The following is a 53051-nucleotide window of genomic DNA, read 5'->3' as shown; positions in this document are numbered from 1 at the left end:
GGATCTCCATGATAGCATCTTGTTAGCTGTCAAGGTAGTAGTCCCATTACCTTCAAGACTTCCTTGGGCATTTTACAGGTAGTGATAATTGCTGTTAGATGGGACCATTTTCATCCAGACAACGTGTAACCAAGTTGGCAAAGAGCTCTGAAAAGTAGCTTTTAAATAACCAGAGAGAACTTGTATTTCCTTACCAAGCTTGGACCAGATGCTTGGACATCTTTGTGTAGGTATGACTAAGTCTTTATGACCTTCTCTCTAAACTTATACTAGCTTGCTGCTGAATCCTGTTTTCTGTTTCTCCTTTCATTTCTCTTTTGACCGAGTTTGCAGAATTCAGCATCCTTTCCCCTACCAACGCCTCTGCACTTCCTGTCCCATGGCCTTACAGGAGCCTGGTGAATTTGTGTGTTACTCTTTGCAAGACTATCCTCCCTTCAGCCAGTTAGATGAGACTGCATCAGCTACTTCTCTAAGGACTCTGCAATATATTTTTGCCTTTCCTATTAGTTTCCCTTAACCCCAGCCTTTGGTCTAACAGACACCATGGATGGGGAGAGAAAGGCACCATACTGAGATAACAAGATAGGTGTTTCCAAGTCCTCCATGAGTTGATCACCTAACATATTGGAATAAGAGGACCTACCTGTGAAACACCTTCTGTTGTTTGCAGTGTATGTTAATTTAAATAAATAGCAGTAGTGTCCTGTCTGGACTTTGTTCTGTGTAACTTGACGACAGGATCCATATCTTGTAAACAATATCCTTTTCACTCCGTGTCCTGTTTTCTATAGTATTCATTGCTGATGTACATACAGTGTTGTTAAGCAGGAACACATTTCTCCCTACAAGGTCTTGTATGTGTGTCACTGGGAGGATTAACTTTTACATGCCTGCTTAGTGTCAGTCAAAAAAAACCCCTAAATGTGTATTTTATATAGTCAAGTCCTATATTTAATGTTTCTAGAGATGAGACAAAAAATACTAAATCCTTGAGGAGAAACACTTTCATCATTGAATTAAGTAAGTAGCACACTCTTTATTGGACTGAAGGAGAGGCTGTTGACACAGTTCAGGTCTCTCCTAACACTACACCAAACTGGACTTTCTTACATTATGTAAACTGATGGTGAGTGGAAATAAATTCAGCTGTTTGTGGAAGAGATGCTTGAAGATTTGGAACAGGGATCTGATGAATTCCCATAACTATATTAAAACCAGTTTTATTGCAGAAGAGGATTAATTGCCTGCTCCCTACAGGTCAAGCTTGGTCAGTGGTGCATTTGAGCATAATAAAACTCCAGTAATAGGTTTCCTGAACTTTTTTCCTATGATACAAGTCCTTTCTACATTGATACATTTTAACTTTGAAAGAAACAAGACGACCAAGGAGGTCGTCGACCATGTGAAGGACTGTCACATTAAAGCAGAGACAATAAGATCCCTTACTCCTATCTCTTGATAAATTTTGTCATGAGCAAGTGAAACATCTTGACCTGTGGGAACAAGTAAATCACTGTTGCAGCATTCAAGATGTGGATTTAAGGTTCTGCTACATTGGGGGAAGCATCGCACAGCTCTCTGCCTTAAGGAGAACCATCTGCAATTTGACAGTAGCTATGCCAGAAAACAGATAGGTGGATGCAAAGTTTGGAGAATGGTCTGGATCCAGGACCACTTCTTTTGGTTAAGGATTGACACAGGAGAACATATCACAAGGCAGCTTCTGTCAGCAGTATTTCTGTTGTTTTTACCAAAGCACTTTCATTGATTTGGTAACTTCGATTCTGTGTCATCTTCTGTAAGAGAAAACCTGCCAATATTGCTGTCACCATGCACAGACATGTGAAGTGCTATAAAGAAGAGTAGCCAGGCACACACTTCTTTAGTACAAGCAGGCTGACAAGAAACATGGCTGTGTTCCTCCTACCTCTGCTAAATGAACAACAGAGTACAAATCTGTGAATAACTTTTCCAGAACAAAAAACAGGTCCAGTGTAACACCCTGAGCAGCTGGAAGCAGCAAGGGTTGATGCAGAGGAGGAGAGGACACTGGTCAATATTTGGGCTTCAGCCATTACTGCATGAAGGAGCAATGTAATGCAAGAAAGATCTTTGCTCTTTAACAATGGTGGGACAAATGAATTCACAAATAGGGGGGAGCATGAGTGAGTAAATACTGTATCACTCACTTGCAGTATTTATCAGCACCTTTCACATTTGTTAAAAGTTAAAAACCAGTGAGCGAAAGAGAGAGGAGGGGAAAAAAAGCTTTCCTAGTAACTCAATACTTTGAAGACTGAATGCTGAAGATAAGCTAGTCACTGTGGTGCAGTGCTGCGGTGACATGCATGCTCACCCTCCCAACCCTGTGAAGTTGTGACAGTTAGCTCTCTGGGTCCTTCTTACTCAGCCACAGCACAGCTAGGTCTGAGGTTCTCAACTTCTTACCTTACCAGACATGTTGTCTTGGATTGTTACTGACTTCAGACCTTCCTCATCTCCGCCAGGCAGTGTGAGAACAATCTATTTTCCTTAAGGGTGCAGACAACGCAACAGTAAACTCTGGAATCTGATCCTTTCCTCTTTTGTGTTCACAAATTACAATTGACAGGAAGTATTTCTAGACTCAGCAGGTTTTATTCTTTGAAAAATACCTCAGAATAAAGCTGGAGGTGAAAACAGCCTTTTACAGCACTACCAAGTATGCTCCCAGGGATATGCATACAAGGGCAGCCTTGCAGGAGGGCCAGTGGTCTGGCATTGCACTCTCCCTATGTATGTTTGATGTCCTGCTGATATGAGAAGAATGGATTGTCAGTCTCCTTTGCTAGATTTGTCCATCACATCTCTGCTCAATGTACTGCAATGTGCTACATATACACATTTTTTTTAATTTTCTGCCAGCCTTGACCAAAGAGAACTTCCAGCGGCTGTGCACAAGTTCTTCATGTTTTATGGAGCCGATAGTGGGTTACTTCAGCTATTCTGGGAGATCTGCTGTGCTCTCTTGATAAATGACAGAATCAGGTGGACAGGTTTAGGAGCCTTTGCTTCTCCTGGAGAGACCAACCTTTGGCTACTGCTCCCTAAAAGACATCTCCTTTGTACACTTTTCACAGGAAGAAAAGAGGTCCTGAGCCTGGGATATCTTCACAGAGCTGTGGGTAGGCTTCATGTCTCCCTCTGACCAGATGTTGAAAATGGCTCTTGCACATTATCAGTTTCTGGGAGACTTGTTTGTCTCCCTCAGAGGCCCCATGGTGAGGAGATAAGTAGGTGAGAGGAGGAGAAGGCTCAGTTAGAAGCGGGGGGTGAGTCTCGAAGGAAGGACCTAAAGCTGTCTGAGGTGTGTAAGAGGAGCTAAAGTGACAGCTGTTCTTTTTAAGAATGTTAAGTGATGAGCTAGACCCCAACACTGTCTATGAAAACCACAGTCTCTGCAGGTGTGATCTTGCCCTTCTGGTGTGGGTAGGCATGGACCAGGTAGCACTAGGACACAAAGGGGAACCACTTGCTTTGGAAGAGAAAGCAGTCTGAAAACCATATAGACTAGGAAGAAATGGCATGCAAATGGCATGAGTGGGCAGTGAGAAATTACTCACTGCATCCTTGTCATGTTACCCGCCTTACCAAATGTATTTTGTCCCCCACTCCTGGCCTACAGATGAATGCTCAGGGGCACAGCTCTTTCCAGTGCCTTCCTGACCTCCCCCTCCTTTGTGACCGCAGTCTGACCCTCTTACGTCTTCAGGATGTCTGTTCCTTTTCCGCAGAATCTTTCCCAGAATGAGGTACATGTGGGAAACCAGTGAGGAGTAAAGAAGAAGATATACAAATATATGTCAAAGAACCCATGCCAGTCACTTCCACCGTGGAAATGAAACCTTCCTTTGCTTCCAAGGGAAAGCAAGACTTGAAGTCTCTGAGATCAGCAGCCTCCTGTACCACCCCTCTCTAAAATCACTACATGTAATCACTACATATATCTGTATATATTTATACATAGATTATATACATATTTGCATACTGAGTCATCTAGGCTCCTTTCCTTGCTTAGATTTTCACTTGGATAGCTGCTGCCTGACAGCCACCATAAAGCAGCCCACCATGAGACTAACATGAGAAGGGAACTAAACAAAGCTGCTGCTTCAGGGGAGAAAGGTTACTTTTGGACAAATTCCTGCTGAAGCGACAGGATGGTTATTTGCAAGTGACTGCTGCTTGTGCAGGGGTGGACACAAGGTTTGGTGTGGAGGGAAGATGCTGTTTCAAGCACTTGGCTTTAGAAGTAACATGTCTGAAAGGATTACTTTGGCTATGGACACAGGCAGTCTGAAGAAAAATCTTAAATGGAGCTTAGACTGTTTTTTTTTTTCCCAAGACACTGATGTTGAACATGGATTTGAACTGGCATATTATTTCCTTTTTATTTTTTTTTCCCCACTTGGTTATCTACGCACTTGTGGGCCTACACCTTCCTACAGCTTGCCTATCCAGCAATCATTAATAAGTTTTATTCTCATTAGAATCTATTTAAGAAATGCAGAACAAAGCTAGTGGGGTAGATTAAATGACTCACCTAAGAGACCATGGATGGTTCAGCAATTGAAAGCAAGTCTCCCAGTGCTCATAAAAATTCTTTCATCAGCCTTTTTCCTGCCAGGCACTTTGAACGTGATTAAAAGTAGAAAAGAATTTTCCAGTCACCTCACATCTGAGTGTGTTAAAAATTAGGTTCACTGTAAAAAGGTACGATGGCAAAAAACAGTTCAAGATCACTTTCAAGAGCAAGTCAAGCCCTAGGAAAGAAAAGGGAACAAAGCAATATCCTTGTTTGACCAACTCTTCTTTACCATTTCTGATCCCCGATCACTGCATCATTTCAGGGAGCCATCAGTGTGGCATTCCTTGGGTCTGAAAATCTGAACCCTGCTGTGCTGATGAGTGCAGCAGAACATTTATATTGTGCATTGAGGTAATTTCCACATGAAATTTAGGCTTAACCCTGGGGCAGGTGCTTTGACTTTCTCACTGTTAGACAGTGAGTCTTCTTCCCCTTTCTTCCCACTCCTTGCCCCACTGTTGCAGGCCAATAACCCCTGGACCTCAAGACTAGGTGGCCACAGGCATCCTTTGGGACATGGTGGACCCCTTTTACTCCAGGCTGCCACAGCAACCCTATGAGGGAGAGGAAGGTCTCTGCAAGTGGTTTATGTGTGCTTTTGCACAGACTGGCATTCCCAGCCATGCTGCTGCTATATGAGGTGCTCTTCTTGTCTGGAAAACCTTTCAGAGCATTCTCATGAAACGGGGATTTATTATTCTGATCCCACTTGATGTCTAACAATACACAAAATCTATGCTATGTAGCCAACAAACGTAGCAGGTTCACTCAGGCAGCAGCCTGGGATGTACCCTGGTGTGCTGAGGACACCTGTGGGAACTTTCCCTCCTCACATCTCCAGTCTAGATAGTGACAGCAATGTATCTATGATACACCCAAAATCTCAAGACCAAATAAAGGATGTATGTCACAGAACATGGAGTTTAAAGGTGGGACACCTTGACACAAGAATTTTAGATGCCAAAAGATTATGTTGTTCAGAAGTGATCAGACATGTTCACAGAAGAAAAGTCCATCTAGGGCTGTCATGCACAGTAATACTGCATGTAGTACTGGAAATCCCTGGGCATCGGATGACTGGAGGCTGGGAAAGCATCCTGGAGAAACTTGGCTACCTTAGCTCTGTTCTGCCATGTTTGCTGTTAGCCACTGTCAGAGAAGTATTCACAGCTGGAAAAACTGTAACCTGGTCCAGCCATTCTCATGTATTCTAGCTGATAGTCCTGTTTACTGGTTATTCACCTTCCAAATTAGAGCAATTCTAGCACACTTAAACAAGGTTTATTTCAGTGTCTTTGTTCTTAGGGTTACCTTAAAGAGTTGGTAAAAACCAATTGTAAATATGTAAGTTACTCTCTGCTCATTGGACTTAGAAAAGGGCTGGAGGTGGGCCCTTTTCTTTTTTTTCTTTGTCCGTAGAAAACCCTAAAGCGTGAAACTTTCCAGATGGTAGATACACAAATAGCTTTGATTTTCTATTCTAACAAGTTTAACACTTTTTGCCTTAACAGAAATTCAAAATATTCAATAGTGACAGTGAGGATTTCACTTTATAAAGTGAATGTGTCTGTATAAACTGAGAAGTCTAGCACAGAAGTAAAATTTTTGTATCTAACTGTTCACCAATAGGTGCACAGTGTGTTAAATGATACCAACTATTGCCAAAGTGTTTATACTGAAGCCCAAGGTACACAGTCCTTAAATGTTTATTTGTTAACATGTTGAATGAGTTAGACTTTAAGCTAAGGGTTTACAATGGGTCTTTGCTGGTTTTCTCTATTTTTGTCCTACACTGTGGCTCAGTGTACCTAGACCCCCTGTGAGACTCACTCTGTCTCACAGTGTAGACACAGCCTGAGTGTCTCACTGGGTAAATGAGGATTAAAAGGATCCCAGATCCCAGGACAGTGAGGTGACAGACAGAGGCTAATTAACAGTTTAGGAATGTCTTCACACTCAGTGGGTTTTGGTTTAATGGTTTCTCAGCTCATGAGAAAAAATTTCTCATTTGTTCCATGCTGAGGGAAGATTGTTCCTGAGGCAAAGATAACTTATTTCTGGAAGCCTGAAATCATTATGTTCCAAAAGCTGTACATATAGACTTCTCCCCAGTGCCAAGTAACAGATGCTATCATGGGAAAGATGTCCTCTTCCCCTCTGGTCCCAGCAGGCAGAAATACTGGACCCTGTAAAGGTGTAGGAAAAGTAAAGGACAATATTTAGGTACAGTAGTCCAGTAGCAAGCCACATGGCAACCTGGGATTCACAAATCAACATTTTCCTATTTCCTTTTGCTTCCACAAATTATTCTGTGTTTTGGTTTTCTTCCTCCCCTGTGTTAGAGGAGGAGGATGCTCTGATGATGAATGTGGAGTGGTGTCAGAGGAGTAGAAGGTCTGAGAACATGGATTTCCCTCAGTCTGGTAGTTATGCTGTGGGCTTGCCCACACAGCAGAGTGATGGGGTTTTCCACCCTTTGTTTCTCTCCTGAGTAGGCAAGGAGCACAGCCAGCCATGTTTATAACTAGCAGCCCTCATTAAAGGACTATGAAGAGAGGAGGGCGTGAACTTGAGGAGAGCACATTAGTTCAAGCACATGAAGGACTGGGAAGACTGCACCATATCAGAAGTGGCATGTATGACTGCTGCGTACACCGCTGCAAAGCATGTACTTTACCATGCCACCTGCTTTTGCAAGGCTTTCTGGAGAAATTGCAATTGCAAAAAGCAGAGCCAGCTGCCCTCTGACACAGAAGAGTGAGTGCATACTATTGCCTGTTCAGCACTGTGTGCATTCAACTGCTCAGCTGGCTCAGTCTCCATTTCACTTGTGGGCTCAAGCCCTCTCACTGATCATGTTCCACACACCTGATGTAGCTCTTGGGCTTCCCACTGAAAAGGTAGCTGTTGTGAGCCCAGTTTGGACTAAGGTGGCTGACTGTCTCGACTGAGTTGTATTGTACTACACGTAAATGAAAGTTCTTCAGTTTTGTCTCAACAGGACTTGCATACTCAAATGTCTCTTTCCCCCCTCAAGACACGCATCATTCAATGTACATACCTAGCAGCATGGCATTGTCATGATGATTTGCAAAAGGGGCCTTCGTGCTAGAGAAACGGAATGACTACCCCAGAACAAATAGAGTTAAAATAAAAAAGCAATTACTTGTTAAGTCCTGGGGCTATGGGTCACAATATACAGTGTGGATGAAACAATTTCACATGAAAAAGTACTGAGTCTACACCAGTTAGGGACTGGTTTTGGGTTCATGTCCTATCCTCGTTTGTAAAGGCAGCAAGAACAGATCCAGTTTAAGGCAGAAAAAGTGAAGTAGTCAAAGCAGCTTCTCCCCTGGACCATCAAGTTTCTAATACATCTCTGCTCTGTTAATCCACTCTTGCTCCTTGAGAAGAGTGTACTCCTCTGCTATATATGTTGTGCCTTCTTTCAGAGCAACAGAGCAGAGCAGTTGAGCACTGAGACAACTAAGCACCCTGCCATATGACAGAAACAAATGAGGCAGAAGCCAGGAATCAGAAGCTGGAAGAATTGAGTTTTTAGGCATGGTATGAATGCCATTTAGTATAGCCCACACCCACTCCTGGATCACTCTCTTTATCCAGTTGAATAGTTTGAGGAATCAGATTAGTTCCTGTGATTACTTTTGTGGTTACAATTGAATCTATCACATACCTAGGTCCCTTGGCAGCATAACATGAGGCAGTCCTCATATACAGCTGCCTACAAACAAGGAACATGGGTAATTTCTTGTTGATCTGTCATATTTTTCTTGCCCGTTGACTATTTGTTTTGATGCCTTTCCCTCACGGAGCATAGCTGGTAAATCAGAAATCCCTGCCTTTAAGAAATCTTCTCTCATCTAGAAAACCTGAAAAAAACAAAAAGCTGTGGTTTTAATATTGTTCTTCTTTCTGGTTCCAGTACACACAGGCCTTCTGCACCACCTGACCTATTCAGCTGAGTGGAGAGATCTCTGAACTGAAGTTATGAGCAGTAACATGCTTTATTTCTTGAAGGATCTCGGAAGCAGTTCACACCAGAGGGCCAAGCTGGTGGACTGGAGAATTCTGATAAATGCAGAGAAGGTAATGCAATGCCAACAGGCTTAGCTATCCACTTTTCTCCATCTTCTTTTCTATAATTTCCAGCTTGTTCCTGATGAGGATGCTGACTCAGACCAAAGTTCTATATTCATGGCTGTCCCTTTTCCTAGTAGTAAGCTAAAGGTTGCACCACTGGATTTGCATCTGCACCCTGTCATGGCTTGTTCCCTATAAAAACATCTGTGGAGTGTAGGAAGGCTGGCACTGCACCAAAGCAATGTGAACAGAAGTAGTGATTTATTACTCTTCCATATAAGGCTAATCAGAGAAGCTGGCAGATTGACACTGGTCTTCAGGCAATGCACAGAACTGGAGAGGTGAGTGGGAAGCAGCCTGCCCTATTACTCAGCCATTCCCCTGAGGTCCTGTGACAGAGCTGCACTCATACACAGTGACCAGCTTGGCCCAAAACAGAGAACCCATGATATCCACAAGACGGCTTTCAACACTCCTCTGAATGCGGAATTTGCCCCTCCCACAGAGAAGTCCTCTTCTCTCTATGTGCTACCCATAGACCTTGAAACCTACTTGGGCCTGAAAGTGACACTACTGAGTTAAGTAATAGTTCCTCACACAGGTGTCTTACAGGAACTAGTGGAGGACCCTCAGGGAAAATGGGCCTTTGCAGCTAACAAGGTAGTTTTTTAGGTGGATGGTGTGGATTAGAAGTGTTTGAAATATGGTTGCTGTTCTCCCCACTTCTCCTCAATCCTCCCACTGCCTTCCCAGGCAATCTCTTATATTATCCCTCAGGACAATCTTTTTTGTTGTCTGATGCCAATACAAAAACAGGCAAATTCAGGCGTCACCTATCAGCTTGGTGACCTGATGTAGCACACACAGCAGCAGGGCAGGAGCAGGTCTAAATCCAGCTCTCTGGGGGACACTTACCACTGTGTCCTGCATGTTTCTTAGGGATGGAAATGCCAGGCCAGGCTAAGAAAGGACCTCTGGCAAAACTGGAAGTCATTGCCACCTGAAGACAATGACTGCAGGTTTCCAGTGAGTGGAATTCTGCCAGGTTTTATTCCAGCAAAAGAGGTTGTAGCTCTTCCCTCATCTTGACCAGACTGCAGAATTTACAGAGAAATGCATGGAGAGATTTAAAACAAATGCATGGAGAGATTTAAAACACAGTAAGAGTTCCCTCTAGAGGAGTGAAGCAATAATGTATAGATCTTTCCATGCTCTGCTAGAGCCAGGGCTCCATTTCTTTACAGGTAAAGGCTGACAGTGGGATAAACCCCCTTATGAATTCCACTGCCCATGCACAAACAATAAAAACAAAACAGTGTCAGCTACACAAAAAAAGGCCAGCAGGGCCTTCCAAGGGCTCTCAATCGTGAAAGAGAAAAAACCTGAGCTTCTAGCTTAATCTAAACACAGTTTAATACAATTCTGCCACTAGAAAGAAAGAAATCACTATTATTGCAAAAACTGTGAGAATTCCTCACAGCGATCATGACCCCATTGTGCTGGATGTTATGTATCCCTCCCTGCAGGGCTCAGCAGCTAAATAGGAGAGAGAAAAGAAAATCAAGGCACAGCAAAGGGATTAGGTTGTGGTCAAGGTCACGCAGAAGGCCACTTGCATGGACAGAATTTATTTGTATGGAGTCATTGTGCCCCCAAGTCTTGTTACAATTTTTTCATTAATATTGCTCTAGAGGAGCTTGGTTTTAGAAATGCTTTTGTTCCATATTCTCTGAATATTGCAAGACCTTTTTTTAAGACATATGAAGCATAATGGAAAGACTGCATGCCTGTATAAATAAGATTTAACTTTGTTTTGACTCCTTTGATTTAACTCCTTTTGATTGGGACTCTGATCACAGTAGGAGCACTGTGAAGACACATAGCCTAATGTACCAGCTGTGAAGAATTAATATTTCTTGTCTTAGCAGTAACTGTCCAGAAATCTCAATGGGAAAAGCCATGGGATTAAGTTGCCTAATTTCCAAACTAAACACATATGAAGGCAAAAGGGACCAGATCATTTGCACTGGGAAAGAAGATGGCAAATGACTGGCTGGGAAGAGGTATTGTCAAAAGGATTTTGTATTACAACAGACTGATTTACACAGAACTCTTCAGGCTGGGCTCTTCAAAAGAGAATAGAGGAGATAGGCATACAGCTCCCACCTACAGTCATCTGAAACTTCCAGCTACAATAAAAGCATGTTATGCTTTGGCCTTCTCCATAGATGGGTTTAAGCATAATGTCACCTTGCATTCACCTGATGTTTTTCATCCCAAGGGAATGAGATTCCTTCAAAAACGTGTGAAGAATTGTTGAAGTAATTTTACACATGGGGACAGAGAGACAAACACAGCAAATGCCTGCACTAGCAAGGGCAAACAGCTCTCTGTGTCTGGGCTAAATCCCATGGAATAGTAGCGCAGAGACACCCACAGCTAGAGACTGTGGGCAAACTCTGTCTCAGATGCAACCTAAGTACATAAACCTACTCAAGGAAAATGTCCAAAGTCAAAGAACTTAACTGCAGCAGGATAAAGATCATATTCTGCTTATTTGTAACACATGCCCAGAAAGTGGTGAATAGGTGAAAAACAGCAGACTTTACAAGAAAACTGACATTTCTTGGGGATATTTTGTGATACTGAATTATGGTCTATCTGTCAGATATTCATATACACACACATAGAGATGTATATATAAACTACCTTCCACCCATTTTTCATATATATGCAATGATTCATGGAGGAAAGTGGCCTGGAACTTAAAGACAGCTAGTGAACAGAAGATCAGAGATCACAGAATCACTGAATCATTCAGGTTGGAAAAGACCCTCGGGATCATCGAGTCCAACCATCAGCCCTACTCTACAAAGTTCTCCCCTACACCATATCCCCCAGCATCTCATCTAAACCACCCTTAAACACATCCAGGGATGGTGACTCCACCACCTCCCTGGACAGCCTATTCCACTGTCTGATGCAGAGGTCTGCATGATCTAAATGACTTTTGCAAGTATTTGTGAAACAGTATTTAGATACTATTTCAAGGCAAGTAAAACAATAATGTGTACGAAAGCCGTAACAGTCTGTCTGCATGCTAGTTGCTTTGTTAAACACAAAGGCCTGAAATGGTCAGTGCAGCCTTGATGTCTTTTATTTGTTCTGGATTTGAGAGTTAAGTTGTGATAAATAATCTGCAAGTTAAGACAAGATGTTAGAGTAGTGCCAAATCCTGCCCCATCCAGACTGGTTTTGTGACAGTTTCATGAAACAATTCACCACAAGAAAGTGGAATATGAGACAAGTGATAAAAACAGGGTTCAGAAAGCAGCGTAAGGACCAGCCAAGTATTTCAGAAGTTTAGCATCAGTTTCATAGGCTGTATCTGTGACCCTGGACAAATCATCTGAATAGTCTGTGCCTTCACATCTTCAGCTATGAGATAAGGTTTTTAATACTCATCCCACCAGACTGCTTTGTGTGCTTCTCAGGTACAAAGTTGAGGCCATATAAATTCAAAACACAGAAAAAACCCCAGAATTTATAAATTTTATGAAAAGTGCATTATAAATTATAGTATGGAGCAGGCTCCTACAGTTGATGTAGTTCCATGCAGTAGCACAATTTTTATTATGTTAAATCCTGAGAAACAGGATTGTCATGATTTTTATCTGCTGCTCCATACAATACTGTTGCTCTTGTATAGGTGTTTGGAACCTGGTGTCATGGTTTGAGTCAGGACAGAGTAAGCTCACATGTTAATTACTACACCATAATTGGATTCATGAGAAGGAGTTTGGGTGTTCATTGCCTCTATGAAACAGTAACTAATAATGCAAAGAAGTCTACAAAGTCAGAAGCAGTTATCTGTGCTTCATCTTTCTGTGTAGACAGGATTGAAGCTCTCAGTGGAGGAGCAGGGTGAATGTGGTGGCCCTGGCCGTGAGAGCCACTTGATCCCAGGTCCTTAGAGGTCCTTCATGACCAGCTATCCTCCAAGGCAGAGTTATGCCATCCTCCCTCTCGGGTGGAGGTGGGATGAGATTGATGATGAGAAGAGTATCTTCCAGACTGTTGGATCCTTCCTGGCCTATGGACCTCTCTGAGCTATTGCTCGATGATGGGTGTAGTGATGGAGCAAGTATTCTTGTATCAGTTTAGTTTTGTTTTTTTTTGCCAATATCTTCTTTTTTTCATAACACCTGCTTAACTGTGCTTTGTCTAAACAGTGTTACATCCCTACAACTACATAGCAACACGCTGAAGGTCAAACTACAGGCCTCTGATATTGTCTAACCACTCCACAGGCTCTGTAGCTCTGTAGGTCAAGACACTAGGCCAAGGTAATGTAAAATTAGATCCGGCTTTGTAAAAGGGTACTTGGTAGAAAAGCAAAAGCTCTTACACATTTTGCTAATGCTGAACATATCAGTATATATGTGTACAGTAGTCACTGTACACATCAAAGAAATCACCTACGCCAATAATGAAAACATTCTCTGTATTTACAACATCAGGATGTTGCTAAAAAACCCTCTACTACTGCAGCACTGTCCTGACAGTGTTAAGAAAAATCTGTTTAATTGTGAGAAATAAATACCAAAGAGGCCAGAAAATAACTGGTGCTTAATTAGTAAGGCAAATGTGGAAAAATACAGAATATTTACCATTTATCTCTACTGCAAGGAATAGTTTGGTTTCTTTCTTGCAACTCCTCAGTTTTTTGTAAACAACTTCCAAAAATTATTCATCAATTTGTATCTTTGATCTTTTAAATACAGCCTTTGCATAGCCAGCAGTATTTTCTGCAAACAAACCTCTGTCTCTTTTTTGTCTATCTTTTGTTTTCCTGCTAATAAAATCTTGATTGTTCTCTATCTGCAGCAGGAACTGTGATTTTACTTGTATAACTCCACTTTATTAATTGTACCCTCAGCTATAACCTTCTATATCAAAGTTAACAAAAACAAAGCAGGATGTCTCCCTTGATTGCAGATTTGCTCACATGTTAAAAAAGCCAGTTTGAGTCTCTGTGCTAATTCAAGCACTTCCATTCAATACTGGTAATTATTACAGTTCTTATACTTTTTGATATCAAATAATGCCTGTGTGAAAACTTCTGAAGTCTTAATAATCAGGAGTGAGAACTCAATCATGCTTCTGGAGAAAAGTCAGTATCTGCATTTTAAAAATATAGCCACAATAGTTCAAAGGGGCTTTCCAGAAGTCAACAGAGTCTGTTTGTTTCTGCCATATATAAGAAAGGCTCACTAGATCGCTTTCTATTGGCATTCCTTACCATAGATGCAAGACAGCGTCTGACTCAGCAGAGCAGGCAGGGCACACCATGCTCTGAATGCATGCAGAAAACAAAATCAGTAACAGAAAAAAAGGCAAAACCCCACAAGTCAACCCATAAACCAAAAAAATTGTGAGCACATATTAAATAGATCCAGCTTTTCTCAGAACTTCAGAGAACTTGATTCCTTTCTACAAACGGTCAAAAACAACATTAGATTGTTGAGTGTTTTGTCCAAATTAGAAAAATCTAATCTGTGTCTCAGTTTCTTCCCAAGTGACTGTTTAAATTATCCCAATATGTCACATGCATCTAATTTAGACTCTTCCATGCCCTTTTGTCTCCAGACATAGAAAGGACAGTTAAAATGACATTTAAAAAAAATCCAGTGGAGTCTGGGTTGAAAGCCTGGGTGAAGTCTGCTATCTGACTCCCAAGAACAGGGAGGATTGGCCACTATGAGGTGCTTGGTTTCCCTCCACAGACCACTCATCTGTGTTACCAAATACTTCCAGCTCACGGATCTGACCTCCTTATTCCTAGTCACACGAACTTTCCACAGAGTGCCTCATCTTTGTGCTACTTGCCTGCAGCACTCCCTGACTTGCTGGCTGTGCTGCAGCCATTTCTGAAGCTGTGGGCAGCCTTAAAGAATGGTTTTGCCCTTGGTGGCTATTACTTTGGTTTCAAAGCTAGTGTACCCACAGCAAAATGTTTCTTACATGCTCATCACAAAGAGAACTTTAAAAACAGTGGAAAACCATAGCCTGCAAAATATCCTCCTCTCTGCCCCATTTTGTGCTGCACGGGAATGGACCACAGGAAACTTCTTTACCTTCTGCCATGTCTCTCTTGCAACCAGCTGGACACATGCTCCCCTGGAGGTTGAGAGATGGGAAAGCAGGGTATGCTACCCCTGGCAAGCTGTGCCTTGCTGACCTCACTTTGGCTGCAAGCAGACAAGTGCTCTGGCAGCATCTGGGCACAGTGATTGAGAGCACTAGTCAAGCTCAGAGGAGACGATGGGAGAGGGGAAGAGTTGCATTAGAAACATAAATCCAGAGCCTTGCAGGGATATCTGTGCTGGATTGTGGAAAGCTGATACTGGAAACAGATCCACTGCACATTTAGGGTTTTTAGCTGGCTCCTTTTAGCATGTCATCAATATATAGATATATGTGTGTGTGTGTGCATTTTTGAGACCCCTTTATACACATTTCCAGATCCCATCTGATACAAAGGTTCTCAGGATTGAAGGGAATCAGACGTATCACCAACCACATTTGAAATTAAGAGTTGTTATTATGAAGTTGCCTGTTGATATGTTTAAGAATCTTGTTCATGTTGCTGCTGTGTGGTTTTCTATGGGCAGTCCAAAATAAAGCATAAAGGCTGTCTCCCTTTCCAGAGGACACCTAGTTTGAGTGTGAGGCACAAAAGGACAGATGGACAGGGCCATAAGACCACACAAAACAAGGATGCAACATTTATTACTATGGCAAACATAGTTGTGTTATCCCTGCAGCTTAGCTTGGGAGGTATCTCAGCAAAAGGAAGTGCTTGGGAGGGCTGAGAAGAACAATGTGGTAGTTATTCAGATGTTAATCATTGCACTCAGGAGAAGTGTTCTCATCTGACTAGCCTCAGTCTTAATAATCCTTAGAAATCCTGCTGCAGTGAAGTTTGCAGGGATCCTGAAAGACTGCTATGGCTCCCAAGGTACTCCATGAGGTGAGCATTAGGATACAAGCAGGCTCTGAGAGATCTTCAAAAGTGAAGCCTAACAACTTATATTTAGCTTTATAAAGAGATGGGAGCCCACAGAGGAAGGTGAAAAGAAGGGTAGACTATTCTCAGAAGGGTAGACTATTCTCTCAAACTATAATGTGTGTGTTCTTTCAAGAAGGCTAGCAAATGAGCTCTCATTTCCACAAGTCTCTGTGGATCAGGTTTCCCATAGCACTTGCTGAGAAGAGCATTGCAGTAGAATACCCTCAGTCTTTTCCAGTATCAGCAACAAAGCAGGATAATGTGAAGACAGTCATTATAAAAAGCACCTTTTACTTGCTGACCTGTTACCCTAGGAGGGACAATTTTAGGTGAGAAAAACAGGCACCAAAAGTTTAGAGAGGGAAACCCCTCTGATGTTCAACTGGGACAATCCATCTGTCCATGGCTACATTTAACTCATGTGGCGAGTCTATGTTCCAGTTTCCTTATGTCATGACCAAGGCCCTCATGAATAATTTTTTTTCCAGGTGGACTGTTTCACTAAGGTTCAGAGGCAGACTTGAACTTGGCATTTTCCTTGGTTCCTTACTTTATAGCCTGTATTTTCAGGGGCTGGACCTCCCAGCTATGTCTACTTCTCTGATTCAAATCATGTTTATACTTTGGCTGTAAAATGCACTTCCAATAAGGAATTTGAAGACTGCCTTTTCATCTGGGAAATGGGTTTAATTTGCCAGTTCATGTCTATGCAAGCTTAAATTTCAAGACTTTCAGAAATGGGAGAAATTATTCTTCTTTTAATTATATAGGTAGCAATGCTATCTCAGGAGTTTCTTCAGTATTCAGGTTTGACAGTCTTGGCTTCCAAAGGAGCCTAAAGGAGTTGGATCTTCCAACTTCCACCTTCTTACCATACCACAAATTCTCACCAAGTGAAAGAAATATCATATGGTTGCAGACCTAATTTAGATAATGTCTGACCAACTGTATCACTGTTCAAATACGAGTAAACATGATCACAAATTTAATTAATGTCTTTTAATCTCTTTTCTAGGACTGCACAACAATCATATTTATTCCTTAAAAACTGAGGAATTTGTCCTGATATTAGATCCAGTAGCTTTCTTTAGTGCTAAAGTATGAGTGTCACTTATCTCTTCATGTGCTTTATTTCAAAGCCTAATAAATGATTGCAACCTTAACTGTACGTTCTCAGATTATCAGAGTTGCAAGATGTGCTGCAGATTTATGCCACTGTTTTGCAGGGTGCTTAAGATAAGTCATGAGGAGGGGCAGACTGAGGTACCATGATGCTGCCTGTCTTGCCACTGTCTCTTGCTAGATTGTTTTAACTCCCCTTCTTGGCTGATGACATTTTTCTCTCTCTCCCAGCAAAGATCTATTAACTGAATTGGTTGTCAGCTGGCCCAGAGTCCTTCTTGGAATTTATGTCTCTTGCACAGCGCAAAGCAGCTCTGTCTTGCTTTGATTTTAATGAAATTCACTTTAATGCTGGGCAGAAGTCTTTTCTTTAGCACTTTTTAATTAAGTGGTAACTCTCTGGACTTTGAGCCAACACATCTTCCTTGTGATTAATTACATTTAATCAGATTTTTCTGTGAGGAAAAGGATTAAAATAAAAAAAAATCAAGGAAGTTAGATGCAATTTTGATTCGCCATCCTTCATGTGATACAATTGGATAGTAAAGGAAGTAATTCTTTGGTAACTGTGATACTGGCTGCTTTTGAATCCCCTCATCTACTTTTATGTTATATTCTCAGTTTTTTACATGCAGACCTGCTTGGATTTCAGCTGCTTCGTTATTGAAAAAGACAGCACTCAGTTTGAAGACAGGTACTTTTTGGCCTAGTTCAGGAGACAGGAAAACCTTGGCTGTACTTATGAGTGTAGATTGTCAAGAAATAGTTCATTTGGTGAAAATGGGTATTATTGCCTGGCAGGAAAAAAGAGTTACACTATCAGATGAGAGTGGAAGACAGTGTCCTATATTATTTTAATTTATTGTTAGTAGTCTGATGAGACTAGAGAGTGTGAAAATGTTCCCCATTGTATTGGGTTAAAAATTCAGACTGTGAATTTCCTCCAGGTGGTTCTCAGAAAGAAGTTTGGTGCACACTATCATCTCTGTACCTGGCACTTCCAGGGAAAGCACTGTGGTTCAGATCACTGACATTAGATGTCTAAGGAAGATGATAGACATACCCTGCTTAGTAAGTGATAATGACTACTTCCAAAGTGCTCCAAAGCCAGCAGGGCAGAAAGTGACTAAGGAAAAAAAAACATCAACAGAGTATTGAAGTGATTTGAGCCAGGCCAAACAAGAAGTGGTGAGAGGGGCAGAATATAAAGTTGGTACACACTGGACAAATAAGGGTTTTATTGAAGCATCACAGCAAACATTCAGTGTTATCTGAGTCCTGACCACATGCAGTTTACCCTATATTACCTTTCAGTTGTCCCGGTCAGGTTACACTGTTAACTCCCATTATGGTTTTTGCAGACAAATCCAGATGTATCCTGTTACCATCTGTGCTTACAGATTCTTCTTGGGAAGAACAATTGTATTTGAATAGATTGTCCAGACCCAGCTTAATGAGGAGCTCCACCAAAGAAAAATTGCACTAATTTGAGAAGCATGCACAGAGAGTTTAGAAAAGTTTGTTTTAAAGTAAGGATGATGTTGGTTCAAAATCCAGTATTGTATGACAGACCAACATTCGTGTGACTTCTGTAGCCAAATTCTTGGTTATTACCAGGAGCTTATAGCATTTTCTGCAGAAGTAAGGGACGGTGATTCTGGAAGTCTTGCCATTTGCTTTGTACATCTGCCAAAAGTAGACATGTTCTGGTGTTTCCTATCTACACTGAAGTCTTTGCTGCACCAAATCAGAGTGTACAGTTCAAGGCAAGAGGAAATGTAATACGAGTGCTAGCATAAACAGGCCTTGCAAGATCACCCAGCACTCCTGTATCACATCTGCATCTTCTAATGAAATGGAAACGTTACTATTAGAAATGTAATATGCTGTTCATGTCACGTGTCATCCCTGTTCTGGTGGCTAACTGCTTCCCTTTAAGAACTTGTAACTTATACCTGAGTTTTTAGTTTCAGGTGATAGGGCCTATTCTCAGTAGATAAAATTCTAACTGGCAAATGAAGGTCGTCATCATGCTTTTAAAGCTCAAAAACTCATAGTGTGCAGAAATCCCGTTGACTTCATAGTCTTCAGAGCATACCAGTTTCTCACACTGAAATTGCACTCCAGATAGTGGTCAGCAGACGAGGCTATTTGCAGCCTTCACTTCAAATAGACAGGGGATAGTGTGGTCATATGTGGGACAGTGTGGACAGAAGCCAGAAATTTTTAGCTGTGAACATCTTAGAGCCATCATCTAATACCAAGATTTAGGTGAGAAATAGTAATAATAATAATGACATTATTGTCTGCTTGTAGTTCCAATTATTGCCTCTAATTCATGATGTTCTAGTTATGGATGAGGCAGCTTTTCTATTACAAGCTTCTTCTCTATGTCTGTGTCACTCGAGGCTGACATTTCTCACAGTAGCTGTCAGTCCAATCATAAGAGAATTTTGTGATTAATGAGATTCACTTTTTGCTGTTTCTGAGGTGTTTCAAATCCCACATACATAGTTTAACAGAGGGAAAATGGGACAGTTAAGGCTTCTGATAGCAAGTTCTACTGATGCTCAGATGTACACAGGTGATTTTTTAACACAGTGACCAGAGGTTTTGATAAAGCAGCAAAACCTTAGCATCTTCTCTGATTTGCAGCCCTGCCCACACATTTCTCTGAAAGTAAGCCTGGTTGAAATGCAAAGGGAAACTGATGTGATTTTTGCCTTGCACTGAAGGGGAAGATTATAGAAGTGGATTCTCTGACAGCTTTTGTTTCCTCTGGTTATTTTTAAAATAATTTTCTGAGAATGTCAGATTTGGTTTTGCAGTTTTCTTATCTATTATTATTTGTGCTACAGTAGCTTTCAGGGTCTCCAACTGGTACCAGGGCTCTGTGGTGCTTTGTATGTACATAATGCAGGCATTTTGAAGATGTGTAGCAAAGCAGGAATGCTTAAGTAGACAAGGATGCTCTAGGCTGGAAAAGAGTTGATGGACAGGAATAAGATAGAGGTCTATTCTGAGAGGAATGGAGAAAGTAAATAAGGAAATTACTGTTTTTCATAGCAAAAGAAATAGCGGACCCCAAATGAGACCAAAAAGTAACATCAAAACAAAGGAAAGGACATGACACTTCACATAATATGTAGGTGAGTCATGGGCTTCCTTGCTCCAAAATGTTATGGGGCTGATTTTTCATGGATTCAAAAGGAGATAGGACAAATTTATGGAAGAGAGTTTGTCCTGTCCTACCTGGAGGGTAGTTAATATATAGAAAAATATTTGTAACTTATGAAGTTTCCAGAGCCACAAAACTGTTAATGTCTGTGATAATATTTTGTGATAGTATCATTGTAGGTGTGTCCTGACCTTACATGCATTCTTAGCTATCTGGTTTTGTGTGCTGCTGAGATTCAGGCCTAAATGAGCCTTTGGTGTGATCCAGTGTGACTATTCTTATGTACTTTATATTACAGTCTTTGAATTGTTTTGTTCAAGAGACATGACCACTGTATGGAAGTGGTTGTTGCTCTCAACATAAGCCTAGCAGCATTCAGAGCACGTCAGCTTCCCATAGCAGAATTATGAATACTTAAACAAATTTTGACAAAAATTTGTGTTGTAAAACTCATTATTTCCTCACATGTCTACATAAGGGCAGACCAGGACAACTCAATTGCATGGATCCAGAAATATCTGGAAATGGAGAAGGCAATCTCTGGATATGTCTGTTTCATGATGGGTAAAAAAATCTCTTGGTGAATCTCAGCTTCCCCTGAATTGCTGAGTCAGTCTCCAGGCTGGTTTAAGAAAGCCCTATGGACTTAATAAGTTATTGATACCTATATTGCTATGGCTAAGGTTGTCATTGATCTGCAGACATCTATGTCACCAGCAATTTAGATGGCCAAGCCTTAATTCAAGGATGTTCCAGAGTTTGATGATCCCAAGCTTTCTGTTGACAGGGTTTGGAAATATTTTGAACTGGATGAAAACCTGGTATTCTCCACTAGCTCTGAAGAGTCCAGGGCCCATTCATTAAATATAATGGTTACACTGTGAAGTCCAGAAAAATAATCTTTAAAAAAACCCAAACCTGCAAAGTCTAGTATGCTTATATCCATGTGATAAGTCATAGTCCTGTAGGTTTTATACAGAATGTGTGCCGGCAACGAAAACAGAAGGAAGATCCACAGATGCGTTGACAGATATTCTCTATATTCCAGAAGCTAATGCTTTTTGCCATTTGTAGTGTTTTCTGACTGTATCAAATACCTCTATTAAGAAACTGAATGTACCATTATATTGGTAAGTGGATTAGGAGCTGCTTGTCTCTGAGGAGTCAGAGATCTGCAGAGGGCTTCTCTGGGATTCATAGAATCATAATATGGTTTGGGTTGGAAGGTACCTTAAAGATCATCTAGTTCCAACCTCCCTGCCGTAGACAGGAACACCTTCCACTAGACCAGATTCATTGACAGATAAAACTTTCTGGAAAGGCTAAACTAGACTGGTGCTCTGACAGGAGGGTAAGCTGAGGTTTAGGTGAATTGGTGAATGACAGACACAAAAGAAAGAATTACTTTCTCCAGCACCCAAAAACTGGATGTGACCCAAAGTTACTTTCTGGGAGAAAGAACATGTTTCAAAGAAGGATTTTGCTAAATGCATTTGCTAAATGCAGAGGTTCTCTTATCTGTAGTCACTTTTGGAGTCTCAGTCCATTAATCTATCCCTATCCAAAAAAGCACTTAATGAGCTCTTCACTGAGAACATACACAGGCCCCCTTGCCAGCAACATCTCACAGAGTTTGGGAGAACCAGCTTGCAAAGTCATGTTAGCAAGTTACAGAAAAGAGGCAGAGTCTGCAATTAGCCAAGGGAGAAAGAAAGACTTCCAGTAACATTTCTTTCCCTTAGGCAGGCAAATCCCAGCTGCCTTATCCTGGCAATCTTTGACAGACAGCAGTGCAGAATGGTTGCCTACTTATATAAACATATTTTCAGGAGGGGTAGGAGTAAGTTTTGTATGTTAGATCCTGTAAATATCTTCCAAAGCTCTCCCTCGCTGCATTTTTACCTCTTTGTTGTACTTCAGTGTTTATCTTCAAAGTCCCTAGAAATTTGGCAGCCAGATGCTTAATCCTCAAACAAGGATCACAGTCCTAGAGACTACAAACCTTTTGTATTATTCAGTTTTGTGTTGTAACATTACCTAACTGTCACGGACTCAACTTTTATTTTGCTTTGTTGTGTTATTAAGCTTAGTAAAGGGAAGAAAAAGGGAAAGAAAAGGGAGCAGGGTTTATGAAGAATGAGCAAGTGGTTTTCTGAAGAACTTAGCTTACATTTAGGAACCTCAGGGACATGGTCTGATTTTTGAGACTATGTTCTAACAAAATTTTTTTTTTCTAGGTATTGCTTTCCATAAAACCCCTGTGGTTTTCTGGTCACTTTAAACTTTTGTATGCCTACATTGGCGCTCAAAGGGAAGGTCTCACCCTCTTCCCACCCTAGCGTTCCACCTCCCATTCCTCTGCTTGTACTGGCATAAATGTTCCTGGAACTGAACAGTCAGCCAGGTCTAAGAACAGATCAGCTGAAAAAAATCCTTAAAAAATACTTAAGAACTTTCAGACTTGAGCTGCTGCAAAATTACATGTATTCTGCAGCTAGCACAAGAAAAGCATAACTGAACTGCAGTAAGCTGCAGCATGAGATGGGGCTACCTCTCTTATTGTTGATAAGGATTTCTGTGGTGTTGAAGTGACTGTGTAACAACCTTTTGAGCAGGTGCTACTGTGGAGAAGCAGCACAAATTTTATTCTACAGCTTAAATAAACTGCTTGAGATGCTCTTTCTTGCTCCCTCCTTCAGCACATGCAAGATTTTTCAGGGCAGTAGGAACCCTTGCCAGGCCTGATTTCAGCTGTTAGTCTTGTTCCTTTTGCAGACACTCCATGTACAGCTGAACTCATAGACATCATCCTTTTAGTAGCAGAGAGCACTTACATCTTCATCCTGCATTTGCAGGGTGAGTCTTCTGCCTGTAATAGTACCTTTACCTAGTGCTTCCAAGGGAATAATCAATCTGATGAATTAAAAGTGCTCTGCCTCTCCTTATCTTGTCCCAAAGAGATCTGTAGCTGTCAGGAGAGCCTGCACCATTAATGGTCTAGAGGTTTGCATTTGGGCTGTTATGTTGTAACCACAGCATTCAGACCTTCAGACTATTACAAGGAATTATCATAACTGCCCAAGAGATTTGATGTCTTGCTCATCTTATTCCTGGAGCAAAGCATTCATGCGTGGACCAACACTGAAACTGGGCCAAACGCTGTTCTTGTTCCCATAGTTATTCCCATGGGACTTGACTGTTTCCTTAGAAATACACATGCTGCACAGACTAAGGTGCTCACATCAGGGCCTTCTTTCATATTTTCAGGGCTGAGGTGGCACCAAAGGACCAGATTGCATTTTTGAACCACTTTCTCTGGCTCTAGACAGCTCCTGGCACACAGGGAGAAGAAGAAAAGGAGGGTAAGGGGAGCATCCTGCTGTCTGTGCCAATACATGCAGACTCAAAGATCAGGAAAGAGATAACTGACAAACCCAGTGAACTTAGAAGTTGTAATGATTTTTAATTTCTGGAAAATTAAATGGAGCTATTTTGTATTCCCCACCAAGTTTTAAATCTCATTTGGTAACCACCAGAAAGATGTTCCCTTTAGTGATATTTACAGTGAAAGGTTTTACTAACAGATGAACAGGTGGGATTCTTTTCATGGTTGTTCACCAAAAGACATATTACTGCCCTGCAAAACCAGGTGCAGGGCCTAGCACTGTCCACAGGGAGGGGAACAAATCCTAGCTCCTAGCATGAGCTGGGATTTTTTGCAGAGAGAAGGTGGCTTATCCACACCAGAACAGAACAGAAAAGGATCTGATTACATTTTACCAAACAGGCCAAATGTTCTGGCCAAGACTGCAGGGTGAGTTTACATTTTGTTTAGAGGCAATTGTAACAATCACTCTGAACCTTAAGAAAAAGTGGGTGACTCCATTCTGAGGGGTGTCGAAGGCCCAATATGCAGACCAGACCCTCTTCATAGGGAAGTCTGCTGCCGCCCTGGGGCCCAGGTGAAGGCCCTCACAGTAAAACTCCCCACTCTAGTGAGACCAAAGGACTACTACCCTCTCTTGGTTTTTCAGGTAGGTAGTGACGAGATTACCAGGAGAAGTCCTAAAACAATGAAGAGAGATTTCAGGGCCTTGGGGAAACTGGTTAAGGGGTCGAGGGCACAAACTGTGTTCTCCTCCATCCCTTCAGTTGGGGGGATGGATGAAGAAGAATACAGGAGAACTCAACAGATGAACTTGTGGCTCCAAGACTGGTGTTACCATCACGGCTTTGGATTTTTCAATCATGGGTTGGTATACAGGGCACCAGACCTTTTGGCATTAGATGGAATGCACCTGTCCCAGAGGGGGAAGAGGATCTTGGGGCAGGAGTTAGCTGGGCTCATTGAGAGAGCTTTAAACTAGATTTGAAGGGGGAAGGGGGCAAAACATCCGCCCATCTGAAATGCTTGTGTACCAATGCACACAGCATGGGTAACAAACAGGAGGAGCTTGAAGCCATGATGAAACAGGAAAATTATGATGTTGTGGCTATCACAGAAACATGGCGGGATGTCTCCCATGACTGGAGTGCGCCAGCTGATGGCTACAAGCTCTTTAGGAGGGACAGACAAGGAAGGAGAGGTGGTGGGGTGGCGCTGTATGTTAGGGACTGTTATGATTGCTTTGAGTACAAGTGCAGTGAAGACAGGGTAGAGTGTCTTTGTGTTAGAATCAGGGGGAAGGACAACAGGGCAGATGTTGTAGTAGGAGTCTACTATAGGCCACCCACCCAGGACAGAGAGGTGGATGAAATATTCTATACTCACTTAGGAAAAATCTCATGATTGCTTGCCCTTGTTCTTGTGGGAGACTTTAACTTCCCAGACATCTGCTGGAAATACAACATGGCAGAGTGGGACCACTCCCTGAGATTCCTGGAATGTGTGGGAGATAACTTGTGACGCAGCTGGTGAGTGAACCGACCAGAGAAGGTGCCCTGTTGGATCTCCTCTTTGTAAACAGAGAAGGACTGATGGATGATGTGGCAGTTGGAGGCTGACTAGGGCACAGTGATCATGAAATAATAGAGTTCTCTATTCTTAGAGAGGCCAGGAGAGGACTAAGAACTGCCATCCTGGACTTCCAACGGGCTGACTTAGTCTTGTTTGGGCACCTGCTTGACAGGATCCCTTGGGAGACGATCCTGAAGGGTATAGGGGTCCAGGAAGGCTGGGCACTCTTTAAGAAGGAAGTGTTAATGGCACAGGAGCAGGCAGTCCCCAGGTGCTGTAAGAGAAGCCGGCGACAGAGAAGACCACCCTGGCTGAACAGGGAGCTTTGGCTGGAACTCAGGGAGAAAAGGAGAGTTTAAAGCCTTTGGAAGAAGGGGCTAGCCACTCACAATTACAAAGATGCTGTGAGGCTATGCAGGGCAGAAATCAGGAGGTCTAAAGCCCAGCTAGAAATTAATCTGGCTTCAGCAATCAAGGACAACAAGAAATGTTTCTCTAAGTATGTGAGCAGCAAAAGAAAGACCAGGGAGAGCCTCCGTCCCCTGCTAGACGCGGGAGGAAACATGGTAACAAATGATGAGGAAAAGGCTGAGGTCTTTAATGCCTTCTTTGCCTCAGTCTATAATAACAAGACTAGTTGTACTGAGGGAATCCAGCCTCCTCAGCCAGAAGACAGAGACTGGGAGAACAACCCCCTCGCAATCCAGGAGGAGACAGTCAGTGACCTACTGCATCACACAGACATACACAAGTCTATGGGACTGGATGGGATACACCCAAGGGTGCTGAAGGAGCTGGCTGGGGTGCTCGCCAAGCTGCTTTCCATCATTTACCAGCAGTCCTGGCTGACCGGGGAGGTCCCGACAGATTGGAAACTGGCCAATGTGACGCCCATCTATAAGAAGGGTTGGAAGGATGATCCGGGAAATTACAGGCCTGTCAGCTTGACTTTAGTGCCCAGGAAGCTGATGGAGCAGCTCATCCTGAGTACCATCACACAACACATGCGGGACAACCAGATGATCAGATCCAGTCAGCATGGGTTTATGAAAGGCAGGTCCTGCTTGACAAGCCTGATCTCCTTCTACGACAGGGTGACCTGCTGATTGGATGAGGGAAAGGCTGTGCATGTTGTCTGCCTCGACTTCAGTAAGGCCTTTGACACCGTTTCCCACAGCATTCTCCTGCTGAAACTGGCTGCTCGCGGCTTGGATGGGCACACGCTTTGCTGGGTAAAAAACTGGCTGGATGGCCGGGCCCAAAGAGTTGTGGTGAATGGAGTTAAATCTGGTTGGTGGCCAGTCACGAGTGGTGTCCCCCAGGGCTCAGTTTTGGGCCACTCCTGTTTAACATCTTTATTGATGATCTAGATGAGGGGATCGAGTGCACCCTCAGTAAATTTGCAGATGACACCAAGTTGGGTGGGAGTGTTGATCTGCTCGAGGGTAGGGAGGCTCTGCAGAGAGACCTGGACAGGCTGGGGCAATGGGCTAAGGCCAACTGGAGGAGTTTCAATAAGGCCAAATGGCGGGTGCTGCACTTAGGCCACAACAACCCCCAGCAGCGCTACAGGCTTGGGGAGGAGTGGCTGGAGAGCTGCCAGTCAGAGAGGGACCTGGGGGTGTTGATTGACAGCCGGATGAACATGAGCCAGCAGTGTGCCCAGGTGGCCAAGAAGGCCAATGGTATCCTGGCTTGCGTCAGAAATAGCGTGGCCAGCAGGGACAGGGAAGTGATGTACTCGGCACTGGTGAGGCCACATCTCAATGACTGCGTTCAGTTTTGGGCCCCTCACTACAAAAAGGACATTGAATTACTCAAGCGTGTCCAGAGAAGGGCAACGAAGCTGGTGAAGGGTCTGAAGTACGTGTCGTACAAGGAGCGGCTGAGGGAACTGGGGTTGTTTAGTGTGGAGAAGAGGAGGCTGAGGGGAGACCTCATCGCCCTCTACAACTACCTGAAAGGAGGTTGCAGAGAGCTGGGGATGAGCCTCTTTAACCAAGTAACAAGTGATAGGACAAGAGGTAATGGCCTCAAGTTGCACCAGGGAAGGTTTAGACTGGATATTAGGAAGCATTTCTTTACAGAACGGGTTGTTAGGCGTTGGAATGGGCTGCCCAGGGATGTGGGTGGAGTCCCCATCCCTGGAGGTGTTTAAGAGTCGGGTTGACATAGCGCTTAGGGATATAGTATAGTTGGGAACTGTCAATGTTAGGTTAACGGCTGGACTAGATGATCTTCAAGGTCTTTTCCAACCAAGATGATTCTGTGATCTGTGAAAAAGGAAGACATCGCCTACAAAGAGTATTCAGGGTGAAAGCACAGTCTCTTAACCTATTCTGATAGTTCTTGTCGTAAGAGGTGATCTGTTGTCAGAGACATACTTCCTGAGCACACCCAAGCATCAACACTATGTTCCTCCGTCATGTAGTTTCTTCATGATGGACAAACATAGTGCAGACTCACTAACTCAAAATTACCTGAGTTCTCCAAACAGCAGAGCCCTGTGAGCATGGGACCATGATGAAAATGGCATGGCTAGATCTCTGACTGGAGTACCTTTGTACTGTGCTCCTTTCATGGGCTGAAGATCCCCAACATAGGCCTACCTGTGCTTTAAGGGATTAGAGCAAAAGCACAAAAGAAGGTTGGCCCTGTAATCATGTCACATAGCAAGGAAGTCCTGTTTAAGGACAGTGAATGTCCATGTTCGTTCTTGACCATGGCATTGAGTCTGTTTACAGCAGATCTTCATAAAGACTGGTGTGATCACACCTCCTGGCCACTTTTTTGATTGTGCAGAACTTGATAATCTTTTGAGACTGTTTAAGATTCAGACCTGTCTGTCCTTCAAAATGGCAATGCTTTCACACTTTTCATTAAAGCCTGTGGCACAAGGTAATAGTAATGTAGGTAGGAAGCAGACTGATGAGAAATGACTCTCCTGTATCTCATCCTGGTTACCACAGGGCCAGGCAAGACACTGTACCTTTGCAGGGTGTTTGTGTGCTCTTGCTGTCTTCCTTGGTCCTGTACTTACAGGCACTCAGCTATAGCTTCATGCTAACCTCCCTCTTCTCCTGCTCAGACATGCATTGGCAGTGGTTGCTTTATTTAAAAGCACATGCTTTGTGTATGAGAGATTGCCTTCTGGCCCAGGCTGAAACTATGAATACAACAAGTCACAGTTCCATGGCTTGGTGGCTTTGGCAGGTTTTAGATGAGGCTTCTGATTTATGCTGAGGGCAGATAAGCTAAGGATGCTGCTTCTTGCAGTGAAGGCTCTGTCTTGGTCTGAGACGAGTCAGACACAAGTTGGAGCACACAGGAATGCTGTCTCACCTGTGCAGCACTTAAACTTGTCTGAAACAAGGCAAAGGCATCACAAATCAGCGTCTCAAATCAGCTCTATCCTGGGAAGTTCAGGAAAGCTTGAGCTGCACCTTGGAGAATCACGTGAAGCTGGTGGTTCTCTGCCTTTACTACTCGATGCCATGTGAGTTACATTTTTTTCTTACCCTTTGGCTCAGAAGACAAGATAATTTGCCATGTGAAAGGCATGGCTTGTGCAGAAGGGGTTCTGATTTCTTTATTTGCTGTGACACTGTTGTGGGGACTAATATTAGTCATATGTGAGCTCTGAAGTCCCTTTTGTTTTGTGAGTCAGTACAAACTAATGAAGTCTGTTTTGCTGATGCTGTGTGGTTTTCTTCAAACCCTTGGATGTTGTGCTGCAGATTACAGCTTTGCAGGCAGTTGCCTCACTCTAGAATTAGACAAACTCTTTCATTCTTTAAAATGATTTCATCCATTTTTACAGACTTTCTGTTGATTGCCATTAAAAGATAAAAATATAGGTCTCCAAGCTTTTCTGACACTGCTTGATGCAGGCTGAGAAGATCAATGTTGTTTAGCACAAAGTTAAATAGTTTTATATTTTAATTTTGAGCTAGGATTGGAAAGGACATCTGCTGAGCAAACTCCAGACCACTAAAAGCTATGGCTCTAGTTATCTCCATGTGGGAAATCACTCTGTTCTCAGTGAAGTGGGATGAATACCTCCCTTGCACTGACATCCTGCCACCTTGTCTGAGATCATGAGTTCAGAGAGAGTCTTGACTCTTAGTTTCTTCTAGATGCCTGATTTTTAGATGTTTGAAGTTAGGTAACATGAATCCCAGCCATAGTGCTTAGGATGTTGGCCAATCTGTCTTCAGTCTAGTATAAAGAAATTTCTCCCAAGAATGTTACTGGACCAACAATGGCAGTAGAGGAATCCAATTTAGAACATGTAAACTGATTATAGTGACCTGAGAAGCTCTTATGTCATTCCCACTACAGCTCTGCAAAATTCCACTAGAAGACCTATTTCAAGAATAAAGGCCAGATTCTAGCTTTTAAAAAAAGGACCTGCACTGTTGCTAATTAGAAGCATTAAAAAACTTCAATAGAATTCAAATTAGAAGTGGGAGAAACTTCTGATGTTGATGGCCTTTGTAGCAAAATAATGAAACTTTTTTCTGAAGACTTGTTTTACATTTTGAGTGGAAGAGTGTCAGCTGAAAACACTACCTGCAAAATCAACCTGTTTTGTTGAGATGAAATGGATCCATAGCATATGCTGTGAAACCATGGTGGGAGTTTTCCTACAACTTACTTTGCTCAGCTTTCACATGGAAGTGTGACATACCATTTCTTCATGGTCTTTGCCTAATACATGCAGAGTGATACTTACTCAGATTTGTTTAGGTCATGCTTCTTTTCCTGGGTTTATTTTAGAGGAGTTTTGGTTTTGAGCAGGAGACACTTCTGAGACGCAATGATGAATGTGACTGAGAATGCAACTGATTAAGCATTGGGTGGTAGAAAAAAACCAGATTACTTCTGGCTGGTCTGTTGTGCAGTTTAAATTTGGGAGAGTGCTTGTAACACTGTAAACACTTGGAGATCTTTGTAAGTAAACACATATGATTCAGACACAACCTGAGATTGGAATGGAGAAGTCACTTGCTGCAGGGATAGATAGGGTTAAAAGTAATAACAGGTTATGTTCTCCTGAAAGCACATAGGAGAGAAAGAATAATACTGTATTTTTAATGCAGGTAGCAATTCAGAGAATGAAGACTGTAATTCTGCTTCTTTGCAACCTGAGAACCTTTTCTCTGCCAGTATGTTCAGTCCCACCTCTTGTTTGGTTGGGTTTATGTGCTAACTTAGCTGCACTATCAAAGAAAAAATGAGATTAACTGTATTTTCCTTTCTGCTTTTTAAATGTCCCCAAGACAGCCGCAACAAATCCTGGAGTATTGCCCCAGAGGCAGTGGTTGGATCTCTAGTAGTGTGCAGATTTAAAAACAGTACCTGAGTGATCTAGACCTAGGCGTAGATAGGGTAGAATCTGCTTTGGGTAGAAATTTTGTGATTTCATACCATGTTGGAGAGTTAATGAGTAGGGGATGGTGTACTGAAATGAACATAGCTGAGGGCTGTGCTGTAGATACATATTCTTCACTCTCTCATTAGTAAAAGGCATGGCTAGGCAGCTGTGCTGTCCAGCGTTCCCTGCTGTCTTGTAAGACTCATTTACTATGATTTCATAGATTCGTAGTACAAGGCAAGGCTTCAGCGATCATATCAGTGCTGTCTCAGCAAGACAACCCTGTGCAAGATGGTACTTTTGAGGGTGATCTTGAGTACATGAACACAGAGCTGCACTTCTACAGTAAGCCAAGTCTTTTTCTGGAATGACAGCAAATGTTTATCTCATCTGTTTGTTGGAAGATGTAATTACTCAGCCACAGGTTAGTAGAGTTAAATCAAGCCATATTCTGTTACACAGAGATTTGTTTCTATCCACGAGTAAGGCACACTGGAGGAGTATTTCCTGTGAGCAACAGCAAAACTTTAGCCAGGTGATATAAAAAACATATTCTCCTCAAACAAAACCTATAATTTAATTTATCAGACAAAGCTCTCTGTCATATTCCTTCTATAAATTGTGTTACAGTGAGGTGCAATCAATCAGTATTAGTTTTCAGTTCCAGGATAAAAAACTTGCATGATGTTATCTGTACTCTTGAGAATATTTGAAAAGTAAGTCATGACGTTTCCAGTTTGGCTAATTGCCTAGGCCAGCTCATTTAACAAAAAAAGAGAGGGAAAAAAAATTGAAGCTGTGTGATTTAGAAAACATCTAAGATGTCCGATAGGCTGTGTTGCTACAGCTTCTGTTGGTAAAATAAAATAAAAAAAAGTGGACAAAAACTTCAATGAATTGACATTCCACTTTTGGAATCCACAGCTCAGATTTACATTCATGGTATGTTTTATGGGCTTCAGTGCTGAAGAGAGATGTAAGTGCTTGTATGGCCTTTAACAGGACTGCAAGGAAACAGGGCTGTCTACAGTCTGGCTACTGTGTTTTTGTCTCCATCAGCACTGTGAAATATTGCAGCAGTCTCTATTTAAATACATTGGTCTACTGTGTGGAGAAAATGCCCATAACTCAGAGCTGAAATTACACTCAGATAGGAGCTGTCTTTGGGTTTTAACAGAAATTCATAAAAAAGCTGTTGTAATGGTACACAGGAGTAGAATTCAATTGAAACTTGAAAGGAAAGCATGAATGTCTAAACATATTGTTTAAAATGGTTTGTGTTGTTTTTTCTTTTCCATTTATGAGGAACACATAAAGCAATGGACTTTGGAAATGCCTGCTTTCATATTCCAGATTGTGTACCTGCTGCAGATGTATGGTGCTTTGCATAACATTGCCCAGCAGACGCAGGTACCATGCACAGGATTTCCTACTCTGGGATGTAATTTGGGATTGTGGGAGCCCTTAGTCAACTGTAGTTTGGGAGCAGGAACCAACAGCTCACCATGCACAAGAGATGATGATAATCTCCTGAAGTCCACTAATTACTTTCTCACTCCTGAGGTTTTGGTTACTCTCACATGAGCAGGTGGTGTATTCCTCCCACAAGTGTAGCGCATCCTTCTAACCCCATAACTCTGGCTCAGTTTCTCACTTGCCAGCCAAGAGGCTTCCACTTACACATAGCGGCTGATTGTGCTAAGGTCTAGAGTGAAAATTTATAATCCAGCATTAGGTGTGGGTTCATATCTCCCTTCTATGCAAACCCAAAGTGAACCAACTTGGTAAGCAGCTGTCAGTAACATTATTGTTGATTATTGTTATTAATTATAACTGTAAGAACTATAAATAATTACTAATTATTATAATAATACAATACCAATATGTTAATATATTCATTTCCCAAAGTTAGGTACTGTGTCACCATCTGAATGTCATCTTCTCCAGGAAAGAGATCTACTTCACAACAGTGAATGGCAAAAGCAGGACGTTGCTCCTGACCTGAACATCGGTACAGATCAAGGCATGAGAAATCCTTTGATAAACCCACTTGACAGTAAGGAGCAGAACAGAGCTAGCCAGGAATAGAAATCCAAATCCAAAACCAGCAATCAAACAATTCCAGATGTTTCTCATGAGTTTTTTCTGATTTGGTTTCAAAACAAGGAAAACAGTCTCTGAATGAAGACTGAGTCAAAATTAGGTATGTTTGCATGGACTGGTGAGAAGTGAACAGGGTGGACGTAATGAAAATGCATGAATGTAAGGAAAACTGGTCAAATCTAAAGCTGAAAACTAGAAAGATTTTGTGATCCAATCAACAAGCATACATGAAATCTACATAAGAGCCAATAAATTTCATTTAGTTCTTTTGTGTCTCATATAGCCCTAATCCTGCATCAACTTTCCGGGTTTTGAGTCAAATAACTAGATTTTTTAATTCAAATTGTCCATGACTTTAAACCAGTGGAAGGCCTTCTCAGTTTCTATGTTTGTTTTTTACAAGATAACAAAGCATGGAAGACACCAGATGTATTTCAGTAAGAAAGTGTACTGAGGTTTCTGAGACCTCTCAGATGTGTTGGGCCAGCATTACCTCGTCTGCTTGTGCTCAAAGAATCCTGAGAAAGATGAGGCAGGAAAAACAAAAAGGCTGCCTTGAGCTCTTTGTCAAGTCTTCCTTTCCAGACAGAAAGAAATAGGACACAATTCTTCTGATGGATTTAGCTATTCTGCAACATGAGACCTAAGGCTAGCAGGAGATTGTATTTCCCAGGGTGCTCCCACATCTGTCTGTAATTCTCTTGCAATTGGGCTGAAATGAAAGGCGTCCTCCCACATATTTGTTCTGCTTTCCAGAATAAGAAAGAAAACTGGACAATTTGTCCAAGGACAAGAATTTAGATAGCAGACGCCTAAACTTTATGCCACGCAAAGTGTCATTGGTCTGTCTGAATTCCATGTTGTAGAATTACTGACTGAATTTACCAACTGTCTCAGTGTATTATCTTTTTCTCCTCCCTCTGTTTTTTTTTTTTTTCCTTTTTTTCTGTTTTTGGTAACACAGATGCTTCCCATTTTAGTTGCCCAAATGGGGCTATGGGTAAGAATGATTATCCCTGACAGTTTGTATAGCAATACAGCTGTGTGCATGAATGCTTGCTGATCCAGTGAAATTAGTGCGAGCATGGTCCTGGTGGAAAGCAAGCTGGACATGAGCCAGCTGTGTGTGTGCCTTTGCAGCAAGGAGAGCAAAGTGTGCCCCAGGCTGCCTCAGCAAGAGAGTAGCTAGCAGAATAAAGGATGTGACTTTTCCATGATCCTGTAATTCTAAGGAAGAAAATGTTCATAGCTGTCTTAGATGCTTCTTGAGGTATCACAGGAAAACTTGATTCACCTGTTAGACACAGCTATGGGTAAGTGAAAAGGAGCAGCTCTGAAACCTGAAAGCCTGAAGTGAGCTTTTAGCTGAACTATGTGCTTTTTACTTTGTGGTTAAAATGCCTCATGACTTCAGTATAAACTGATTATGTTACTTCATACTGTAAGAGGCAAAGAAAATGTATGTTGTTGGCTTCTCAGTTCAGCTGAGAAGATACATCTCTGCAGTTCTTAATATCAGTAGATAACCCAAAGTGATTTACAGCTGGATTTGTAATCATATTGATTTAACTTGTTTATTTAGTGAACTAAGTTCAGCTAATTGAAGGCCATTGCAAGCACATTAGGAGCTGGTACTGCTTTAGCAAGATCAAATTTACTCAGTTAAATGGCTTTAACTTTTAATGTAGACACTGAGCCTAAGATGCTTAACACAAGTGTTTTGAACCTTTAAAGAAACATTAGGGTCCCATCCTCTTCCCTTCCTCCACCACACTTAACGTGACTGTAAATTAAATAAGCAACCCCAAAATCTAGCCTCTCTGAATGCTGACTTGAGCTAACTTTGGTTGTTTGTTCTCTTAGGGAGGAATGCTTACTTCTGAGGAAATTGTGTATTTTTACTTTTTAGATTTTCATCTTGAAATATGAAGTCAGTGAAACAGATGAAGATCACTTTATGTCACTGAAATTGTTGGCATTAGTATTATCTTGAGCCTAAAATCTCATCTCTGACTGTGACTAGATCTGTTGTTCCAGGTAAAGTTGCAATGACCAAATTTGAGAATAAATTTCTGTCTCTTACAATGTCAGTTTGTATGCCAAGGCAAAAGTGCTTTTATCCTTTTTATCCTTTCCATAAATAATCTCTGTCCTCTTTCATGGAGTTATGTTTTTTTCCCATTAGATGCATAAATATTTCAGACTTTTTATAATCTTTAATCTATCTTGCTGGTCAGACTCAGGGATGCATTGCAACAGCCAATTCCACAAGTTAATGAAGTGCACTACATGGAGACATTTCTTTCCCATCACTTTTAGATGAATTGCTTTTCTTTCTTGTTGAAAGCACTCTGGATCCTTTCTGTTGAAAGAGGGCAAACAAAAGAATATCATAACTTGCCTTCTTTCACACGGAAGTCTATTGTTTACTGCTAGCCTGTCCCTTGTCTTGTCAATTTTTGCTTGCAATTAGCCCTTTGACTCAGAGTAGTTCCTTCTGTACTGACAGCATATGAATTAGTACGTGACAGACTGGTTCAGTGCCAAGATACGACTGCATTTCCTGGCAGTTTCATTGTTGTTTTCAATTAAGGGATTGCAACCACTGAAATCTGCAATATTCATTTTGGTCTTGACTCCAGTGATTTTCATTCCTTTACTTGTGCAAGAGCTTTCTCTTGTGTGGTTTAGCTGGCTTTTGTTTTGCTGGTTACCCTAAGTCCAGTAAGTCTCTTACACATATATTTCATATTGTTAGGGGCGTGGATTCCAGAAGCTTCCCTGCTTCTCCCTGGTTATCTGCTGCTATCCTGTACCAGGGAAGGTACTGTCCACCCAGAAGAAGTGGCAGGACTCCTTTCCAAAAGCTCACAGGCAAATCCTTCTGAAAGCAGTTGTGTTCCTAAGAGCTCAGGTCTAAGTGGTGCAACAGTAGATAAACAGTGCAACAAGGACTAGGCCATGGCTAGTGAAGGGGTAAGCATGTCCTATTAGCCTGCTACAAACATGCTGCCACTTGGCTTATTTTAACTCCCTTTTGTGCACACCATGAATGCATCCAGTTCCTTTTTGGCAGCTCAGGTAGCATACAACTTACTGAACTACAGCAGTAGAACTTTATCCAAACCCCAGACCTTCCACTTAGCAATTGTGTCTCTGTTTCTAGCAACTGGCTTCACCAATCCTTGCTGGAGCAGTTATATCTGGGTTTCAAGGAATATTGTTCTGGCACGGTCAGGCCCAGGCCCTTCCTGGGTCACTAGGAAGGCATACTACTAGCAGGCCAGCTACCAAACCCTGATGGCACTATCGGGGAACTTGGTCCAACCCTTCCTGCCAGCATCTAGAATGGTTGGCAGAATGAGGATGGTGTCACAGAAGCTGTCAGTAGAGCAGTCCTGGCTCCTGTTTACCTTTCTGCAGACCATGTTTTTGCTGAACCTCCCCTTTTCAGGCACGTGTGTTCATATGATAATTGTGTACCATCAGCTTCTCTTCTAGGTGAGAAGAAATGGTGAACTCTTTCAGGTCCCCCTGGAATGGAGCTCAAACTAACACTTGTGCTCCCTTTGAGAGAGGTCAGTACTTTCTCACTCTCAGAAATGGCTGTCCAGTCTCTTGGAGAGAATAAAAACCCTATTACCACATTTGCCTTATCCAAAGTGTTGATGGTTATGCAATTCTTAGGGCTTGTTGAGATGCATGAGAGATGGGCTGATGGTGCCAAGCTGTGGCCAGAAAACCTCTGTAGTTAGATCTTCCTTCTATACACAATAGGGAAGCCGAACTGCCACTTTCAGGGACTGTGTAAATGATGTCCAACCAGACCCATGCTTCAAATAAATGTTCTTTGATTTACAGGAATTGGATGGAGCATGAAGTTTGTCAAAGGAAAAAGAGTTCACTGTAATTAGTTGTAATATTGATACAACAGGCCCTGTAAGCCTCTGGAGAACATGATTCACAGAAATATAGCCATCTCTCTCTGACTAAACACTTGCAACAACACAGTATGATTGAGACTGGTGTTCGAGGTCCAGAGGTTCAAAGGTATTTAAATACATAGTTCCCATTCAGATTAATGAGACTTAGGCACATCAAAGACCTGTGGGATCCTGGGCCAAACAGTATAGTCCTTATGTCCTTTATTATCGGACATTATCAGACCTTGACAACATAACCATATGTTGTGGTTATTGGATTCAGGTCTGATTCCACTAAAGCACCTTGCCTGAAAGAGCAGATGCTTTCAAGAGAACTGTGAATTCATCTTTTTGCTGCCTGCTGCCTGCTACTGAGTTACATAAGCAGAAAATGCACCACAAACTCTTTTATTCCAACATAAATATCCTTAGGCCCTATTGTTTATATTTTTGAATTCTTTCCAGTGGAAAGGCAAATACACACATACATGCACACACAGCCCCATGCAAATACAGAATAGCAGAGAGAAAAATGACACAAATCTCCACTGATAGGAGAGTTTAACCAGGCACTAAGGTTCAGAACTGGACTCTAAATAACCTTCTCCACGATGAAAAGTGGTCCAATGGCTTAGATTTGCTTGTTGGAAAGATGGAATATTTCAAAAGATGAGAGTCTTCTACATAAATCATGTTTGGGGCTGTTTGACTGGAACTATTTCTACCCTCCTGGTGTCTCCTCTGCCCTTGCCACCTGAAATTGTAGCTCCAGCATGGAAAGCTTGAGAAGATGATGGGGTTCTCTTACTGAGCTATGGCCTTCAACAAGGATTCATTCTGAGGTTGAAGCAGCACAACAGCATTGACATTAAGGCATGTTTGGGTGAAACTCCTCAAGGGGAGCACAAGCACATTGCCTATTTGGTGGGCTCATGCCAACGCCTTAACTCTTAGTACTGTAGCTATGCAGCAGAGATTGAGATTCAAGATCTCATTGTTCAAGCCTACACAGTAATAAGAGAAGCTGCACTTCTTTATCAAAAGCAGATTCAGGAAACTGCTGAACTGCTTTTCCCCTCTCTTCCTAAACCTGAATCCACATTTTCAAGCTTCAAAAGTCCTTAATTTTATCTTTTTCTTGCAACCCTATTTCAGTCTAGCAGTTAGGGATAAACCTTTTGTTAACTGAAGTGACATGTGTTTCTCACCTACAGCAGCAAGAAAAAACTGCTGAATACTCTCCACATCCTCGTACCCTCAGGTTTTCCCACAGGGTTCCAATATTTGGCTTGAAATGCCTTATATATGTATCAACATTACTCTGGTCACAGAACAATATCACTGCAACCTGAAGCAGCTCTCTTCCAATTCTTAAGCTTTGAAAGTGAGTTTTCTGTCTTCCAGCTTAGTAGCTCCTGGAGGCAGAGAGAATACAGTCAATGAAGATTAGAGTGCGGTTCATCTTACCAAATGTAGAAGACCACTTTGGATAAGAAATGTTGTGTGATTAAAAAGAGTCACAGGAAATAAGCTTCCATATCTAGGCTTGCTTTGGAGACAGCTAGACTGTCATGCACACCCCACTTCGGATTCAGTTCACACACTCTATCATCAGCAGGTAATTGCCTGTATCACAGATGTTTTGTCTAAACTCGGGTACCACCTGCAATACACAGACCATACTAATGAAAAAAACACTGGCAGAGACACTCATTTTTATGAAATGGACTAGGAAGTAGTGAGGCACATCAAGCAGCACAAGTCGTCCAACTGGAATTGTACAATTGCAGTTCTACTCATCCTAGCGTCTTCTATGTGTTGTGCAAAACAGCTACCACAGAGCTTGATCTCCTCCTTCAAACTATTTTTTTGTGCAGGAGCAATGACAGAAGCAGCTGCATTTGGTGAAGAAACATAACACATAAAATTACTACAGTTCATGAAAATTGTAGCAAATCCTTTTGTGCACAACTACAGGCTGCTGACTTGCCAATGAAATGGAGTGAGAGTGATTCATGGATGCAGCCAGAGGTTTAAAGAGACATTCCTCTGGGAGCAAGCAAAATGTCTCCATTTCATTTCTAGGTTCTGTCCAATGAGAAGCACTTTAACTATTCAGAGATAAAAATGATGTGTTCAAATGGTGGAAGCAGGTGCAAGTGACCAAGGGAGGAATACAGAAATACTATCCAATTGTGCAGGGATGGAGTTAGGAAAGGCAAAGGCAGCCTGGAGTTGAATCTGGCAAAGGAGGTGAAGGTCAGTTAGAAAGAATTCCATGTATACACCAGTAGCAAAAGGAAGACCAGGAAAAACATGGGCCCACTGCTAAATGGGGCATGGGTCCTCGTGACAGAGGACATGGAAAATACCAGTGTATTCAATGCCTTCTTGTGGTGGTTTAGTCCCTGCCGGGGTCTGAGACCACGCGGCCGCTGCCCCTCCCCCACAAAGGGAGTGAAATACAAAGCCCCGGGGCTGAGATAAGGAGAGGTTTAATACAACAGTGCAATAGCAACACAACAAACAACAACAATAGCAATAACAGTAACAGTAATAACAATGAACAGAGCAAGATATCTACCCATACAGCAGTGAGAGAACCGGCTGTGCCAACCCACGCGATCACCGATTCTTCCCGCGCTCTGGCGCCCGGATGTGACATCAGCATGGTATATGAATAACCCGGCTAGAGCTTCCCCCCACTGCTGGGGAAACTTAACCCTATCCTGGCTAAACCAGGACATAATCCACCCCTTTATTCTATACCATGTGCGTCACATCCAGCTGCCATTTAGCAATTAGCAATAACAAAGAAAAATTAACAAAAGCACAGTATAATTCACGGTGTGTTTTCACCCACAATCGAGTCCCCCTGTGGTACGCATCAGACCTCTCCATCCCCCACCAGGTGCACCCAGGTCCTTGAGCAAAAACAATCCCGTGGATGGGTTTGCCTTTGCCTGGTGCAGGACTAACCCAGACCATTTTTCCTAGTAGATCCCTCATGCGCACCACAGGGACTTTATCCCCGTCTACAACACGTGGAAGTTTTGACTGAGCCGGGCCAGCTCGATTGGCAGATCCTCTTGTGTTGACTAACCAAGTGGCCTTTGTCAGATGTGTGTCCCAGTGTTTGAAGGTTCCACCCCCCATTGCTCTCAATGTAGTTTTTAACAGTCCATTGTAGCACTCGATCTTCCCAGAGGCTGGTGCATGGTAGGGGATGTGGTAGACCCACTCGATGCCGTGTTCTTCTGCCCAGGCATCTATGAGGTTATTTCGGAAGTGAGTCCCATTGTCCGACTCAATCCTCTCTGGGATGCCGTGTTGCCACAGGACTCCGTCTTCAAGGCCCAGGATGGTATTCTGGGCGGTGGTGTGGGACACTGGATAAGTTTCGAGCCATCCAGTGGTTGTTTCCACCATTGTGAGCACGTGGCGCTTACCCTGGCGGGTCTGTGGCAGTGTGATGTAGTTGATCTGCCAGGCCTCTCCATATTTATATTTCATCCATCAATCTTCATTCCGCTGGGGCTTCACCCATTTGGCTTGTTTGATCGCAGCACACATCTCACATCCGTGGATGATCTCTGTGATGGTGTCAATGGTGAGGTCCACCCCTCGATCTCGAGACCACCTGTATGTTGCATCTCTGCCTTGGTGGCCCAAGGTCTCATGGGCCCACCGGGCTATGAACAGTTCACCTTTATGCTGCCAGTCCAAGTCCACCTGAGCCACTTCGATCTTAGCAGCCTGGTCCGCCTGCTGGTTATGTTGATGTTCATCAGTGGCCCGACTCTTGGGTATATGGGCGTCCACATGGCGCACCTTCACAACGAGGTTCTCCACCTGGGCTGCAATATCCTGCCACACTTCAGCGGCCCAGACGGGTCTGCCCTTGTGTTGCCAGTTGTTTTGCTTCCATTGCTGCAACCACATCCACAGGGCACTTGCCACCACCCACGAGTCAGTGTAGAGATAGAGCCTCGGCCACTTTTCTTGCTCAGCAATCTCCAAAGCCAATTGGGTGGCTTTCACCTCTGCGAACTGGCTCAATTCACCTTGTCCCTCAACAGCTTCAGAGGTTTGTCGTGTGGGATGCCACACCGCAGACTTCCATTGTCAATGTTTTCCCACAATGCGGCAAGACCCATCAGTGAACAGGGTATATCGTTTCTCCTCCTCCGGCAGCTCGTTATATGGTGGGGCCTCCTCAGCACGTTTCACCTCCTGTTCTGGTGACATCCCAGCATCTTTGCTCTCTGGCCAGTTTATGATCATTTCTACTAATCCTGGGCAGTTGAGGTTCTGTGTTCGAGCCCGTTGTGTTATCAACACAACCCATTTACTCCACGTGGCATCTGTTGCATGATGTGTGGAGGAAACCTTTCCTTTGAACATCCATCCCAGCACCGGCAGTTGGGGTGCCAGGAGGAGCTGTGTCTCAGTGCCGACCACTTCTGAGGCAGCTCGAACTCCTTCGTACGCTGCCACTATCTCCTTCTCAGTCAGTGTATAGTTAGCTTCAGAGCCTTTGTATCCCCAGCTCCAAAAGCCTAGAGGTCGGCCTCGGGATTCCCCAGGTGCTCTCTGCCAAAGGCTCCAGGAAGGGTCATTCTCCCCGGCTGCGGTGTAGAGCATGTTCTTAATCTCCTGCCCTGCCCGGACTGGCCCAAGGGCCACTGCTTGAGTAATCTCCTGCTTAATTTGTTCAAAGGCTTGTTGTTGCTCAGGGCCCCATTTAAACTCATTCTTCTTGGGGTTACGTGGTAGAGAGGGCTCACAATCAGGCTGTAGTTTGGGATGTGCATCCTCCAGAACCCCACAGCGCCCAGGAAAGACTGAGTCTCCTTTTTAGTGGTTGGTGGGGCCATGGCTGTTATCTTATTTATCACCTCCATTGGGATGTGGCGACGCCCATCTTGCCATTTTATTCCTAGGAACTGAATCTCCCTTCCCGGCCCCTTAACTGTCTGTTGCTTGATGGCAAAACCAGCCTTCAGGAGGATTTCAATTATCTTCTTTCCTTTCTCAAAGACTTCCTCAGCTGTGTCCCCCCATACAATGATACCATCAATGAACTGCAGGTGTTCTGGAGCCCCACGTTGGGCACCAAAAGTTGTGGTGGTTTAGGCCCTGCTGGGGTCTGAGACCACGCGGCCGCTGCCCCTCCCCCACAAAGGGAGTGAAATACAAAGCCCCGGGGCTGAGATAAGGAGAGGTTTAATACAACAGTGCAACAGCAACACAACAATCAACAACAATAATAATAACAGTAACAGTAATAACAATGAACAGAGCAAGATATCTACCCATACAGCAGTGAGAGAACCGGCTGCGCCAACCCATGCGATCACCGATTCTTCCCGTGCTCTGGCGCCCAGAGGTGACATCAGCATGGTATATGAATAACCCGGCTAGGGCTCCCCCGCCACTGCTGGGGAAACTTAACCCTATCCTGGCTAAACCAGGACACTTCTTTACCTTGGTTCTTACTGGTAAGACTGGCCTTCAGCATCCCAGGCCCCTGATACTGGAAGGAAAGTCTGGAGCAAGGAAGACTTACCCTTGGTGGAGGAGGAGCAGGTTAGAGAAAATTTAGACAGACCAGACATAAACATGTCCATGAGAATGTTGGCATGAAACAATGATTGCTGAGGAAGTGGGCTGTTGTCTTTTCAAGGCCCCTCATGGTTGTCCTTGAAAGGTCACATAGGGGGTTTCTGAATACTGGAAGAGAACAAAAGTCACCCCCATCTTTAAGAATGGCAAGAAGGAAGATCCAGGGAACTATAGGCCAGTCAGCCTCACCTTGATCCCTGGGAAGATGGTGGAGCAAAATAATCCTGGACACCATTTCCAAATACATAAAGAACAAGGTGAAAAGAAGTCAGCATGGGTTTACAAAAGAGAAATCACGCTTAACCAATGTAATATTTTTGTTCAATGAGATCACTGGCTGGGTGAATGAGGGGAGATCAGTGGCTATTTTCTACCTGAATTAGTATGAGTCCTAAACATTTTCATAGACAAGCTGACAAACTACTTGTTAGATGAGGTAAAAGTGCGGTGAATTGAAAACTGAACAGTTGCACCCAAAGCATTGTGATCCATGGTACAAAGTCCATCTGGAAGCCAGGTATTAGTCGTGTACCACAGGGGTTGGTACTGGGTCCAATACTGTTAACATCTTCATTAATGACCTGGATGATGGGGCAGAGAGCACCCTGAGCAAGTTTGCAGATGATATAAAACTGGGGAGAGATACTAACGTAGCTGTTGGCTGTGCTGCCATTCAGAGGGACCTTGACAGGTCAGAGAAATGGTCAGAGAGGAATCTCATGAAGTTCAACAAAGCAAAAAGTTCTGCACCTTGGAAGGAATAACTCCATACACCAGTAAATGCTGGGGCTCAACTGGCTGGAAAACAGCTTGACAGAGAAGGATCTCGTGGTCCTGGTGGATACTAAGTTGACCCTGAGCCAGCAACGTGCCGTTGTGGTAAAGAAGGCTAACGGTATCCCGGATTGCATTAGGAAGAGCGTTGCCAGCACATTGAGGGAAGTTATCTTTCCCCTGTAATAGTTTTGGAGCCTGGCTCTGTTTTGGAGCTGCATGTGACAAAGTGAAGGTCCTAGTGAGTGGTTTGAGGCAATGGCATCATGGAGAAATGTGGGATCTGGCCCTGGTATGTATCAAGACATACATCAAATCAGCAGGGCCAGGATTTAACTATGCATGCTCACACAGTCAAATTTGGGATTGCAATTCCATTCCAGGCAACGAGGTCACTGACATTTCAGGAGGTGCATTTGTCTTCTTCATTCTTCATGCAGCCCTTCTGTCATGCAGGACATGCACAAAAAGGAGAAAGACACTTCCAGTGCCGCTAACTGCAGGTAGCACAGGCCAGTTGTATTTTCTCTGCTTATTGCCTGTGCTCTACCTGGAAAGCTGTACTTTAGACACAGGCATTTCTTATTCTAAGGAGAAATTATGCTCATTTTTTTTGGTAAGATGTTTACCATCAATTACAATCAGTTTCACACTGCTCTCTGTTTCCATCCCAGCTGTAGCTTTTTTTTTTTTTTTTTTTTTTTTCAGGGGAGCAGGATGATAGGGAATACAAAGTCCTATGTTTCTATGTTGAGTTGTTGCTGAAATTGAGTCAAGGCATAATGTCTTTCTGAATGTTATATCCTGGGGAGAACAAGCAAATATTGATGCTGTCCTTATGCTGCATTTGTAATATTTGCAAGCTAAAGTAGTTACAGTATATTACTTGAGTTGAAAACCACACATAAGCTTTATTTGTCCTTTAATTAAGTGTTAATTAAAAAACCCCCAACTTTTTCCCCCCTCTTTTTTTTTTTTGGGGGGGGGGGGGGGGCATGTGGGGGGGGGGGGTGTGGTGTGTGGAATAGAGCAAATGTTCTTTTTTCCAGACTAAAAAGATACAGTATGAAATTATCCAGGTATTCTAAGGTCCCTATGGGTTTTGTAACTCATTGTGTAAGAATAGGGAAAACAATTACTGTTAGATTAACAGAATCTGATGAGACATGAAGTAGCTCAGTGCTAGATTTCTTCATGAATGAAAGGTTGCCTTAGATTTGTAAGTGATTCTTTGCCTGGTATCTATTTATTCATTTCAAATTCATGAATCTTTTAATTCCCTCTTTAGCTGGGGCAGAAACAGAAATTATGAAAAGCTCTTCATTCCCAGCAATGTCCCTCTTATATTTCACATCTATCTAAAACACAGGAGAACTGAGGGACTGTTTTCAAGCAGTTCAGCTTCCAAACAGATGATAATAATAGGCACGGGCTTATTTTTTATATCATCCTCTGATGAGACTGGAGACATTAAAGAGTCCCTCCTGTGGCTGGAGAAAATCCTCTTTCCCTCTTTCAGAAATTACTGATTTGGAGAATGCATAAAAAATACAGTGATTTGGATATCTATTGAGTCTGAAACAAAATTATTTTCTCAGGGTAATGTTAATACCAATTTTCATGTCCAGCTTTGTTGTACAGAACAGACTTACTCCTTCAGAGGACTTTCAGACTGCAAAATTTCACATCAATGCACAATCCTAGCAGACAATCTTTCCCTAACCTTTTATTACAATACTGACATCATCTGGTGAGCTAAGCATAAATTAGACTCTCAGAATGAGTAATCTTCATGCTGCCTGGTTATCATGGCCTTTCATTCATGTATGTCAACGGGCAATGTCTTGGATTCTGGTACCACTTACTAATATTATCACCACAAACTCTTTAAGAAAAACTGTAGTCTGCAGATGGGAAATGTGTCATGCCTGATACTGAATTCTCAGATAGCTGCCACACAGGAGAAGTACTTAGGACATGAAACTACAGGGTTAACCAAAGATATCCTGGGCACTGAGTAATAAGGCATCCTCACCTGAAATGGATATCCATTTCACAGGAAACAGTGAACTCCTTCACTGGAGAAAGCTCACAAAGCAGTGCTGGGATCAGTCTGAAATGGTTATGCAGGGACACTTAAATTGCTGTGAATGACAGGAAGAGGCCCAGGCCAGGCTGACATTTGCCAAAGTCACCTGTATCTGAGCTGAGCAGTTAGGGCCCCTTAGGATGGTCAGGGGCTTCTGAGCACAGCAAAAGCTTAAAGCGACAACCCTAGTCCTTGGCACATTTTCCTGTATCTCTCACTAGCGTGTGCTGAGCTCCTTCAGCCAGGCTGCAGATACTCACACCCTCATGTTGTGGACTGAGGACCTCCTGCAAGGCTGTTCAGTCATCCTTGACATGGGGCAGAAACTGAAGGAACACTGCAGGATGGCTTTGTGATCAGTAGGGCATTGCAGAATGGGGAGTAAGGCTTTGCATTGCATCTCCTTATAGGTCTTTGTACCAATCTAGGAGTAAGAGGGAACAACTTTTTGCCTCTCAGCGAGGCCCCAAGCCTGCCCCCCAGCAAGGTAGCAACTGTGTCCATGTGCCCAAGACCAGTCATCTGAAATGTTGTCCAGTCATCTGAAATGTTGTCCAGTCCTGCACCATTAAAAGTCATTATGTAGATCCATGTGCTTAGAGATATTGCAAATATTGCTCTTCATCTTGGTGCTGCTAAAAGGAACAGCAAATAGTAATTTCTTGTACTTACCAACTCCTAGTGGTCTGAGCAACTTCAGCATTTGTGTCATGGTTTTGACACTTGCTGGTTCTTCATCCATTTCAATAACATGCAGAGACTATCAGGACACAGAGAAAGAACTTGTGTTCTGTTCTTGTCTGGAAGTGTAGTCCCAAACTACCCCCTGCTCCCTTCCTTGCAGAAATGATAAAGGGTTACCCACATAAAGAAGAAGATACATCAGTTAGAATAAAATATTTTCAGTTGGAAGGGACCTACAATGACCATCTAGTCCAACTGTCTGACCAATTCAGGGATGACCAAAAGATAAGGCATGTTATTAAGGGCATTGTCTAAATTCCTCTTAAACAGTGACAAGCTTGGAGCATCAACAACTTCTCTAGGAAGCCTGTTCCAGTGTTTGACCACCCTCCCAATAAAGAAATGTTTCCTAATGTCCAGCCTAAACCTCCCCTGATGCAGTTTTGAATCATTCCCACGCATCTGATCACCGGATACCAGGCAGAAAAGATCAGCACCTCCCTCTCCACTTGCCCTCCTCAGGAAGCTGTAAAGAACAATGAAGTTGCCGCTCAGCCTACTTTTCTTCAAACTAGACAAACCCAAAGTCTTAGCCTCATAGGACATTCCTTCTGGCCCTTTCACCAGCATTGTTGGCCTCCTCTGGATTCATTCAAGGACCTTAACATCCTTCTTAAACTGTGGGGCCCAGAACTGCGCACAGTATTCAAGGTGAGGCCCCACCAGCTCTGAATACAGTGGGATAATCACCTCTTTTGACCAGCTGGTTATGCTGTGTTTGATGTATCCCAGGATGTGGTTGTCCCTCTTGGCTGCCAGGGCACATGCTGACTCCTATTTAGCTTAGTATTAACCAGCACCCCCAGATCTCTTTCTGCAGGGGAGCTCTCCAGCCACTCCTCTCCCAGTTTATACTTGTGTCTGGTGTTCCTCCATCCCAGGTACATAATCCAGCATTTGAACTGTTACGTTTTATCCCATTAATCATTGCCCAATGGTCCAATCTATCTATGTCCCTCTCTAAGGCTTCTTATCCCTCAAGAGAGACAACAGCACCTCCCAGTTTGGTATCAGCAGCAAACCTGCTAATCATGCATTCGACTTCTGTATCCAGATCATTGATAAATATATTGAACAGAACTGGCCCTAGAATTGAACCCTGAGGAACACTGCTTATGACTGGTCACCAGCCAGATGTAGCCTCATTCACTACAACTCCCTGAGCTCTGCCCTTCAGCCAGTTCTTCAGCCAGAGCACCATGATCCTGCTCATCCCACAACTGGACAACTTGTCCAGAAGGATGCTGTGAGGGACAGTATCAAAGGTCTTACAAAAATGCAGAAAAACTACATCCGCTGCCTTCCCTTCATCCCCTAGGTGGGTGAGCTTATCATAGCAGGATATAAAATTAGTTAAATAGAACTTTCCCTTTGTGAACCCGTGTTGACTATGCCTGATGATTACATTATTCTTTAAATGCCTTTCAACAGTACCCAGTATAATCTTCTCCATAATTTTTCCAGGAACCAGATTAGACTAACAGGTCTGTAGTTCCCTGGGTCATCCCTCACATTCTTTTTGTAAATTGTAATAACACTGGCCAGCTTCCAGTCAGCAGGGACTTCCCCAGACTCCCAAGACCTTTGGTAGATTATTGAGAGGCATCCTGCTATAACATCCGCTTGTGCTCCTTCAGTACTCTGGGATGAATCGCATCAGGCCCCATGGACTTGTGAACATTGAGTTGATACAACTGACAATTTCAGTGTCCACAAATAGAAAGTCACTGTTCCTAAACTCACAGTCCTCCTATTCAGGGGACCAGGCAGCCCAAGGTCTATCAGTATTATTAAAGACTAAGGCAAAAAAAGCATTGAATGGCTCTGATTTTTCTTCATCCCTACTAGTCAGATGACCATCTTCAACAAGTTTTCAACAAGTTTCAACAACTAGTTTTTCAACTAGTCAAATGATCATTTTCAACAAGTCCAATGTTTTCCTTAGACCTCTTCTTGCTTTTAGCATACTTTAAAAAGCCCTTCTGACACAACACTAGCCAGTTTCAACTCTGAGATTTGGCCTTTCATGTTTTCTCACTGCATATAGAAACCACAGCTCTGTAATCTTCCTGTGAAGCCTGACCTTACTTCCAGAGATCACACAATTTCTTTTTCCTCTTGAGTTCCATGAGGAGTTTCCTGTTCGGCCAAGCTGGTCTCCTGCCCCACTTGCTTGACTTATGACACAGGGGGATTTGCTTCTAAAAGGTGGTTCTTAAAAGCTGACCAGCACTTGTGGGGTCCTAAGCCCTCAAAAGCAGATTCCCAGGGTACTGTGTTGAATAACTGCCTGAATAGCTTAAAGTTTGCTTCCCGAAGTTTGGAGTAACAACTCTGCTGTCTTTTTTTCTCATTACACTGAAAATTTTAAACTCAAGCACTTCATGATCATTGTGGCCAAGAGAGCCACCTGCCATCACATCCCCTATGAGTCCTTCTCTATTCACAAATAACAAGTCTAGGGCACGTTTCCTAGTTGCTCACTGACAAGAAGTTGCTTACTTGTGACAAGAAATTATCTCCTACAAACTTTGAGAATTTTCAAGACTTGCTTGTCACAGCAGTATGATATTCCCAGCTGATGTCTGGGAAGTTGAAATCTCCCATAAGGACAAGGGTTACCAATCTGGAAATTTCTCCTAATTGCCTATAGAATCATCAGTGCTTATGACCTGGCTGGGCAATGGGTAGTAAACAGCCAGTACCACATCTCCTTTGTTTTCTGTCCCCCTATCCTCACCCAGAGTCTCTCAATCACATCGTCACTAACTGTAAGGGCTGTACAATCAAACCTTTGCCTTACATACAGTGGGACACCTCCACCTCGCCTGCCCTGCCTATCCCTCCTGAACAGCCTGTAGCCCTCCATCCCAGCACTCCAGTTGTGGAACTCATTCCACCAAGTCTCACTGCTACCAATGATAGTGTAGCTCTGGGAACTGACCAATGCTTCTAGTTCATCCAGTTTGTTTCTCATACTGCATCCATATTAGAAAATAAACATTGTGGAAAGTTGGTACTTCTTAATGATTAAAAATAGGCAGGATTATCAAAAGAGAACTGCTGTTAATACTAGTATAGTTATTTGCTATAGTTGATGCTAATCTCAAGCTTCTCACAACACAGTTTTATTCCAGGAAGCTCTTGGAAATATGACCAACTGTACCCTGATTTTATGTCTCTTTGTCACAAGTGTTTTGACTGTAAATTGTACAACTGTGTGTTGTTTACTTATTTAATCTACCCAGCTGCTTGGGTTTTGTCCACAGGTTTCTGTATCCTGAACTGAACTGTCAAAATAATCTTTACCAATATACCTATATTCCCTTCCCAGCTTACTGGTGCTGGAGAATATAAGTTGTCTTTGTACCCACCAGGTTAGCCAATCTGAGCTCAGTTAATGGTCTGAGAAAGAAAAATTCCAAATTTCAGGATTATTTCCAGTGAAAAGTACCCACTCTTCATATATTAAAATGGAAAAGACAGCTGAAGAGTGCTGGTTCAAAAATCAGCAGAAGCCTTCAGGACAGCCAACAGTTTCTTAGGATGTAAGCAAACATACTGCTGTCTTGAGCAAGAGTGTTAATCAGTCATGCCCAGCAGTAAATACTGACTTCAAACCATAGAGGTAGGAGAACTGAATTTATAACTGCAATGGTAAGCATCGAAGTTCTGGTCAGCAAGGCAAGACCAGTTAGTTATATTTCGGTTTCTATAGGCAGAGGGGTTTTACCCATAGCTGAAAAGCATGGTTTTGTACTTCAGCCAAACTAACCTAATAATGAGCTGCTGCTGAAAGAGGTGCTAATAATCACTCCACCTCAGCTCCTTGATTTGCTCCCTTCTGTCAAACCAAGTGATTATGTGCTATGAGAGCTAGTGAATGAAGTAGAAATCTTCATTTCTTTTAAAACACAGACTTGATTTCCCACAGACTGGCTACTGGAACTGACTCCCATAAAGGTGTACAGCCCTAACTGTGTGTCCATTCAAAGGTGACGCCACCAAGACAGATTGATAAACTCTAAGAAATCTGTACACCAGGGATAGTTTGTGCTATGAGAGCAGCCAGGCTCCTTTCACAACCTCAGGGTCTTATCAGGAAAATGTAGAGGACAGGAGAATAAATTAGTGTTCTTGACAGTATATTGAAATTGGTAGTATATCAGTTCATATGATAACCCTAGACTGTACCACATATTGGGCTTCCCTGAGCTTGTTTTGTCTGTGTGTCTATGGGTATTATCCCCTGTTCAAAAGGACTCTCATATCTGTTCTGTCTGTTTGCAGATGTACCCTCAGCATGCCAGACCACACGGAATGACAAGTATAAGCCCTGAGGTATGTATCCTCCTATTCCAACTATGCATGATTACCTCTTGAATAATAAGTTGACAGATACAAATGAAAAAAAGGTAAGTATTATAGGAGATAATATCCCCCCTACTGTGACTTGCCACCTTTCTCCTATCATGTGTCTAGATGATGTGGTTCTTAAAATGCAGAGCAAAACCACAGAAGTGGGGCTGGTCAGAATCTTGACAACTATTCAAACATTTCAAAGCTTTAACTGTCAGTACCCCAGGTACTCTGAAAAACATGCTGCAGGACTAGACTTGATTTTAAAGATTATGGAAGGATCAGACAAATATCTGGGTGACATCTGGGCGCTTTGAGAAATGTAAGTGGTGGTATTAGCATCATCTCAGGCAGGACAGGGCAGATTACTTTCCTTATCTATCATTTTTCACGCTGGGATAATACTGCTATCATCTTAGCAGCAGAAAGATAATCTCTTTTTTACACATTTTAATAACAGTATTGTCTCTTTTCCTTGCAGTATGAATACACATTGCCTGTCCATCCTCTGCCACTGCCATTTCAGCAGACACCACTTCAATCCCAGCAACCTAAGTTACAAGCACAAAACCCATTGCTGCAGCGCACCCTGCAGACTGGCAAGCAAGTCCGAGCCCAGTACAATGAAGCACAGCCACTAGTCCTACAGGAGCAGACATTTCACCAAGAAGAACTTTCAGGGGTCCAGCCACAGCTGCCAGCTGCCAGAAGTCAATGGCATGTAGTTTTCATGTATGCAGGCTCACTGAAATTTGGTCCGTTCTTTTGGCTTGACAAGTCTCTGGACAGGTTCTGTGCTATGGGTAGTTTGCCAGACTCGTTCCTGCACTTTGACTCACTGAAATAAGACAGTATTTATTTCCATTGGGAATGGTAGTGGCCAGATTCTTACCACAGCTGGAAATGGTAGGGCAGTGGCAGTGTTTATCTCTTCATCTCCACCCTTTATGGTACCAGTTCAGTCTGGAGAAAGTGTAATGAACATCAGTGGGAATAAGGGAATACTTTTGCTGGTGACGTTCAACATGTGATTCAGGACAGAATATATCCTCTGAGATCTTCAACTGGAGCAGTTTATGGTCATTTGACTCAGAAAACTGGCTCTCCAAGATGAATATAGACAGATTCTTAGGCTGCCTTCTTTAATAGAAACCCACTGATAATTTGAGGGTTGTGTAGGTTTGGTTCTTGCCCAGTGCAATACCAGACCTATATGCTACAGATAAAGGCTGACCTCCAATACCCCTTTCCCTGTGAAATCTGATATTTTTGTCTACAGAGAATGGTACTTCAGATGCAATGTCATAGCATAATATTATGTATCTTTGTGCTATCAGCCTCAAAATAAACACTGTTGCCACATGGGTTTATTTCAGGAAATAATGCAAGTGCTAAAGAAGACCTAGTGTGCTTGAAAGCTGATGTATTTTTCCAGCTTTTTCAGTTGCTCTAGTAACAGATATTACCTTTTTTTTTTTTTTTCCCTACAAACTATGCCTTATTTTTTTTCCTTACTTTCATTGTTATTGAAAATGTACAAAGAACAGCAGGAGATTGTTTGAAGGAAGATTAGGTAGCCAAAGTGCTCTCTTCATATACATATGTTCTTCAGCCAGGCCAAATACATTCCCTGATGCAAGGTGTCATTTAACATTTCTTCTTTTTTGCTGACTGTTAGCTGATTCTCTCTCTGTTCAGCAAGTCTTGGTCTTTTTCAAGTATGTACACTGACTGTTTTTTTCTAAAGTAATGCAGCTACCAGCACCAAAATATTCGGGGCATTTGGGTCCAAGGTGAGCATAGATTTTAATGTATAGCTTTCTCAGACACTGTACCACAATTATGTTTATACCAAAGTTTTGTGGCAACTCTTGGTTCAACTAAATTGTCATATTATCAGTCAGAACTAAGCATCAGCTGAGGAGATGTCATTTTTTGTGAAAACAGTAAGTCAGAAAAGTATGTGTCTGTGTAAAAAATCTATTTGTAAAGGCATAAATTCTCTTCAAGTGCCTCAGTGATGTTTCCAGTCGCACCTACACGAACGGTGTAGGCAGACACATATTTGCTATGTTTGCCCTGGCTGATGGTGAGATACAAACCAGCTCTTTTTCATGAGCTGAATAGTCACATTCAGTGTATGTGCAGCTCTGAGCTAATGCATTTAAATGGCTTTGGCCTGCAGCCAGCAGGGCACACAAGTGAAGCAGATGTAACCATCTATACTTGTCTGTGCCCCCAAAAGTCACTGGTCATTCTTTCCATCTTTGATGGCATTGAACACTTGTTAACATCAACAAATTATTCTTTTCTTTTTGCTCTTGATGTACCCAACTTCATATCAATTAGTCAAGCAAGGGGAAGCACAACAGGCCCTAAAACAACCAGTTAGTTATTTCCCATGTCTTACTCTCCAATTCTTTCTGCTTTTACTCAGTTGCATCAGCTTAATTCACTGATTATTACTTTTTGTTTTATCTGGCTTTACCTTCAGCAGGGTAAAGCTCTCCTATGCAGCAATCCAAGGGGTAAATTTATTTCAATTTTTCTCACCCTCAGACAACTATCCTTTCAGTGGACATTGCTGAAGGTAGAATTCAGCTTGAACTGAAAAGCTGATGTATTCAAAACCATGCCACAGACCTTTATATACTCCCCTTGTTCAATAATGGCCACTGGGCTCTGTGTCTAGCAAAATTTGTTTTAAAATGTGTTTCAAAATCTGCCAGAATGCCTTTTTCATTCATTTTCCCTCTAAAAGAATAATTTTATTCAGTGGTGTAACACTTGCCTTGCTTGACTCATGCGCTACTGTCTTTTTATCAGGGTGTCCCTGAAAGACTTGACATGGGGAGTTCTGAAGAAATACAGGTGAGTTATATCTGGGTCTATTCCATTAAAAGGAACATCTGGCTCTAAGAGATCATAAGGCAAGATAGCCTGGACTTTTTGACTGTAAATTCCAGTGAAACTGTTCTGTGTATTCAGTCTTCTTTCAAT

The 53051-nt window shown here is 42.6% G+C and overlaps 1 protein-coding gene across 1 annotated transcript; it reads left to right on the top strand.

Moving 5' to 3' along the window:
- Positions 1-8583: 8583 nt before the first annotated feature.
- AMBN (ameloblastin) lies at positions 8584-50898 on the top strand. The gene is made up of 3 exons (XM_074856925.1): positions 8584-8734; positions 49983-50033; positions 50533-50898. Exons 1-3 carry the CDS (start codon positions 8636-8638, stop codon positions 50896-50898), a joined length of 516 nt encoding a protein of 171 aa, XP_074713026.1. The 5' UTR covers positions 8584-8635.
- Positions 50899-53051: the final 2153 nt, after the last annotated feature.

Source organism: Strix uralensis, chromosome Z (assembly GCF_047716275.1).
Source record: "Strix uralensis isolate ZFMK-TIS-50842 chromosome Z, bStrUra1, whole genome shotgun sequence".
Lineage (NCBI taxonomy): Eukaryota > Metazoa > Chordata > Aves > Strigiformes > Strigidae > Strix > Strix uralensis.
The sequence above is the reverse complement of the archived record's forward strand: the minus strand, read 5'-3'. Positions and strand labels throughout refer to the sequence as shown.

Coding starts and splice junctions, on each gene's coding strand:
- AMBN (XM_074856925.1), top strand. CDS start 8,636: ATGAGCAGTAACATGCTTTATTTCTTGAAGGATCTCGGAAGCAGTTCA. Junction 8,735..49,982: donor TTCTGATAAATGCAGAGAAG/GTAATGCAATGC, acceptor GTCTGTTTGCAG/ATGTACCCTCAGCATGCCAG. Junction 50,034..50,532: donor TGACAAGTATAAGCCCTGAG/GTATGTATCCTC, acceptor TTTTCCTTGCAG/TATGAATACACATTGCCTGT.